This window comes from Sminthopsis crassicaudata, chromosome 4 (assembly GCF_048593235.1).
Source record: "Sminthopsis crassicaudata isolate SCR6 chromosome 4, ASM4859323v1, whole genome shotgun sequence".
Taxonomy (NCBI): Eukaryota; Metazoa; Chordata; class Mammalia; order Dasyuromorphia; family Dasyuridae; genus Sminthopsis; species Sminthopsis crassicaudata.
Window position 1 is genome coordinate 221731919 of NC_133620.1, and position 64908 is coordinate 221796826.

Here is a 64908-nt window from a genome sequence, read left to right on the forward strand (position 1 = left end):
CTTCTCCAGAGGTCTGGCTCTCTTCACCTTTCTTTACTAAGTTAAAAGATAATCCAAAGGACAAAATAGATTACATAAAGCAAGTAAACCTGGTCTTTATCCCTTGGGTCCTTTTACTGTGTCAAACATTTATTAAGCATAGAAAATGTGCTAGTCAATATGCTAAATGCTGAAGATATAAATACAAAAAAGACAAGTCTTTGTTGGCAAGGTTCTTATAGTCTAACAAGAGAAGATACAAAAGGAATGTGAAAAGGGTGTAGGAAAAGGGGAGGTAAGATACCCAATGCAGGAGCATGATGGAGAAATTCAAAGAAGTATAGTGGCTGGGAAATGGAGGAATGGATGGCCTTCAGTAAAAGTGCTGGGAAAAGTTCTTCATTAAGCCTTCCAATCCAAGGAGCAGAGTAGTGTATGAATACCAAGTTTAATTCAATTTTGTCATATTCTCTCCTCTTGGTCTTAAAAAAAAAAAAAAGATTAAAAACCCAAGAAGTAGATTTTTTTTTCAAATGAATTTATAAACAGTCAAATAAAAGCATAATTTTTAAACAAAAATTTTAAATTATAGCTTTTTATTTTCAAAATATATACATGGATAATTTTCAACATTCACTTGTACAAGATCCTGTGTTCTAATTTTTCCTCTTCCCTTACCCACTCCCCCAGTTGGCAAGTGATCCAATATATGTTAAACATGTGCAGTTACTCTATACATATTTCCACAAATATTATGCTTCACAAGAAAAATCAGATCAAAAACAAAAAAATGAGAAAGAAAACAAAATTCAAGCAAACAACATAAAAAGAGTGAAAATACTATGTTGTGGTCCCACTGTACTCTCTCTGGATATAGATAGCTTTCTTCATCACAAGACCATTGGAACTGGTTTGAATCACCTCAATGTTGATGAGAGAGCCATGTCCATCAGAACTGATCATCATATAATCTTGTTGTTTCCATGTATAATGATCTCCTGGTTCTACACATTTCACTTAGCATCAGATTATGTAAATATCTCCAGCCCTCTCAAATCATCCTGCTGATCATTTCTTATAGAACAATAATATTCCATAATATTCATAGACCAAAACATATACTAATTGATGGGCATCCAGTGAGTTTCCAGTTTCTTGCCACTACAAAAAGGCTGCCTAAACATTTTTGCACATGTGGACCCCCCCCTTCAGAAATACTGCTGCATCAAAGGGTAAAGAATCATTTTTTGTTAAAAAGATGTAAACAAAAATATCATGGTAAAAAGTATGCAAATGCTAATAAAACAACTTTAGAGAATTATAATTACTGTGTCTGATTTAATAAATGATGAAGTCCTGAATAATGTGTTTGACAAAGAGAAATTAAAGAACTGATCTCTGAGGCAAGCAGGGAGAAGGCATTGATAAGAGATTGGTTTAGCTTCATGGCCCCGAACTCTAGGGAGGTCATACACTCTAAAAACCAAGTTATGTCAAATCTCTGAGACTCACTCTCTGTAGGAGTCTTGAACAATCCCTTTCAGAATTTAGCCTGCCAACTGGGATCATTCCCTAACTTCATGGGGAGTTCCCTTTCTACTTAGTAATTATAAGTTCTCCTGGGAACTTGTTTTTCATTTGTTCTCCCAATTCTATTTTATATTTACCATTTCTATATTTTATGTATGCCTTCATTTTGTCTGTAACCTTTTCCCTAAATAAATCTATCTTTTGCTAAAGAGAATGGCCATTGTGAATTCTTCACGTGACTGAACCCCAACTTTTGGTGCCTCCCCATCATCTGGTATTCATATCACCCATATCTCACATCAACAAATAGAAAACCATTCCCAGAGTCAGAAAAACTTGGGTTTAAATTTTGCTTTAAACACATTTTGCTGAAGGTAGTTAGGTGCCTAAGTGACTAGAGCACCATCCCTGGAGTCAGGACTCAAATTCAAATGTGACCTCAGAAAATTACTAGTTATGTTACTTGGTCAAATCACTTAATTCTGCCTCAAAAAAACAAACAAAACCCCCACATGTATTGCTGCTAGCTAGCTCTGGGCAAGTAACAACTATTTTAGTGCTCTAGGGAATCTTGGAATACTATAAATTGTAAAAGAGATATAGTCTTCTTTGGTCAAAGGTTCTTCCCCTATCAGTGCAAACACTGATCTGGATGTGTAAATGAAGACCCAAAACCCCCACAAAAAAACAACTAAAAAAAGTATGTATATTGTTGATGGAATTGTGAATACATCCAGCCATTCTGGAGAATGAGTTGGAACTATGATCAAAACATTATCAAACTATACATACCCTTTGATCTAACAGTGTTACTACTGGGCTTATATCCCAAAGAGATCTTAAAGAAAGAAAAGGGACCTGTATGTGCAAGAATATTTGTGGCAGCCCTCTTTGTAGTGGCCAGAAACTGGAAACTGAGTGGATGCCCATCAATTGGAGAATGGCCGAATAAATTGTGGTATATGAATGTTATGGAATATTATTGTTTTGTAAGAAATAACCACCAGGATGATTTCAGAAAAGCCTGGGGAGACTCACATGAACTGATGATGAGTGAAATGAGCAGGACCAAGAGATCATTATAAACTTCAACAATACTATATGATGACCAATTCTGATGGACGTGACCATCTTCAACAATGAGATGAACCAAATCAGTTCCAATAGAGCAGTAATGAACTGAACCAGTTATGCCCAGTGAAAGAACTCTGGGAGATTACTGTGAACCACTACATAGAATTCCTAATACCCCTGTTTTTGTCTGCTTGCATTTTGGATTTCCTTCACAGGCTAATGGTACACTATTTCAAAGTCTGATTCTTTTTGCAAAATAACTGTTTGGACATGTATACTTATATTGTATTTAATTTATACTTTAACATATTTAACATGTATTGGTCAACCTGCTATCTCGGGGAGGGGGGGTGAGGGGAAGGAGGGGAAAAATTGGAACAAAAGGCTTGGCAATTGTCAATATTGTAAAATTACCCATGCATATATCTTGTAAATAAAAAGCTATAATAATAATTAAAAAAAGTTTTTAAAAAGTATGTATTAATTTTACTTCCCCACATGTAAAATTGAGGGTATTAGATTAGATGACCCCCTAAAGTCTCTTCTTGTTCTTTATCTGTGATGAAGATATAAGCTTTATAATATTTCTAAAAAATTGCTAAAATACAATTGAAGAGAGTGATTGAAATTGTATCTGAAGATGAGTAAGGGCTGTCCTTGGACAAGGTTGCACCTCTATGCTTATTCTTTTAAATTGATAAATGATTGAATTTGTAAGAAAGATACCAGATTTAGGCCAGGCCATTTGTTTACTCTGGCTTTTTGATCAGTTGGGCAGAGGAATTATTGGTTTACATTTGGGATAATGTGGAAAACATTTAAATCAGCATCAATGTTAGCTCTGGCATTTACATAGAACTTTAGGGTTTGAAAAGCTTTTACTCATGATATCTCATCAAATTTGCTTTTGAATCTATTTGCACATCTCTTCTTACCTATCCTGCAGTTTAAATCTTTTAGTTTGAACTTTAGATTTAGGCTTATTTTTAAATACTCTAATGTGGTAAAGTCATATGCTTCTAGTTCTGTATTAGTAATACTTTAACAGTTAAAAAAAAGTTAAACTGTTTAAAACTGTTTAATGTTTTTGATGGGATTGTAATGCTGGAGAAATTGAGGCAAGAGAGAGATTAGAGAATTTTTAATAATTTATTTGAAAGGGAGAGATTATGCTGAGGGCATGCTGCCCCAGGGCTGATGTCCAATGTGAGTTCTCAATGACATGTATATACACACATGGCTCAGCTACAGGGATAGACTAAGGCAGGGGCGGAGTCAGAGAGCTGAGAATGGCAACGAGACTATCTATCCGGTTCTGACAGGGTGAGTGGAGGCACCAGACATTCTGTTAAGTTGGGAATGGGAGAGGCACCCAACATTCTGATGATGTCTTAGAAGGTCTAGATCATCTTATCTGGATCATCATGATTAAGAGTGTTGCAGGACTGAACAGAACAATTAGGAACTGAGGCAGAACAATTTAGAGAAACTGAGTCAGGACAATTAGGGAAACTGAGACAGGACCATCAGGGAAACTGACAATAAAAGAGAACTGTGGCACAACAGAATTGGGGTAGCAGTTCCTAGTTCAAAATAAACACATGACAAATTCACAATAGCAATTCTCTTTGGCAAAAGGTAGAAGTAGAGAAATAGATTACAGACAAAATGAAAGAATACAATAGACACTAGGAATGATAAATATGAAAGAAGAGTTGGGAGAGCATATAGCAGAGTAAGGAAGAAATTAGAGGGAGAAACTAAGAGGAGAGGGAGAGAGTAGTCTCATAGTAGGCTTAGTTCTGAAAAAAATTTAGTAAAGATCTTCATCAAAATCAGATCTTTTATAGGGGAAATATAGCCTTAGGGGTTTACTAGGCATAAAGGTGCAAATTCAAGAGTCAAAGAGCCAGATGGAATGCACTTGGCAGATGAGGTCCCAGACCTTTCTAAAGATATACCAGTTAAGATAGTATGGGAAAGCTAATTTTCTTTTTGTATGCAATTATGTTTGGTAAGATTTTACATTATGCCTGTCCTAATTTAGGGTAATAAGACAGTCTGGGAAAGCTAAATTCCCATCTAGATTGTCTCAAAGCCTGTCTTTAAAAATGCTAACTAGATTGGAGACTGGATGAATTAACAGTAGACTTTAACTAAACATTATTCTATGAGTACAGGATAATTTGGGAATTTGTTATATCTGATAATAGCCATTTGGGCTTCTTCCTGACAGGAGAATATAGTTCACATCAGTTTAAGCAATTTAAAAAAAATCAAAAGAAAAAACAAATTTGCAAGACCTCATTAGTAATCTTCCTTATTAGAATCTTTCTGGCATTGGATATTATTGTTATTCTAACCAGAAATGTTCATTCTACCTTAATATAATGTAATTTAATGCAACAAGTAATAAATATCTATCATGTGCCAAGCACTATGTAATTTCCATCTGTCCTTCACAGCTGAGTTTAAGTCCCTCATCCATGAAGCTTTTCTACACCATTCAGTCCCCAGTGGTTTATCATTTATCAACTTGTAGCCTTTATGATTTTTTCTCAGATGCAGAAATAAAATGTTCTGGTGGTATTATCTTTTGATTTCATTTTAGAAATAGATATGAACCTGGCATGCTTAAATTTCTAGTGAACAATTTATTATCTTTGCATATTTCTTTGTTATATGACTCTTTTTTAATTCTTTATGCTACCTCTCTTCATTACATGGTCAAAAAGAGAAAGTAATCTTACATTAAAAAAAATTCCTCCATAACTGGTACAATTCTTGCACCCAGTAGGTGTACAACAGATATTAATTTGATATCTAGTGCAAAGAGGGAAAAAATGTTATTGAATGTTATACCTGATAGTTCTCCCCCATGCCCTTTTTTCCACACAGACTGTCTATTGAATCTCTAAGAAGAAAAAATGTCAGGTTAACTCCCATGAGATCCTTGTTTGATTTAGACCTTTAAAATATCTGAGAAAGTGTGGTATTTCTGGAAAATATTTGAAATCGGAGGTCTGATGTCATATTTTTTGTATTTTTGTTAAGAACCAGAAGGGATCTTATAGATCATTTGGTCCAACTTTTCATTGTACAGATGAAGAAACTAAGGTATAGAGAAATGAAGGGAGATCTTACCCAAGATCACACAGTTTATTTAGTGGTAGACTTGGAAATAAGGACCCAAGTCTTAGTGATATGGCAGATATAGACACCAGATGATGGTAGGAACCAAAAGTTGGGGATCAGTCATATAAAAAATTCACAATGGCCATTCTTTGGCAAAGGATAGATTTATTTAGGGGAAAAGGTTACAGAAAAAATGAAGGGATACTGTTAAGGGACAGGTCAGTTCTCTGAGAACCTCCACAGCTGTGAATCATAACATTTGAAGGAGTTGCAAGGCAGTCGTTGCTGACACAGGTGTTGCAGACTGGTAATAAGATAAAGTGGAGGCAGAAGGAAGAGGAGAAAGGTCAGACAACGCAAAGGCCTCGCAGTCAGAGGTCAGAGAACAGCAACTGCCTCTCAGTCTCCTTGTATCATCTTCTCACAAGAGGAGATCCATTCTGGGTTGGATCTCCAGCAACAGGCGGCTCTCATGTATTCCAACAACTCCCAGTAGTACAACAGGATACAACAGGAATGGCAAATATGAAAGAGTTGGGAGAGCATAGAAAGAGATTTTAATGATGGAAAGGGCAAGTTCCTTAGTGGAACTTGTCTTTTACCAGGAGAAAAGGAAACATTCTATGATGGTGGGACATACCCTTAGCTGGCAGCCTAAATCTTGAAAGGGATTTAGTACCCAAAAGAGCTAGCTGTAAAGAGAAGTTGGGTCTGGAGAGATACCACAAGGCATTAGGTGGGATTAGGAGATACTACATGGCATGGTAAAGAGAAAGACACCACTAGGCAGACTGACCCAAAGGAAGGCCGTATTGTTGAGGTTAGGAAAGGGACCCCAAAAGATTGGTGTTGCAAGGTGTCTCAAAAATAATTTGCAGATTTGAACCCATTTCCTAGTCAAGGGGCAAACTTTATTGTAATTGTAATGCCATTAGTAGAATAGATCCAGCTTTTTATCATTGACATGCTAATTCTATGGCCCGGAGGAGTGGTCTCTGGAATTTGATTATCCCTGACCAACATATTATCTGACAGTCAGCAATGAACTGAGGAATTGTTTATTCACTGTTGATCAGGAGTTTGATCTGTGGGACTATCCTGAGGCCAGAAGCTATCTGATTGAGAAGTGGTCTATTTAGAATTAGGCAGCCTGGGCCTGGGAGTTTCCTGAGTCGGACTCCAAAACCAGAAGACTTAGGATTACTGACATAATAGAAACCTCCCTAACATCTAGGGACTACAAAATTATATCAGTATGGCATGGTCATAAGTAGATTTCATAGGAAAAATTTAACCTCAGGGATATGACTGGAATTTCTGATAGGATGACTTCCCCAGAGGGTGGAACCATAGAGCTAAACTAATTTCTATCAATGCCTTCTCTCAATTTGTCTCAGAGATCAATGTTCCAGTTTTTTTCTGCCTAATACACCCACCATTCAGGATCTCATCATTGGGATCATGGATATAAAGTTAGAGACAATCTTTGAAGTCACTGAGTTCAGCACCTTCATTTGCAGATGCTGATGACCATACTAGTGTCTGAATCTGAACTCAGGTGTCCCTGACACCAGGACCAGTACTCTGTCCACTAGGCTAGGCTCATCCTTAAGATTTTAATTAGTTAATACATGTTCTCAGATTTTTCTTCCTAGTGAACACAGTGAAACGTTACTCGTATAATGGGGTTAGGGCCAAACATTCATTTTGTTCACATTTAAAGGATTTCTATAGTAGAAGGCAGTACGACAACTGCATCTCAGCATCTATCTTCCTCTCTAAATGCAGAGAACATCATAAGCGTTGTGGGGAAGGGGAAAGGAAGAAGGGTGATAGCTATGCATTATGTTCCTCTTAAAGTGACAGGAAAGAAAACAGTGGGGTCCCCAAAGGTAGTGTAATGGGAAGATGGGGATCTCTTCAGCATGACCCCGTCCTCTAGACTAATGAATTACAGAAATGGAAAGGCACTTCAAAAGCAACTAAGTCTAGCTTCTGCCTGAAAAAGAATCCTCTCTATAACAATCCCAAATAAGTGATTATTGAGCCTCTAATTGAAGGCTTTAGTGGAAGAAAGCCAGAGTCTTTTGGTTAGCTATAATTGTTAGTCTTTCCTCTAGCATCCTCCACTTTTGCCTTAGTTCTGAATTCTGAATTCTTTCAAGATTCAGCTCCTATGAGAACTATTGAAGTAGTATAGTGAATAGAGCCAAAAAAATGAATAAAGGTCTGGAATCAGGAAGACCAAAGTTCAAATTTGGCTCCAGATAATTCCTAGCTGGGTGACTCTGGGGAAATCATTTAATCTTTGCCTCAATATACCTAGTTACTTATATCATTTTACCTCTCCCCTCTATCAAAATATATGCTTCTTTAAAAAAATACTTTTAAAATATTTTTCCCAGTTCATGTTTAAACAATTTTTTAAACATGTTATTAAAACTTTGAATTCCAGATTCTCTCTTCCTCCTTCCCCCATTGAGAAGGCACATGTGAAGTTTTGCAAAACATTTCCACAAAAGTCATGTTGTAAAAGAAAACATAGCTTCCTTTTCTCCTCAAGAAAACAAACAAACAAACAAAAAAAAAAACTCAAGAAAAATAAAGTTTAAAAAAAAGTATGCTTTAATCTGTAGGCAGACACAATCAGTTCTTTCTGTGGGCATGAATAGCATTTTTCATCATAAATCCTTCAGAGTGAGTAGTCCTGAATCACTATATTGCTGAGAATAGCAGTCATTCACAGCTGAGCATTCCACAACATTAATATTACTTTGTATATAGTACATTTGAATTTGCATGAGCTCATGGATAATTTCCCAGGTTTTTCTGAAAGCATTCTTTGCTCATCAGAATGTATACTTCTTGAGGGTAATAACTTTATCACTAGTTCTTAGTACAATGTTTCTGTCACTCACATATCTTTTTCTTTTCTTTAGACTAGGTATCTCCATATTTCCCAAGTAGAGAGAGATGTCACTTAAAAGCTCAATTGCATTGCTTATTGGCAGAGAAGTTTTGATTAGCTCCATTTTTGACGTGGACTGGCTCTCATTCTTAGCAAGCTTCTCCTTGCCGGAAAACCTCATTGGTGCCAGATCTGAACAACCTAGCCCTACTAAAGCTCAGAATTCTGGAGCTCCAGTGATCTGCCAGCCTTGCCCCACTTAGCAGGTGCAACTTGAAGGCAAATGATACTAGGCTAGGTCCATAAGTGCTTAACAGCTTAACATAAGTGCTAATTGATTGGCCAGAGGTCACAATGGCTGTAAGCCTCAAAGATGGGATGTGATATATTGGATTACTTGCTCTTCAGGGGAGGGGGGGAAATTTGGAACATGAAATTTTGCAAGGGTGAGTGCTGAAAACTATCTTTGCATATATTTTGAAAATAAAAAGCTTTTATTAAAAGAAATGGGATGTATACCCAGCTTCATTGACTTTACCACTAGTGCACTAGTGCTATGGTATCATACCAGAGCAGCTAAGGAGCAGCTAAGAGACTAATGTCTCTTACCAACACTCTATAGTAAAGGGGCCTGGAGTCAGGAGGACCTGAATTCAAATTCAATCTCCAACACTTACTGTGCGACCCTGTGCAAGTCACTGAGCCCTTTTTGCCTCAGTTTCCTCATCTGTAAAATGACGTGGAGAAGGAAATGGCAAACTACTATGCTATCTTTGCCAAGAAAATCCCAAATGAGATCAGGAAAGCCTTGGACATGATAGCTATAATAGGATATTATAGTTTTCTATGATAAATGAAGAATTCAGAGAAATATTTCCAGAAGGTTTGTATAAACTTTGATGCAGTGACGTAAGACGCATAAAAGCAAAAACAAAAACAAAAAATATATATATATACATGACTACAACAATGTAAAAAGAAAGGACAGCGAAATAAAATTCAACTTTATGTAATTACAATAGATCAGCTAAGAATAGAAAAAAATCTCCCTTCTTTCATTCAAAGATAGGAGATTGTATAGACCATTACACATGATAGAATTAGACATATATATGTTTTATATATGATAGAATTAGATTTCCATGTGTATTGGTTTTGTTAACTTTGTAAAAAAATTTCCTCACAAGGGAAGACTTGTTAGAATTGGGTGGAGGAGGGAGGAGGTTATTTTTGTAAATGGATGGGATGTAAAGGGCATCATTAAAGCTTTGATAATAATAATAACAGCTAACATGTACATAATGCTTATTATGTACAGGCACTATGTTAGCACTTTATAAATATCTCATCTGAACCCTTACAACCACCCTGATGAGTGCCATTATTAGACCCATTTTGTTGTTCAGTAGTGTCTGATTCTTTGCGATTTCACTTGGGGTTTTCTTTGCAAAAATACTGGAATTGTTTGCTACAGGAGGAAACTGAGGCAAACACAGGTTAAATGACCAGTATCCCAGAGCCAGAAAGTGTCTGAAGACAGATTTGAACTCAAGACGATTCTTCCTGACTCTGTCCAGCACTCTATTCATCTATCTGCCTCTATTTTACTACCTAACTTCAAGAAGTCATGTTTGTATATCTTTTTTTTTTTTAGAAATAATTTAGAATAATTTTTAGAAAAAGAAAAAAAAAACTTTATACCACGAAGGCATCAAAAGTCTGATGTCAAAAGAAGAACCACACAGCTCCCACCTCCCGTTTTTGCACAGAAGGCATGAGGAAGTGTTCCAACACTTAGCATGGTGCCCTGTATACAGTAGGTGCTTAATAAATGTTCGGGGCTTTTTTCACTTCTCTTCTTGGAGTCAAATTTAGTCATCTCTGTCAGCATTCAGTTTTCATTGATTTTTCCTTGTTCCTTTTTTCTTTTCTATCGCTATAGCTGTTACCATTTAATCTCTCTGGCTTCAGTTTACTCATCTATGAAACAAAAAAGCGTTAGCTTCCAGTAAGGGTTTTTAATGTGGTTTCCGGGGCCAAAAAAAGTCACCTTTATTTCAATATATTGGTTTCCCTTATAATTCCGTATCTTTTGTTTTATGCATATAAAGCCTTCAGTCGGAGGCGGGGCCCACAGACTTCACCAAAGGGCCCCGGGCACATAAAGGATGAAGACTGGACGCTCCGTTCCGAGTACTACTACGTTACCTTGGACAAGTCACTTCCCGTCTCCGGAGCTCCGCTTCCTCCCTTGTAACAGGAGTGAGTGGCGGGTGACAGTAACAAGGACTTTAGCCTAGGACTTCCCGGCTGGCGGACATACAGAGGTTCTCTCGGGTCCGGACCCAGGGCCAGGAGGCGGCCTGAAGACGTGACCACGCCTGGCCCGCGGCCGGCCCGCCACGAAGTGACTGACACGTCAGGACAACTTCACAAACCGCGCGCGGGGAAGGGGGCGCGACACCTGGTCTTGCACAGGGGGCTACGCGGGCGGGCGGGCGCGGCGGCGGCGGCGGGAGGACGGAAGCCCTGGCGCGGCCCCTCCCCCGGCTCTCCAGCCCAGCGACGGCCCCCGCGGGCCCGGCCTCCTGCCCGGGGCGGGGCGGGGCGGGGAGGGGAGGCAGGGCTGAACTCTAGCCGGGCGGGCCCGGCGGAGGCAGAGAGGCGGAGCCTGAGGAGGCGGCTGCCGCGGAAGCGCGCGGAAGGAGGCGGAGGCGGAGGCGGCGGCGGCGCGGGAGGCGGAGCGCAGGAAAGGAGGCGGAGCCATAGCTTTCGCCGCCGTCTCCGCCGCCGCCGCTGCGTATCCCTGGCGCTCGCTCGGGCCGCCGGGGGCGGGGACTGGAGGACGCGGCTTCCTCGGCTCAGGAAGTCTCAGGGACCAGAGCCGAGCCAGCAGCTGGGTGCGGAGCCGAGGAGCAGGAAGCGGCGGCGGAGCCGGAGCGGGGCGGCAAGGCCACCATGGAGACCCGCTACAACCTCAAGAGCCCAGGTAGGGAAGGGAGCGGCCGCCCCCTCCCATCTCTTAGCACGCATGCGCGGACGGACAGACGGACTGGCGGACTGGCAGCTGGGGAGGCCTTGGGCCGCCGCCCCTTCACCTGTCACGGTCTGAGAGCCCCCTTCTTATTGACTTCGATATTTGGACCGGGCTGAGCGAGACCTCCCGGAGCGAGCCTGGGCCCGGGGAGCCGTCCGCTTGTCCGGTGGCCGGCCCAATTCGAGCTCTTGGAGAGAGGGCCCAGCTCCGACTTGGGCTCCTGCCCACGCCCTGCCCCCACCTTGCGACCTGGGCCTCAGCCCACTCCCCTCCCTCCCCCCAACTCTCCTTCCTCCCCTTTCATTCTTCTCAAAGGGGCGGCCTCCTAGAGGCAGCCAGGACTGCGGGATCCCCCGCCGGCTGTCCGCCCCATCTCTTCAGGCTGCTACCCTCGGACTGGACACTTTTCCGGCAACTTCGCTGACCCGTCTTTTGGGATGGGATCGGGGGTGCTGGTGTGTCCGCGTACCTGAAGACTAGGTGTCTGTGGGGAAGTAAAACCGAAAAGCGGTCTGTGGAGGTATTTCTGTGGCAGACCGTCCCCTCCCCCCTCGGCACCTGAGAAATGCGGGAAGAGGTGCAAAGGAGAGCGCCCGGAGAAGTCAGAGGACCTGGATTCAAATTTGGGCCTCTGTGACCTTCGGTAACTCCCTTCATCTCTCTGGGCCTCATTACCTCCGTTATTAGGGCAGTTCGCTAGGGGACCCTAAAAGTCGCTACCCTCCCTAAAACTGTGATCCTATAAAAATGTGGTGGGTCCTTTAGCTCGGTATGACCTTGGGGGGACCCATCCTCTCGGAGATTGTTTTCTCATCTAAAACGGGGGAGTTGGCCCTGGCCCCACAGCAAGTGTTCTTAACCTGGAGTCACATGAGTATTTTTTGGGGGTAGGAAGAGTGAGATTTATGAACTTGGATAGGGAAATTAATCACGTCTTGTTTCACAAACTTTTTAACTGAAATTTAGTGTTTTTTTCTTAATTATTTAAAAGGAGTCAATAACAGAAAAGAGTAATAGTCCACACTACATCTCTAAATGCCCTTGTGGTCTTAGGATGTTGATGAGTTAACTTCGAACCTGAAAAGCTTTTACGTAAAACACTTTTTGATTAATTATCATTGGCCTTACAACCCTTTCTATGAAGTGAGTGGTATGAATATCCATGTTTCAACTAGATGAATCCACAATCCTTTCTGAATCTGGCAGTCATCAATATCATGCAACTTCATGGATGTGGTCATTTTACATATGTATATGTATCTATTCCTACCTACTTATCCATCCACCTGCCTATTCTTGGAGTCAAGAACAAATTCGTCCCTGACCTGCTGTGGTCATGTACTGGCTGTGTGATTCTGTAGAGTCACCTAATCTCACATACTGTAAATTGTAGAGTAGATGCCTATTTGCTGTGAGAGAGGGAATTTCCTCTTCTGGAGTTCTCTGTCTTCTGGAAAACGTGGCCCCAGAATGTCTACTGATTCCTATATATATATATATATATATATATATATATGTATATATATATATATATATATATATATATATATATATATATATATATCCCTACTGATTCCTATGTATATATATATATATATATATATATATATATATAAATATATATATATATTTTTATATATCCCTAGCCAATATTTAGGGGGGGGGAGTGGTAGATAGTTGGGACCAGTAATTTCATGGGATAGAGAACTTTTGATGAGGAAACACTCCATTGATAAGAATGTGTGAACAAGCACTTTTTTTTAAGTTGACAAAACATATGCATGCATAATTTTTTAACATTGACCCTTGCAAACACTTCTATTCCAACTTTTCCTCTCCTTCCCTCCACCCTCTCCCCTAGATGGCAGGTGGTCCCATCCATGTTAAACATGTTAAAGTATAAGTTAAATACCATATAGATATACATATTTATATAATTGTCTAGCTACACAAGAAAAATTGGATTTGGAAAGAAGGTAAAAATAACCTGGGAAGAAAAACAAAAATGCAAGCAAACAATAGCAGAAAGAGTGCAAATGCTATATTGTGGTCCATACTCATTTCCCAGTGTTCTTTCAATGTGTGTAGCTGGTTCTGTTCATTACTGGTCAATTAGAACTGATTTGGATCCACTTCCATCAAAATACATCCTCATACAGTATCATTGTTGAAGTGTACAATGATCTCCTGGCCCTGCTCATTTTACTTAGCATCAGTTCATGTAAGTCTCTCCAAATCTCTCTGTATTCCTCCTGCTGGTCATTTCTTACAGAACAATAATATTCCATAACCTTCATATACCATAATTTACCCAACCATTCTCCAATTGATGGACATCCATTCATTTTCCAGTTTCTAGCCACTACAAAAAGAGCTGCCACAAACATTTTGGCACATACAGGTCCCTTTCCCTACTTTAGTATTTCTTTGGGATATAAGCCCAGTAGTATTACGGCTGGGTCAAAGGGTATGGACAGTTTGATAACTTTTTGGGCATAGTTCCAAATTGCTCTCCAGAATGGTTGGATTCATTCACAACTCCACCAACAATGTATCAGTGTCCCAGTTTTCCCCACATCCCCTCCAACATTGATTATTATCTTTTCCTGTCATCTTAGCCAATCTGAGAAGTGTGTAGTGGTATCTCAGAGTTTTCTTAATTTGCATTTCTCTGATAAATAATAATTTGGAATACCTTTTCATATAGATAGAAATAGTTTCTATTTCATCATCTAAAAACTCTCTGTTCATATCCTTTGACCATTTATCAATTGGAGAATGGCTGAACAAGCACTTAATAAATGTCTATTCTTGTATGCCAGGCACTGAGAGCACAAGGCCAAGATAAACAATGAAGTATACATTTTATTAGCATAGCGCACGAAATAATTATTCACATATGGTGCTTTGAGGTTTTCAAAGTATTTTGTTTATACATTAGCACTTAATCCTCATATTTACTCTTGTTAGGTAGGTGTGATCATTATCCCCATTTTATAGATGAGGACATTGAGGTTCAGAGAGGTTAGGTGATTTGTCCAGCATCAAATATATTACCTGACGCAGTAATCTAGGACTCTGAACTTCTAAGTCTAGAACTATTTCCACTATCTAGTATCTCTTTTGTTAACTAGATGTTTGTATATGTTCCCTTCATCAGGGGAGAAGGAATTCAAAGCAGAAACCCTGATGACGAGATTCCAGTCATTTTTATATATACATATGTACACACACACACAATAAAACACTAGTGAAAAAGGGAGCTAATGCCTATGAAATAGCTGTGCACTAATAAGCATCTTTTGATTGATCACTAGGTACTGAGCCATTAAACTAGTGCACTGACAAAATTTGTGAAATGGGGAAAAAAAAAAAAGCTTAACTGAAATTTTTGGGAAATAACTAATGGTTTAACCAGCTGTTATTTATTCTCTTCTCCACCCTCACCCCACCCTTTTTTTTTTTCCCCCAATTGGTGCTAGGAAAACCAGTAATCTTTACTCCATGAACTTAGGGTAAAATAGTGCCATATCTGATATTTTTTCTTTTCTCTTGAATATGCAGAACATAAAAAAAAAGTCATTGAACATTAGATTGAATAGGACTTGAAAGTTCTTTGGTGAAATTTAGATGAGATTTGAATGGAATAATAAAATGCATCATGTAGTGGAAGGAACATTACTGTTAGTCTGCTAAGGATAGATTTGTTCATACATGAGGATGGATAACTCATCTAGTCAGTTGCAAAGACGGAAGATTTTCATTTTGGCATATTTACTAGAAAGTCAGGTTATTGGATTGAATCATAGGATCAAGAAGCTGAAAAGGAGCTTAGAAAAAAACATTTTGTTCAACCCTGTGCTTTTTTTTTTTTTTTTTTTTTTTTTGAAAAGGACTCAAGTCTAGAAAGTTTTTAACTTATCCATGATCTCCTAGAAAAGTAAAGTTAGGATTTGAACCTTTTAATATAAAGTCAATGCCCTTTCTACTATTTCTGGCTGCCTTTGAATTATTCCATTCAACATTTATTAAGCAATTACAAAATGAAAGCAATTCTTGCTTTCAGAGAGCTTCTTAAAATACTCATATAAGAGCTGTATGCATTTACAGTTTGTTGTCATCTTTCTGGAAAAAATGGAAAACATTTCTTGGAAAATAATGAAGCTCTTTATTAGTCCTCAGACTTTTATTCCTAGCTTCTCATTTGGTTTGAGTTGGATGGGTAGGAATACAGGTAAACTGGCCTGTTTTATAAAGAGCTGGCTAGTATGTAAAGAGCTGCTGTGTTTTTATTTTATTTTATTTTATTTTAAGTAAAAAACATTGAGAATTATTATTTGAAGAAAATATTTTCAAATTTTTTATGAACCACCTCAAATGAACATGATATTTGATCTCTTCCACCTCTTTCCCATTTAAGTAATTAAGGTCCTTTCAAAAACAGTCTTCACTTGATTGTATAAATTCTTGAAGGTGAATTGTTTTGAGTTTTGTTTTTTTTAAATAGCACATCTTATTACCAAGTTATTATCCTAGAGTATATATTTGGATACTGAGCTTGATTTTTAGAACACATTCTTACTATTATGCTTATAAGTACTGTTATCACTTTTTTTAATTGTAGAGTTCAAGGCTGCTAGTTTTGGGGGTGTGTGTGTGTGTGTGTGTGTGTGTGTGTGTGTGTATTTAAATTATGAATTTGAGCACTTTTATAAAAGTTATAAGCAGTAGCCTGTAATAAACTAGTTTTTCTAATCTTTATTAAGACTGACTTGCAAAACTCTTCATATTGTAAATCTGTGCTTTTCTGCTGTGTCAAAGTTAGTTTTTTCCCAAGATTTTCTTAAAATAGAAATGTGGGTAATTATAATAATAATTATTATTATTAGCCAGCCCATGGTTTAGTAGGTTCAGAAGACCTGGGTTTGGATAGGGATGGATATTTTACAGTGTGGGATCATGGATAAAACATTTTGATTCTTTTTCTTAGCTTCTCTCATCTATAAAAGGAGGAAAATAACAGCTGAATTACCCATTTAAACAGAGTAAAATCAGACTTTGGTAAACTCTTAAAAATATTATAGCACTATGTGTTGTTGTTATTAACTAGTTTGATGATTAGTTAATAGAACATCCACCAGAAAGTTCTGATATACGATATAATTATATTTGTAGATTTTACTGTTTTCCCAACTTATTAGTCCTCGAGAATACTGGAAAGAATGACAGGATTTTGAGCCTATCCCATATATTTGCCCATTTCCAAAAATAAGCACAACTTATAAGCTGTTCCCCTCAGTGCTTAGCATGATTGCCTAAAGTGAGAACATTTGTTGAATTCAATTGAACTGAAACTTTAGATTTTAAAAACTTTAATCAAAAATACCAGATTTTTTTTTCAGGTAGCTAGAAGTTTTCTGCTTCTTATATGTAACTTCACTTGTTTTTTAGTACAGTACATCAGAATTTGTCAATAGACTGTCCTTGCAGTCCTTGTGTTGGGATTGTTTGCCAGACTTAAGGCCATATCCAAATTCTGCATCATTTGAAGTTTCTTTTAATGTTTTGTTTCTTTTCCCTTTGAGTTCACTTTACTTTTGAAAAAATCTCTAACTTTTGAATGAAGATCATTGTTGGAAGAAAAGAAACATTTTGCTTTCATTTTGCCTTCAGCCTGAAAATTGTAAACAATTTAACAATTTTTAAATATTCTGTGTTCTCCCTGGTTCTCTCTTTCTTGTGATATCCTTTGGACTTGAGAACTGACTAATTCTGTAAGCTGCCATCACTTCCTGACTAGTGGAATCAAACTGAAGAAAATTGAATGACAAAGCAATTGCTGGAATTTCTCTTTAGACTTTTCTTTCTGTTTGAAGAATGTAACATAATATTTTGCTTATAGAATACATATGACATCATGTAATTTAGTAATGCCCATATAATAATTATTATTTTTACCATATGAATTTTGCTTTCACTAGACTTTTAACTTTTTAAATGACTGTTTTGTACAAATCATCCTTAACCTTTCAGGATGCAAACTGGAAGTAGTCATAGGGTCAGAGATTTAGAACTTGAATGAATTTTAGGGGTCATATAGTGCAATCTACTCATTTTACAGATAAAGCGACTGAGACACAAAGAGGGTAAGTGCTTAGGCTTACATACATTGTAAGTGATAGAGCTAGATTCCACTAAAACCTAGAATTTTCCATTGTACCATGGGATTAGTACTAATGATAATAATAGTTAATATTTATGTAGTGCTTCCTATGTACCTAGGTACCATGCAAAGGGCTTTACAGTTATCTCATGATCCTCACAACCCTGGAAGATAGGTACTATTATGATCTTCATTTTATAGATGAGGAAACCCTAAACAAGGGTTAAGTGACTTGGTGTCAGGGTCCCACAGCTAATAAGTGTGTTAGTTAGATTTGAGCTCAGGTCTTCCTGAATCCAGACCAGGTGCACTATCCACTGTGCTCCCTATCCTAGTTGCTTTTAATTTATAAGATGGAAGAGTCAACCTGCCTAGTTGGGTATCTAAGAACTACGGTGATTTTGATTTTGACTTTCTGACCCTGATATCTTCTGTCCCTAATCTGGTTGTTGCCTAATCTGATTGTTTTGATCTAGATTTTTGTATTTCTGACTCTTAATTTGGTGACTCTGATTGCTCCTTAAAACAGTTTTGTTTTTACATTCTTGAATTTAGTGTCTTAGTAGGAGAGATTCGATCTCCTTCTGTCATAGACAAGCATAAGCTCCAGGCATTCTGCAACTTTCATTTTGACAAATTTAATAAAAAGCTTACTTTAGTCATTGAAATTTTGAACTCATTTAGGTTCCAAACTTTTACAACCACAGATATCAAAGAAGAATTGGTTCCTTCTGGGGAAAAATAATAGGGAAGCAGTTAGGATATGATTGATCAAAACTCTGCTATTTTCTATTCCTGTCATCTTTCACCCCTACCTCTTCTTTGGGAATTTTCAAGCTTGAGTTCCATGAAGAGAGCTCAGGGAGAATCTCACCTTCCAGGGGTTCTGCAGAGATGTAGAGGTCAGAAAGTGAGTAGTCACACTGAAAGGAAAACAGATTTATTAGTACACTGAGAAAGATGTCTTGTACCAGTAATGGCTTCAACTTTTTAAGGTATAGTTTGGGTTTTTTGTAGTTTTTTAGGTTGACTTGCAGTACAGAACCAATGAACTATATTGTAAGGTAGGATGGACATGGGGAAAGCATTGGGATCACAGAAATCATTAAAAATTAGACTTTTCCTTGTGGGGGATGCATTTTTCTGAAGTTTGCCTTAACCAGAATTTATGTATTGGCAGCAAAATCTCTTAAGATGGTGGAGGCCTCTTTTAAAATGGATCATTCTTGTTCATTCTATTGTTACCAGTAGGGACAGAAGACTTCACACTTCTGTTTCCTTGGTCTCAAAAGTTATTTTACCTGGGGAGCAGATGTTTCTCCCATTGCCACAGTATACCAAACAGATTTCATCTGCTTTTTCCACATTGCACTTGACATCTTGAATTCTTATTTTAACACAGAACTAGAACCCCCCCTTTTTAAAAATAGCTTTTTATTTTCAAAATACTTGGCAAAGATAGTTTTCAAAATTCACCCTTACAAAACCATATGTTCAAATTTTTCTCCCATCCTTCCCCCCATCCACTCCATAGTAAGCAAGTAATCCAGTATGTAGAACTAGAAATTCTTAAGTTAAAGTCTAAAATTCTTCTCTTTTTAGATCCACAAAGGGAGACTTTGACATAGTGTCTAGTTTTTTTTCTTCTTCTGCATAACATTTCAAATCTATCAGTTTTATATGTTTAGCTCCAGATGGGCTGATAAGGTCAGCCTTCTTTGAAGTTACATTGGGTTTAAGGAAAGGGCTCAAAAAGGAGAGGCTTGTTTTCTTGATAATTCTTCCAGAGTTCTGTTATTGCTTAAACTGAAATTACTAGGGGTGTAATTATTATTGATAAAGAAATTTCATTATATCAGAAATGATTAAAGTAGTTATACATGTTCTGTCACATACTTCTATTATTTAGAATGTCAGTAGAATACATTCTTGTTTCAAACTTTTTTTGTTGAGGTTACTACCATTATTCTATACACCCAAGTTTGTAGTCATCCTTACTCTTTACTTCCCTTTACCTCACATATTCAGATAGTTGCCACATCTTTTCCATGTTATATCTACAATATTTCTTGCATCCATCTCTCCATTCACATGGTTACCACTCTCATTATGATCCTCATCACTTCTCACTGGAATTCTTGCAGTACACTTCTCTCAACTACATATAGTTGACAAATTGACATTTCTAAAGCTCACTTAAGACCAAGTCTCACCTTGCACATAAACTTCAGTGGTTCCTTATTCTTCTGGAATCAGATACAAACTCTTGTTAGGTATTTAAAGCCCTTCATAATCTGTTCCCAGTCTTCCTTTCCAGCCTTGTTATATATTAATTAGTTTTCTGCATTGTACATTCCAGTTAAATTGTATTACTCTTGTCTCAGCTCTTGTACTAATTGTCTCCCATACCTTATGTATTCCTGATTTTCTCTTTTTTTTTTTTTTTCTCTAGGCAGTTGGGGTTAAGTGACTTGCCCAGGGTGACAAAGTTAGTGTTAAGTATCTGAGGCCAGGTATGAATCAGGTCCTCCTGACTTTGCCAGGTGCTCTATCCACTGTGCCATGTAGTAGTTGTCCCTCCATCTTTTAAGAATACTTTTTCCCCTTCAAATCTCACTTTTTCTGCAAGCCTTTCCTGATTTTCCCAGCTGCTTTTGTATCCTTTTTCCCCTTCAAATTACCTTGTTATTTATTTTGTATATCATGTATACATATTGTCTCCAAATTCTTTATGGGCAGTGCCCTATTTTATAATGTCCCGGCTCACCCTCTCTGAAGGGCCTCAGGGTCAGTCAGAGTCAGGATCAAAGTCCTTGCTCTTTAGGAGGAGAAGTCAAGGAGGCAGGCAAGTTGCCATGAGGCTCATCTTTAATGTCTCAGGTCTGGAGATGATTGAAGTCTTCCCTCCTCAGAGTACTTTTATCAAGAGAGTCTGACCTCCCTCAGCCCTCTAATCCTTGCCTCTGATTACCTCATCACAACACATTCAGCAAGCACCAATTCTGAGGAGAGCCATCACACTGTCATATAGATATCATATATCATATATCATATAGAACCATTATCTCACATTGAGTAAGTAATTAGCTTTAAGTACTCTGCTGTCTTTAAATTCAGATACACCTTTTCAGAGTTCCAACCCTCTACACTATTTAGATACATTTTTTTGTATCTACAGCACCTAGCACATTGCTTGCAAGGTAGTGGGTACTTAAATACTTGTCAATTAATTGATATAATTACATGTTCTTCAAGAAGTCCTTGTACATATTTTGGATGCTAATAATTTTGATTCTGGTTGTGATAGAAAAAAAAATCAAGTAACAATTTTAAAGCAGTTGAATTTTTTTTTTCTTACTACTGAGTCAGCATTTGGGGGGGAAAGCCTTAGGATTATTATCAGAATACCTGGGTTGAGTCCCAGCTGACTGTCTTCTTGATAATTTATTTTCTACATGATAAGGAGTAAATTATTATTTTTAATCAACAATTCATATCTCTAGATCTCAAGGATCCTTTATGCAAAAATGACAAGGTTCATAAAATGAGTGCATTAGAACTAGAGAGCCTATGAAGATCTAAGATACCTTCCAACTCTAAAATTTTGTGAGCCTGTCATACAGACTTTAAAATTTTCTATTGTATTGCATTATTTTTAATTAACAGGAATTTATTTTATCTCTCCATCTTCCCTTTCTCTGAAAGAAAAAAAAAATTCCTACCAGCCTAGATAGTCAAGCAAAACAAATTACAGCATTGGCTTTGTTTAAAAACTTGTGTTAATTTTTCATCTTGAGTTCATTACCTCCCTGTTAAGCTGTGAGCAGTATCATAACTCCTCTGGAATTGTGTTATTGCATCGATGAGAGTTTTTAATTTTTGAAAGTTGTTTGTCTATATGGTGTTAATTATTTACAAATTATTCTGGTTTTGTTAATTTCAGTCTGACTCAATTTATTCAGTTCTTCCAAAATTTCTCTGAAACCTCTTCTTTCATCTTTTTTTAGTAATATTCCATTACATTTACCTGCTCTGACTTGTTCAGTTATTCTTCAGATGGTGGGTATACATGGTGGATTAAAAGTTTCAGTTACATTGACTAAAAGATTAAAAAAAGTGTACTTTAATTGCATATTGCCTATTTAAACTTGGAGAAGAGAGAAAAGGGGAATTCTAATGTCATTTAGAAAGGTGTTCAGGGAGAATAAAATATGAAAAAAGAAGTGTAGAGCTTCTTTTAAGGCATTAATTGACTTCTGTGCATCTGTATTTTTAATGTGTTGTGTTGTGTGAATGTGTATATACACATATGCATGTGTAGTTATTCTATGGGAATATATTGATTTTAGAATGGCAAGAGGTATACTAATCAAATTGGTTCTTCCATAATCATTATAAAATAATGCTTTTTTATATAATATTTTATCATCTAAATGTTTTGCATTTGCAGTAAGTTTTCTTTAGTGGAGAAGGAAAAGCATTATTGGAAAGCAATTTATATAATCAAATCTCTCAGAACTTTGTCTCAACAATCTTTTTAAAAGGACAGATTTGATTTTGATTATTATATAAAGTTTAAAAGTTTTAAAGTTTAAAACGAATGCAGACAAGATTAGAAGGGAAGCAATAAACTGGGAAAACATTTTTACATTCAAAGGTTCTGATAAAGGTCTCATTTCCAAAATATGTAGAGAATTGACTCAAATTTATAAGAAATCAGGCCATTCTCCAATTGATAAATGGTCAAAAGATATAAACAATTTTCAGATGAAGAAATTGAAACTATTTCTAGTCATATGAAAGGGTGCTCCAAATCATTATTGATCAGAAAAGTGCAAATTAAGACAACTCTGAGATACCAGTACACACCTCTCAGATTGGCTGAAATGACAGGAAAAGATAATGACGAATGTTGGAGGGGATGTGGGAAAACTGGTACTCTGATACACTGAGTGGAATTGTGAACAAATCCAACCATTCTGGAGAGCAGTTTGGAACTATGCTCAAACTATTAAACTGTGCATACCCTTGACTCAGCAGTGTTACTATTGGGATTATATCCCAAAGAGATCTTAAAGAAGGGAAGGGGACCCACGTGTGCAAAAATGCTTTTGATAGCCCTATTTGTAGTGACTAGAAACTGGAAATTGAATGGATGGCCCATAAGTTGGAAAATGGCTGAATAAATTGTGGTATATGAATGTTATGGAATATTATTTTGTAAGAATGACCAGCAGGATGATTTCAGAGAGTCTTGGAGAGACTTACATGAATTGATGCTAAGTGAAATGTGAATATTTCTTTCTGTTATTGGTTGCTGACATTTTTATTTTCCTTCTCAGTTTTTTTTTCTCTTCCTAGAGCTGATTTTTTTTGTGTGCAATGGAAATATGTACACATATATTGGATTTAACATATACTTTTATATATTTAACATATATTAGACTACCTGCCATCTAGAGGAGAGAGTAGGGGGAAGGAGGGTAAAAGTTGGAACAGAAGGTTTGGCAAGGGTCAATGTTGAAAAATTACCCATGTTTTGTAAGTAAAAAGCTATTAAAAAAAAAAAAAAGGACAGATTTGAAATTGAATGTTTGGTCTACAAAAGGCTATAAAACTAGTTATAAAAAAATAAGATACTATTATTGAGAACAAAAAGAATGTTAGATATAGGTTTACCCCATTGGTATCTGCTTCTCTTTTTCTTAGTAGATTTAAGGTTAACAAATAATTCCATTTTTTAAATTTTTTTTTTTAAAGCAATGTGGAGTAACTATATAGTGGGCAAACAATCTGAGTGAGCCTCTTCATCTTCCAAATGTGGGTGGGTTTTGATTCAATTTACTATGCACTCACCGTGTGCAGATTATACTAGGGAATAGAGATACTAAAATAAAAAAAAAATACCTGTTCTCATGGAATTTATATTATTTTCCTGGCTATTCCTTAAGAAGACCATCTACAATCAGTTTCTCCTCTTGCTCTTGAAATTCTCTGAAGTCTTGTTTACTGACATCTTTCAACTGAAACTCCTTTCTGCAAAGATTTCTTAATTGCCACGTCTAATGACCTTATTTCAGGCCTTATTCTCCTCAATCTTTCTTTTGCATTTGATACTATTGACCATTTCCTTCTGCTTTGGTTTTCATGACATTGCTTTTTCTTGATTCTCATACCTATTTGACGGTCCTCATCTCCTTTGCTGAATCTTCATACAGGCAGTACTCACTAAATTTTTATCTCTTCCCTCTGTATTCATTTGATTGGTGATTTCATTAGCTCTCTTGAATTATTGTCTCAATGCAGATGATTCTTAAATCTGTTCTGTTAAACCTGTTCTGACTGCTTTTATGGTTTCTAGGCATGCATCTCTGTCTGTCAGACATCTCAACCTGGATATTTCATGGAGATCTTAAACTCAGTGTCTCCCAAATTGAACTCATATTTCTCTCCCAAATACTCTCTTCCTTTAAACTTTCCTGTTATTTTGGAGAATACCACTATCTTCCAATTACCTAGGCTTGAAATCAAGGCATCATTCTTGACTCCTCACTCTGTCTCTCACTCCCAATTCTTATATGCAGTCTGTTGTTATTTGTCAATTCTATATTTATAACATCTAATAAATCTTTTACTCTGACACTGTCTTCACCCTGGTATAGGTGCTCATTATTCTCAGAATAGTCTCTTGGTTTTATACATTGTTGTTTGCATATTATTTCCCCTATAAGGCTGTCAGTTTCTTGAAGAAGTAGTTGCCTTTGTAGCCCTAGAACTTAGTACTATTCTTGGTATATAGTAGATGCCTAATAAATACTTGTTGACTTGTATTTGGCTTGGAGGTGGGAAGGAAATGTAACTTGTTCATAGATGTTTACACAAAGTATATATAAAATAATCCTACAAAATCGCTTTGTGTAGCAACTGGCACTTAAACTTTGTGTTTGAAGTTAAGGACTCTAAATGTTGAGACTTGAGGACAGTCATGGAAGATACTTTGATGGAAGAGAATTTTTTAGGTTGCATTTTGTTTCATTGGTTCCATTTTTTTTTTAAATCACTAAGCATTAAACACAGTGAAGCTTTGCATTTTCCAATCATTTGTGTAATATAAAAATAGTATGCTATAGATAAGTATTTTCTTTTTACAATAGCTTTTTATTTTCAAAATACATCCAAAGATAGTTTTCAACATTCACCCTTGAAAAATCTTATGTTCCAAATTTTTCTTCCTTTCTTCCCTCTCACTCCCCTCTTCTAGATACAAATAATCCAATATAAGTTAAACATGTGCAATTCTTCTATACATATTTCTACATTTATCATGCACAAGAAAAATCAGATCAAAAAGGGGGGGAAAGGAGAAAAGGAAAAAAAAGTAAACAAACAAAAAAGATGAAAATACTAAGCTGTGTTCCACATTCAGTTCCCATAGTCCTCTTTCTGGATATAGATGGCTTGAATTGCCTCATTGTTGAAAAGAGCAAGTTTATCATGACATAATCTTGTTGCTATATTTAATGTTCTCTTGGTTTTACTAAACTTCACTTAGCATCAATTCATGTAAGTCTCTTCCAACCCTTTCTGAAATTAGCCTGATGATCTTATTTTTTTTTTTTTGGAACAATAATTTTCTATTACATTCGTATTCTATTCACTTATTCAGCCATTCATCTACTGATGGATATCCACTCAGTTTCCAGTTGCTTATTACTACAAAATTGCTGCTACAAACATTTTTTGCACATGTGGGTTCTTTTCCTTTTTTATGATCTCTTTGGGATACAAATCCAATGGAGATACTGCTGGATCAAAGGGTTTATATGCACAGTTTGATAGCCCATTGGGCATAGTTCCATAGATAAGCATTTTCAAAAGCTTCCCTGTTTCCCTTATTTTCATCAAGGGCACTTTGAGTATATTAGTAGACATTAAGAATCAGAGATTTTTAACTGGAGGGACTCTTTGGAATGGAAAAATTTCAGAATATAAATAAATTTGGATGGGAAAAAATACATTTTTATTTCAGGATTCTTAGTTTACTTTGTTAAGGTCTGGGCTAGCTCCTCTGAAGGGCTCAGAATCAGCCAGAGTCAGGTAAGCAAAAGTCCTTGTCCCACATTGGGCGCCAAAATGTAATGTTCTGTTGTCTCTAGATTTGCAATTGTTCTCTGGGAGGAGATCTCTTGGGGAGCTTCTGGGGAGACAGTCTTGGCTTTAGTTCTGTATTGTGTCTTTCAAAGTCTTGAATCTTTTCCTGTCAGAATGTCTCCAGCCAGCTTCAATCTCTAGCTCCCTCTGAATCCAATCATTCAAGGGAATATTCTTCCACACTCATGTATCTTGAAAATTTATCTTTTAAGTCTCCTCAAAATGATATCTTTACCACAGACTGACTCTGTTTATACATGGTGTCTAGCACATTGAAGTCTGAGATATCTAAATTCAAATGTAATTAATTTTTTCCACCGTTAGTGTTGGTCGAAATAATGCACAATGTTCACAAATTTTTTCCCCTCATGTGTTTGTTGTCATCTTTCCCATTCATCGTTAGTAGTTTTGGGGTGATCTGGGAATCTCATGTTTATCTAGATTCTTAAAATTTATTTTTCCCTCCACTGCTTTTTCTTTATGAGATAATAATCATTGTTCTACTATTCTCTTTTGTATGATTTTTATAAATGGGTTTTTATTTTAAATCAGTATAGCTCTTAAATATTTCTTTGCTTGGCAAAGATCACAGAATTACAGATTTTGAGAGTTGGATGGATCTCAGTCGATATTAGTCTTAACTCATGCATAAAAGTTATCGTCAGTGTATCCAAGAAGTGGTCCTCCACCCTCTCCACATAGTCATTTCAGAAGATAGACTCGAGGTCTTTTGGGGCACATCATTCAGCTTTTGCGACAGCTTTAATTTTAGGAAATTTTTCAAGTCTAAATATGCCTTTTGGTGACTTTTCCAAATTCCTTCTGTTTCTGTCCTTCAATGCCAAATATAGCAAGTCAAAGCTCTTTTCCATATGAAAACTCTTTTGAATATTTGAATATTAATCTTTTCTGAATCCTTTCTTCATGCTAAGCATGTTCAGTCAGCCTATCCTCATAAAACCATAGAGTCAAGGCCCATCATCATCCTGGTTGTCCTGCTGAGTATTTACCACTTTATCAATGCTGCCTCCCAGAAAAGAGCAGATTACTCGTAAGTGAAGTTGGATAAGGATGAAACACACTAGAACTTGCCTTTCTCTATTTCTAGAAGCTATGTCTCCATTAATACACCATAGATTTTATAAGCCTTTTTGTCTGCATGTATCCCTGCTGACTCATTAAACTTGCTTCCACTAAAACAGAGTAAGATCTTTTTCAGAAGTGCTCTTTACTTGTGTTTCCTAACCATTTTATATTTGTGTAGAATTTTGTCAGGGGAGGTTTTGGGTACCCAATTACAAAATTTTACATTTATTCCTATTGTCATTTTGAGTACTGAGAGATATTTTTGAGGTATTTTTAAAATTCTTGCATTAATTTTCAAAACTTAATTTCAGCTGTCAAACGTTTAATGAAAGAAGCAGCAGAATTGAAAGATCCTACAGATCACTACCATGCTCAACCTTTAGAGGTAAGTTTTCCAATAATTGTAATGATCCAAGTTGATCACATTTATAGAGGAATTGACAGCTTAAGGTGTTTTAATAGCCATTTAAATAATTTAAAAATCATTTCCTTAAAATTTTCTTTTAACATCATCTTAAGTAGAAAACTACTTGACTTTGCTTATTGAAATAAGAAGTCTTACTCTTGTCCTTTTAACTTGTTTAGCTTTGAAAAACAAGTTGAATTTGAAATGAGGCATCCAGTTGGAGATGTTCAGTAGACAATTGGTGATTTGGAATTGATGGTTGGGAGAGACCATTCTGAGTATGTAGACCTTAGTATCATAATAGAAATTATAATTAAACCTATGGGATCTGATGAGGTCACCAAGAGAGACAATGGGAAAGGGTTTGGGGAGATCCAAATTAATGATCCAAAAAAGGAAGACCAACAAGGAGCAGTTAAATAGTTAGAAGGGAAACCAAGATAGAGCATTGTCATGAAAACCCAAAGAGGAGAAGAATATCCAGAATTAGAGAGATTGTTCAGTCATGTTAAATGCTTTAGAGAGATCAAAAAAAGATAGACATTGAGAAAAGACCATTTGATAAGTGAGTGATGAGAGGAATTGGAGATGGTGAGTACAGTTTTTCTAGGGGCTTAGCTCTAAAATAATAGAAAAATATAGGATAATAATTTGAAGGGGATGGTAGAATCAGGTGATGATGATTTTTATGGCAGGAGACCTATGTGTATTTGTATGTAAGAGGGAAGGAACAAGTAGATAGGGAAAGACTAAAGAGAGAGAAGAGAAATGATTCTTTGTAATATTGAACTGGTTAAGTATAGAGTTGAAATTAGGAAAGGAGGAAAATGAAGCCATAGATGGCCTAGGAAGATACTGAGGAATTGAGAAACTAAAGTTCATGATGAAGAGGAAGCGTAAGTCTAGGAAAAATGAGGCATAAGGAAATATGAAATTATAATTTACTGTTAGATAAGGAAATTTTTGAATTCTTGTTTGGAGATCAAAGGTATGACCACTAATATAGGTGCCTGAAGTCGATTATTAAAGGAAGTAAGTGATGAGAGATAAGATAGAAGATCTTGTAAGCTAGAATTTTGAAGGGGGACATTGACTTTAATGATGAAATTTACTATTATGAGAAGAGGAATTGTGGAGAAGAATATTGTGTGGCCATCTCTGAAAATGGATGGGGAATAATTTGAAGGCTAGTAGATAATTGGATTGGTTAATATTTGGGATGTCTCAAAAGTCTTTTCAGCTACTAAAGCCAAACTGCTTGAAGATTTTTAGGATACCTTGTATTTGGATGGAATGAACTTTTGAGAAGTATCTGAGTGGTGGAAGAAGGAACACAGCATTCCAATATTTTATCCCCCTCTCAGTTAACAAACATTTATTTTCTCTTGTTCCTACCTCATTCTTACACTAGAAGAAAAGAAAAAAGAAAAAGAAAATCCTTGTAACAAAAGCATAGTCAAGCAAAACAATTTCTTGCATTGGTTATGTCCGAAAATGTACATGTCTTTCTGCATCTTGAGTCTGTCACCTCTGTGTTAGGAGGTAGGTAGCATGTATTATGAAGTTATATCAACCAGTTAAGAAGCTTTTAATGAAAAGTAGATTGTGTTAGATATTAAAATGTTATTAGACATTAAATATTTTATTCTGGGATGGTAAATTTATATTTCATGTGTTGGTAACTGAAGAATACAAAAAACTAAGTGCTTTTCTAGAACACAGCCATTCAACTGTCAGGCTTCTTTGCTTTTTTTTTGTTGTTGTTGAGGCAGTTGGGGGTTAAGTGACTTGTCCAGGGTCACACAGCTAGGAAGTGTTAAGTGTCTGAGGCCATATTTGAACTCAGGTCCTCCTGACTTCAGGGCTGGTGCTCTATCCACTGAGCTAGCTGCCCCTATAATTTCTTTTAATTTCTAACATGATGTTCTACTACTTTTGTGCCTTTGCACTGACTGTCCCCTATGATTGATATTCTTGCCTTCGTTGCTGCTACCTTTTAGAATTTACAACTTTCTTCAAAGTTTAACTAAAATAACAGTTATTATATGAAGCTTTTCTTAATCTTTCCAGTTGCTAATTTCCCCTTCCCCTCAGTTACTTGATAACTATATATATATATATATATATATATATATATATATATATATATATTTGTCTCCTTTGTAACAGGAGAGACTAATAAGCATACTGACACTTAGTAAGCATTTAATTAATGCTTATTGATTGATAATGTAGTTTGATAATTGATGTATATCTCCTTTACTAATAGCAAATAGTTCATCATCTTTCTTTACTTTGTGTCACGTTCAAATCCATTTCTCTTCATCTCCATCCTTTGGGTCTTTATGTTGGGGATGGGAGGTAGCAATCTTTAAGTGCCTGCTATGTGCTAGGCCCCTTGCTAAATACTCTACAAATATTATATTATTTGTTGGGTTATATGTGGTAATCTGATAACAACAAGACACTTGGCAAAGTGTCTCTCTTTTTTTAGTGAAGGGTGCCATGTCAGGTATGGACACTAGAATCTATGTACATAAGTCACCACCAATAATAGTATCTAATACTTTGTTTTATGGAATAAAGGTGATCTATATCTATATCTATAAATCTGTCTTTGTCCAGAGATGAATCTGAGTACTCTTTCATTGTTAAACAACAACCTTAAACATATATCATTAAACCCTAAAAACAGATTATTATGTAAATAGTAATGTACCTTGATAAATTATGCCAGAAAAGTAATGTACTTGTCCTCATGTTTTTGGTAATATTTCATAGTCATATATGATTGTTTTGTTTAGGATAACCTTTTTGAATGGCACTTCACTGTTAGGGGCCCCCCAGATTCTGATTTTGATGGAGGAGTTTATCATGGACGAATAGTATTGCCACCAGAATATCCCATGAAACCGCCAAGCATTATCCTATTAACAGTAAGTATCCTAGACTTTAAGAATTCCTTTATTTTGAGTAATTAGATTATTTTCATTTTTTAAATAAGTAGCCCACATAATTTTTGTATTGCATGGTGAGAGATACATAGAATTCTTTTAAAATTTAACAAATTTAACAAATATTTTTAAAGTTCAGGCAGATTTAAAGTTGAACAATATTTATAATTGTTTTGGAAAACATAATTTTGGCATGCTCTGATTTAATAGTTCAGAGTACAGGTCACTGTAGATTTTTTCATTATATAATACCCTAGACACTTAGTTGAATTCTGTCCTTGGGTTCTAGGTTTTTCTAACCATGGTCAGACCCCAGAGGGGTCATGATTTTGCCTAAGAATTTCCTATGTAAATGAATGGGCCTAACTCTTTCAAGTAATTATAAATCTTTTCCAGGAAAGCCTTAAAAAAGATTCTGGGATTTGATATATAAACAAATTGTAATCCACAAACAAAAGCTACTGAAGAATCACCCCCAGTATGGCAGTTCCCATAATTCACATGACTAGCTGCTGCCATCAAAGTTGCTGGGGATGTTGGCCAATCCTGAATCTTCTGGAAGTCTTGCTTCTCCATACCCTCCTGTAAAACATCCATATCAATACACTCAGAGATTAAATCTTTGAGAAAGGACTCAGTATTTCAGCACTTCTTTCATCACTTCAGAGTAGTAATCAGGATCACCCTCAGTACCGTAATTCAGCTTCATTCTGGGTAAAATATACTTTTGGAGATTGATTGGAGAAAACAGCCATTAAACCAATTTCTGAGAGAAAATGCATTCAGAAGTTTGACCTCTCAAAAATGAAACAGGCTGAGGATTTCCTCGGATTGGGAAATGCTCTTCAGTAATGCTTATTCTCAACCCATCCATGCCTGCCTATCTCATATTTCTCTTGTCCATGTTCTCTTTCAATGTAGAATTCCATCTAATATAGTGAGAATCTTCCTTGCTTTCTTTTAACAGTATTGAGGTTCTTTTTGAATACTCTCATCAGCTGTCATTCTTTATTATTACCATAAGACCGGGCCATCTTTTCTTTCTATGTACAATTCCTGATCTTTGAAGTTCCTCATTGGTTACATGTTGTAGCCTTCTCACACCTCTGTGTGATACTTTTTTTTTTTGGAGGCAATTATATTCTGCCATATAGCAATTCCTGCAGAATATTAGTATTAAAAATAGACATTTGCTTTCATCATAAAATTGTGGTAAATCTTTAGTTTCCAAAAAGTCAGTCCAGTTCACTTTCCTTTCCTATTCAATTCTGGAAAAAACTTCTTATCCATCTGTATTACTGTTTCCCAGAAATACATACTGATAAGCTTTATAGGTTGTTCCCAAAATACAGGTAATAGACTTGAGACCAATTCACATTTTATTTTGAAATTTGACTTGTTGACATTGTTGTCATCCTCTAAGTTTCTGCCTTGATCCTCTTACCATAGCATCTTTCTGCAGTCAGGTCCATTTTTGTTTTTTTACTCATTTTTTTCTGTCTATCTCTTCACTTTTTACTTTTTGTAAAAGTTGGGTTCTGCTTCTGGAGTGGCATGGGCACTGTCCCAAGCTATTATGCCAGAGGGGGCTTAGGAACTTGCTGCTAGCTTGCAAGTAGTGGGGTGTAGTAAATGCTATCTAATACTTAATTTTGAGTCACTGCTGCTGGCTTGCACTGCAGCTCAGAACCTCACTGCTGCCTTATACTGATTGCTGGCTTGCCTGGATAGAGATTTATTACTGATTTGTACTGGAGGTGGGACTTTGCTGCTGGCCCCTGGGATGTGACTTGCCCTTCTGCTACTACCTAATTGCACTCTCCTTTCACCCTAAGGCAACACACCTTGATCTTCCAAACTGTCTTGGTTTAGAAAACTGCTTTACTGCTCTAAAATTTGTTCTGAAACATAAAAATTGCAATGTTGTTTGGAAGCAAATTTTTTTTTTTTATTCATTTTTCCAAATTATCCCCTCCCTCCCTCCACTCCCTCCCCCCGATGGCAGGTAATCCCATACATTTTACATGTGTTACAATATGACCTAGATACAATATATGTGTGTAAATACCATTTTCTTGTTGCACATTAATTATTAGCTTCCGAAGGTATAAGTAACCTGGGTAGATAGACAGTAGTGCTAACAATTTACATTCGTGGAAGCAAATTTTGGAGAACCCAGGCAAGTTCCTCCCTCCCTCATCTTGGCACCAGAAGTCTTACAGTTATTTTGAGTGACTTGACTTGGAAGAACTGGAATGAAACTGGTGGGGGGGAATCCAGGGCAGTCCATTTTGCAAAGAAAGTTTCTTGGTGAAATCAAAAGTGTGTGTTCTGGAAAGTTCTTCTGAAAAGGAGACAATTCTTATTTATTTGCCATGTAGAGAACCAATAAGAAAAATTCAAAGAGGAAATTTTCTGAAATCTTGCAACAAGTTGGAAGTAGGGATGACTTTCAGAAGCTTTCATATCTTCCCAGAGTCTTTTCTTTCAGCAACTGGAAGCTTGACCTCTGGAAGAGTCTGGAATATACCTACCCTGCTTCTTGTTACTTAACAGCCATGATTCACGTTTGTGCCTTGACTTTTTTGCTTTTTGTATAATTATTCCATCAACTCATCTTCCAGTGCAACTTCAACTAGCATCTTTTCATAAATAACTAGTATAATAGAAGGGTTAAAGGCACTGGATTAAGGAATCAGGAGACCTGATTACTACTCTTAGCTCTGCCACTAGTAGTTATGTTAGTGTGAACAACTTGCTTACCCGATTTGGGCCTGGGAATGGGGATGGGTTGGGGAGGACTCAATGATAGAAAGTTGCTTTCAATTTCTGAAGTTCAAAGTTTTATAATTCCCTAATATTCATTTGTATCTTAGTACAAAGAGGAACCATATTTTTTATTTGTTTCCCTTGATAGTGTCTAATGTGAAAATAAATGCAGAGTTAGGAACTAAATAAATACTTTTTAGATTATTATGTTTTTGGGAGTACAAGTTAATATTTTAAATATTATTAGAAGCATTTTCTAAAGCTAAGAGTTTTACAGAAATACTTAAAACATGTTTGTGGTAAATATAAATTATTTTATCTTTAAGGCTAATGGAAGGTTTGAAGTAGGCAAGAAAATTTGTTTGAGCATCTCAGGACATCACCCTGAAACTTGGCAACCTTCATGGAGTAGTAAGTATCAGTTTATTGCTGTAATTAACTTATTTAAAGAACTTTTTCTTCCAAGATTAAAATGATCACCTTACGATATTAAATTCTGAATAGAAAAACTGTAAATTTAATTCAGTTTTAACATTTGCTTTCAGCTAAATACAGGATGGGGGACTGTGTTGGGGTGTTTAATTTTCTTAAGTATTCCATGTTATGATAGGTGGTGGGGAGTTGTGGCACACACCCTCTCCCTTCCCCCCCAATCCAGTGGTGGGAAGCAAATGATTTTTAATTTCACATATAGATTGAACATTATGTTATTCATTTCAGTCAGAACAGCATTGTTAGCCATAATTGGATTTATGCCAACAAAAGGAGAAGGTGCCATAGGGTCTCTAGACTATTCACCTGAAGAAAGAAGAGCCCTTGCCAAAAAGTGAGTAGCTTACATTTTATTTTTTATCTGGTGTTTTAAGTTGTTTTTCAAACCTACAAAGCATATACTTTGAAGAAATGATACTTGTTTTTTTCCTAACTTCATTTTTAATTTCATGTTCTGACTTGTTCTTAAATCTCAAGTTATTTAATTAACTTCACATAAAAGTAACAGTAAATGACATGATGTTTTGTTGACAGAAGAACTTAGTGAAATTCCATTAGATTTGTTCTAGTAGTGGAATTTTTTTTCATAATGTTGCAGTCAAATAGAGTAGAATTCTGATGGCATGGTTAAGTTAATGAATACTATATGAACTTTTGCTCTTAAATTTCATCTGCTTCCTCAGTCAGAAGCTAAAGAGATTCTCATGTCAGGTTTTTGTTGTATAGTTGAGTCTGAAATGAAAAGGGCAGTTCTTGTAAAAAAAAATTTTCCAGTAGTCTGCAAATAATGGGTGTGCCATCATTACCATCTAGAAATGGCATAGCTTTTTCTCCTAGGTGCACTAAAACGCTTTTACAAACATTCAGTCATTTTTGAGTTGGTAGGTACTGTCTTTATAACTTAAGTATTTTAATAAGACAATAACACTGCATGCATAATGGGAAAACTAATTCATAGGATCATAGACTTAGAGCTGGAAGGAACCAAAGATGTCAGTCCCAAGCCATCATTTTACATATGAGGAACAAAGGCCCAAAGAAGCTAACTGACTTGCCCAACATTGCACGTGTAGTAATTATCAGAAGTAAGATGTAAACCCATTTAGCACCTACAATATGCAGATTTTAGTAGGCTTTGGCATAAAATGACAACTCATAAGATATTCAATTCAATGAATATTTATTGCCTACTTGGGTAGTGGTAATATAACCCTTGTCTTCTGACTCCTACTTTTATTTTCAACCTATCATAGATCATGGCATTTAAAGATAAAAGGAATAAAAAGAAATCATTAGATCCCTCATTTTCAAATGAGTAAAGCCATATAGTTTTTCAATTAGCTAGCTAAGTAAATATGTAGTTTAGAAACAATGTACACATGCAAAGTTTTTTTGAATATTAAATGGGAACCAATCACAGTAAACATGATTGGTTATTTTTAAAGACATTTGATACATTTGTAGTGTAATTGAGTAAAAATGTATGCATGTGTGCATTCAATATTTATGCAATTTAAATATGATCTCTTTTGGATAAATAAATATTGTATTTTGTAGACCTGTCTTAAGTTAATGTTTAAAAGCTTGATAGAATTCAGGTCTTTATTTTGGATGACAAATCTTTTCTGTAATTAGCATCTGGAAGAAAAAAATTTCTTATTTCAAAAATTTATATTGTAGAAGGTGAGTTTTTCATTGTAAGGTAAGAAAATTATATTTTTGTTGTGGGTGAACTTGTATTTATACTGTCATAGGTGTTAACTATGTAAATATAAGAGTATTTGTGAGAATGTTACTGAACTTTTAAAAAAAACATAGCTGTTTATTGAATTTATCCATATGGTTGAGGGGCAGGGGAATAAATGTTACACTTAATAGTTTTGTTTTGGAACAGAAAAGATTTTGATTTGTGGCTTGGTTCTATCGAAATATTCTGATTGGAAAAAATATTTAACAATGTGTGCTAACTTTTTGAACTCATAGTTAGATGGCCAAATTTGACTTAAAAAAAAAAGTCTGAAAAAAATCTTTATTTTCTAATATTTTAATTTTTAAAATTTGATGTGGCTATAAAATGTACTTCAAAATGTATATGATATTCAAGGAAATGTTCTCTTGGTTGTCCAACCTAGAAAGCAAATGAGTGCATATGTGGGGTGAGCTTTTTGATAATTTTTTTTTAAAACAAGTTTATTTGTTCAGTGTTCATGTTTTGTAAAAAAGGAATCAGGATTAAACTTAACTACTTCTGTTTCCATTCAGTGAGAAAGTCCTTTTTAGCAATCATTTTAAAATTCTTTTATTTCTTTAGGTCACAAGATTTCTGTTGTGAGGGATGTGGCTCAGCAATGAAGATTGCCCTATTACCTTTGTCATCAGGAAGTAATTCAAGTCAGGCTGATCAAGAAGCCAAGGAACTTGCTAGACAAATCAGTTTCAAGGTAGACTACATAATGGATTTTTAGAAAGTATTCTTCCCATTTTCTTGTCAAGAAGAAAATATATTTTTTAGGGTTCTATAATAGTGTGTTTGTATTCTTTAGAAATAGCTATACCTATACTTTTGGAACTTAATTTCTAAATTAATGCTATTTCACACTTTTGTCTCTGACTCACTTAATCATTAGTTGCTTAATTTGGCACTTAATCATTTGTTGTTTTGCCTCATGTTACTATAGCTTTTATTTCTAGATTAAAATGAAAAGAGCCTTGGATTTAGTCATAAGATATACATTTTAAGCCCCCAAATTAGAAAACTGAAATATTTGCTTTGAAAGTGACTAGCCTGCTGGGTGTGTTTCACTTAGCCCCCTTTTGTTTAAAACTGAAATATTTGAATACTACTTTATTAGCTGTGTAATCTTTTGCAAGACACTTAATTTTTCTGAGTTTATTTCCTCATTTGCAAAATTTGTGCTGCCTAACTTATATGATTTTTCTGAGAATTTGATTGAATTTATATTGTGTGGAAATGCTTTAACAATTTAAGGTGACATTATTATCGGACACATTCTTTGGTATCTTCCACGGTGCTGAACACATAATAGAGTTCTGCAATCAGTAAGCATGAATTGCCTTAGTCTCCTGTATACCAAGTGTTAGTTGTATACAAAGACTTACAGAATATCAAAACCAAGAATTTTAGGTAGTTAATGTAGAAGACAAAAATTGACAAGTGGTAATATAGATGGAGCTGAATTGGGCTGAATAGGGAGTTTTAGGCAAAATTAAATGATTACTTCCCTATTTGTGTAACTTATGAACTTAGCCAGTTTTATGTATCTTTTAAAATGCTATATAAGGCCAATTATATGAAAATTAAAGTATTTTTTCATGTAAGGGCTCATGGACATAGTTTTTAAAAAGATATATCAATTTTATAATAAAAATATGAAAATTTCCCCAAAGTTGGAAGAGAAACATTTAATTTCTCATTTGCTGCTTTTCATTTAATATTTAGATTTTTCTTTTTTTACCAATTTATTTTTAATTTTACTTACCAATACAGCAAAGGGTAAAGAGCAAATTATAAGGAAAATATCCTTTAATTTCATATTATAACTAATCTAAAATAAGAGGGATGAGAAAAGGATAAGAAAGAATGACAAAACAAATGGAGAGGAAGAGAGAGTAACAGAAAGGGAGGGAAGAGACAAAAATGGAAAGAGAAAAAAAAAAAATCCAGAAAGAAGAAGACATTGAGCTATAGAGAGGGAGAGAGAGAGAGAGGAGAAACGGACAAGAAACCAGGATGGGAAAGGTAGAGACAGAAAAGTAAAATACATAAAAGAAAGCAAGAAAGATTCCATAACTTCCAAGAGAAGTGAACTATATAAGTTATACCCTACTGTGTGGACTACCTAGAGTACTTGCTTATCTGTTTCTTCATAAGATAGTAATATCTTTTATCTCTTACCAGGCTACCTCACCTATTTGATTTGTTCTATTACCTTGTCTCCTTTCTCACTCTTCTCTATTATAGTTTCTATTCCATTTTTTTCATCTATGTTTTGTTTCCATCTGCTCTGCCAATTTTTCATATTCTACCTACCATCTCTGACACCAATCCTGTGCTAACATGTGGAAGAGGAAGAGTTTAGTATTTCTACCATTATAGTTGGCCTGACCTGTTGTTTAAAAAAAAAAAAAAAAAAAAAAAAAAAAAAAGTTTTATTGATTTCTTTATAGATTGCAATCATTTTTCTAATAGTTTCCTTCTCCCCTCTACCCCCCCCAAAAAAAACCTCTCCAATTATGTCTATTCACATCTACTTTCTTCCCTAAATCCTTACTTTACCGAGAAAGAAGACTCTTTCTATATAGCCTTTTGAATTCATTATTGGTTATTTTACTTAATCTGAGTTCGTTCTACCTTTTTTGTATTTTCATTTGTGTTATCATAGTGTGTGATTGTTTTCTTCTCCTGTTTTATTCCATTGGCATGTTTATGTGAATGTTCTTCTTCATAAGTGTCATTTCTTAGCCTAAAATGGAATGCTACTACTACTGTTCTCCATTTAGCAGATGTTCTTTTTGTTTCTTGAGGGTTTTTTGCTACCACAAAATGTGCTGATACAAGTATTTTGTTTTATATATGGGAATTTTGTTTTTGTCTTTGACTTCCTTGGTGTAAAACTAGTAGGATTGTTGGAAATGAACAATTAGCTTTATTTTCCAGAATGGTTGAATGAATTCACAGCTTCTGCAAGCAATTTGTTCGTGTTTTCTTGACTTTCTGTAACCCTTTAAACATTATTTTTGTTTTTTCTCATTTTTGCTAATTTGAAGATAAGATTTTTCAGTTGCAATATCCAGTAACTTGAAGAATTTTCCTATGTGGTTACTCATATTTTGCATTCCTTCTTTTGAAAACTGTTTGCTCATGTCCTTTGAGCATTTTTTTCTTTTGAAAAAAATGTTTGCTCATGTCCTTTGGGCACTTATCTACTTGGGAATGATTCTGTTCATTATACATTTTAGAAAAAAAAAAAAAAAAAAACCACAGATTTCCCATCCCCCCTCCCCTCCTCTACAGTTCCCTTACTTTTAGTTATATTGATTTCCAGTTGTGCAAAAGTTTTTAAATTTTGTATAAGCAAAATTTTTCATCTTTTATAATTTCCTTTATCCAGTGCTTAAGAATTTCCCCTCAGTCAGAGTTTTGAAAGGTATTTCTCCAGTTCTACCATTTTTTTTTTTAATATGGCTTTTTTATATCTGATTTTATCTGAATTCTGCCTTCACCATCTTCTCTTCTCATTTTCCTTGCTCCCATTAAAACTCATGAGGTATTTAGCTCCTTATGCAAAAACTGAGCATTTCTTTTCTGTGCTTGCTATCCTATGAATAAAATACTGAGTTGTGTTCGTTTTGTGAGGATTTTTGGTAGTTTCACATTAAGCAGATATGATTGACAAACTTGATTTAGGAAATCTAAAATTGAATCTTAAACTTATTTCCTTTTTTGTTATAATGTGGGAGTGGTAAAAATGACTATTATTAGATAATCACACCTAAATACCATTTGTCTTAAGAACAAAAGAGCTCAATAGATACATATAACTTTTCATTAGAATGTTATGTTAGATATATTGTACAAATAAATACTTATAAGGTCATTTTAGACATATAGTAAACAAGATTGTAGAACTGAAGTTAATGGGACTATTTTAGAAAATTATTAGAAATGAGTTTGTTGGGTAATCGATTCTGTCCAAAAGGAGTACTTGCAATACTTGATCATATTTATTTTAAAAAAAAAAAAAAAAAAAAAAAAAAGTGACATTCCTAAAACTCTAGTTTAATGAAATAGCTACTTACGAGGCATTTGAATTGATATAACAGATGTTTGCCTTTTTCCTGTCCTGTTCAAATCTATGTGTATACCAAAGCCCCATATCACACATACCTTTTTTTTTTTTGGGGGGGGGGTGAAACAATTGGGGCTAAGTGACTTACTCAGGTTCACACAGCTAATAAGTATTAAGCGTCTGAGGCCAGATTTGAATTCAGATCCTTCTTACTTCAGGACCTATGCTCTGTCTGTTATGCCATCTAGCTATTCCTTCACCCTCTCTTTAAAGCATTCTTTAGCTATCCCATTCCTCACTGATTATTTTCCTTCTTTATTGTAGGTAGGTAGCCATTATTGACATTTAATAGTTTTCTGTTATTTCTTTTCTGTCATTCTTATTTCCCTAATTAGGTTGTAAATTCTTGAAGAGTAGAGACAGTATTTCAAGTTTCTTTTGTATTCCCCAAATATGATTATAAACACTGAAGAGAATTAAAAACAGATAAAATTAAGTTTATGGATTACTCTGCAGTTTCTCTTCTTTATATATATTTGTGTGTGTGTATGTGTATATGTATTATATATATATATATGTATATATATATATATATGTATATGAATATATATATATATATACATATAATTTTTTTTTCCTCCTTCTTCTTTTAGGCAGAAGTCAATTCATCTGGAAAGCCTATCACTGTGCCAGATTTAAAACACTCTTTCTCCTTAAGTGATCCACAACAGGAAGGTAGACCTTCAACATTCCAGGATACAACAGCCAGTACATCGGTATGACTATTATTTATTATTATTGATATGTGGGTGTATAGAAAGGAACATAGATTTGGGAACCAGCCCTAGTTCTGCCATTAACTACTTATATAAACTTATATAGGTTGCTAGAAATTCTGTTTGTTTTCTCCTCTATTAAATGGCATTGAGACTAAATTATCTATAAAATTCTATAATTCTGTAATCCTAAACATCCCTGGTATGCTAGACTCTCTACAATGAACTAAAGGACATGAAATGTATTTCTATTTATGCTTTAAAATAAAGCATATTTTTATGCTTTAAATAGATTAACCTCCTTTACTTTTTTGTACCTACTTTCACCTACTTGGTTAATTAAAGCACTGTGCTTATGTTAAGAATAAAGGAATGACTTTATTCTCTGTGGTGGCTAGTTAATTCCAAGGTTAACAGACTGCACCTTTAACTTTAATCAGCTATTTTATTAGGTTTATACCCTAGATCATGAGGACAGGATGAATATATAAGCTCAACTACAGTTGTACTTAATATTCATACTTCACACTTATATTTTAGATTTCAGTGTTACTCAGAACTTTGCTTCAGAAATCTTGAATTCTGAAATTTCCATTTCTGGCCTTTTCTTCTACCCACCCTCTTATACACTAAATCTCTTCTTTGTCTTCATTGTAAATTCTTACTCTTTGAACCTTCTCTTTTATCCCTGTTCATTACCACCATTTTGACTTCACTTGCTTCCTTTCTCAGCTTGAATCTCATTATCACCCATTTAATAATATACTCAACCACTATTTCATCCTCTTTATTGTCTTACCATTTTTGTCCTGCCAAATCTTGTGTGACCTCTCCTTTCAATTTAAAGGTTGCTAAGCAAGGTTAAAGAATAAATTCTATAATTCAAATCTTTAGCCATAATCTAGCTTTCCTGAAGCTGAGCATGTGGCTTCATTTCATACTTTACAGAAATTTGAGCAGTACATTATGAGTTCTCACAACTTTCCTTCTGAACCTCAGAATCTCTTGTCACCTTCCTTTCCTGCCTGCTTAGTTTTTCTTTCTGAGAAGGAAATAGCTCTTTCCCAAGCCAAACCTTTTCTGATTCTTTTGTTCATTCTGTCTTCTTTTTGGGATTTGACTTCAATAATTTCTCCTGTTGAATTTTTTTTTTTCTGCTTTACTGCCTTCTATTTCTATGATCCGTGCTCCTTTCCCTTATCCTAAAATAACCTTTCTTCAAACTTATTACTTTCATTAAAGCATTGTCTTTTTTTTTTTTTATCTCTTCACTGCCAAACTTATCAGATTAATCTGTACTTGTTACCTGTACTTTTTATTGAATTAATTATGCCTAGGAACAAATTCTGTGAGATTATCTATGAGATTAAAATTTAGATTTAGCTCCCTCTACCTAAAGATTAAAGTTAATGTAAAAATTTCTAAGTATCCATACAGATGTAAAAGTCCTGTGAATTCAATTTACAATTCAAAGAGGGGGTCAGGAGCTGGCCAGCTTCAAAGGAAAGGAACATCAAAGAGGGATGCAGTTGTTCTTTTCTGAAATGATTTTATACTCTTATTATCAGGGCAGAGAACCTCTTAAGCTTAAAAATAACACTTTCTAGTATTTTCCAGAGGCTTTTGAAGGTTGTTTATTGCTCATTTAAGAATTTAGAGTTTTTCAACTGTTTGGGCATGTATACATATATTGTATTTAGTTTATACTCTAACATGTTTAACATGTATTGGTCAACCTGCCATCTTGGGGGGGAGGGGAAAATTAGAACAAAAGGTTTGGCGATTGTCAATGTTGTAAAATTACCCATGCATATATCTGGTAAATAAAAACTATTAAAAAAAAAAAAAAAAGAAGAATAGTGAGATTGGGGGGGGAAGAATTAAGAGTTTTTTATGTCTTTATCAGATCTCATCTCCCCACTCAATTGAAACTGATCTACAAAAGGTTACCCTTGACGCCCTTATAACTAAATTTGGTGTTATTTTCTCAGTCCTTCCAACTTTTCTGCAGCATTTGTTGCTGTTAATTGCTTATTCTTTCTAAAATTCATTCTTTTCTTGACTTCTTTGACATAGTGTTATTCTGGTTTTCTTTCTAAACTCTCTTTTTAAAAAAAATTTTTTTTCCTCCCCCTAAATATGTGTTTCCCAGGTTTTTGTCTTTTGTGCTTTTTTCCTCTCTGAAATGTCTTTGATTTCATCCATTCCCATAACTTCAACAATCATCTCTATATATCTTGTCTTGACTTGTTCCCCAAGCTTTGGTCTTGAATGTAAGTGCTTTCTATATATTTTTACTTGGACATACCAAGTTTAAGGCTTTAAAAAAAGTCTGAAACAAAATTAATTATTTTGCTATTCCTCTTCAGTCTTGTCGTTTTCCCTTCGGAAACTCCTTTGAATCTCTTTTGTGTCTTCTTCTCCATTCTCACTACTACTTCACTACTTTAGGTACTAGGGAGAATTTCTAAACATAGGGAACAGCATAAGGAAATGCATATAGATGGAAAATGAAGGCTATTCATCAGAAATGTTGACTTAGTAGTTCAGTTTAGGGTAATTATAGAGTTATAAGTAGTAAAGATAAGATTGAGAAGTAGGTTGATAGCAGATTATGGAAAGCTTTGAGTCTATAAGAGGTTTGGATTTTATTCATTATGTATTAGGGAACTACTTAAAGGTTTTGAATAGAAGATCATCAAGAAGTAGTCTGTGCATTAGGAAGAGTCATTTGGTTGTCATATAAAGGGATAAATCGGAACACTGTTAAGACCAGACTTAAGTAGGGTAGTTGGGAGCTTTTGTAATGATTAGTAAAGAAGGATTGCAGTGAGTTGGAAATAGGAAGAATGGGATGATGCTAGAAATATGGAGGTTGATTATATATGATTTTATGTTGTGTGCTTTCTAGAACCCCCAAATTGGGGTGCTAAACTATACCATCTGGACTAACTCTCTGTAGGATCTCAGGACCAGCCTGAATCCTTGGTCTTAGTGGAGGAGTGATGAGGCAAGACTCCTATGGATGGGCAAAACATGGAGTCCGGATATTCCAAATTCTTTCAGCCTAATATGCCCTAATACCCTTATATAACCAAAGCAACACTGCTCATGAGCTAATATGTGGGACTACATAAACAACTTGCTATTGTATGTAGGTAACTCTTTTCCACTTAGTATCACTTTGCTTTAAATATAACATAGATTTCATTGCCCCCTGACTTCTCAGGAAGGCTGAGAGCTCTTAGGGGAGATGGGGAGCCAAGTCAGACATTGTCAGCAGGTCCCCTGTAGGCTGAAGGGTCTTATATCTTACCCAGAGTTCCCCCACTATCTATAGCCCTCTACAACTTTATGATTGATTGGATTTAGGAGATAATGTAGAAGAAAATGCAAAGATAATGACTATTCGTGAATGAATCATAGTACCATTGGCATGAAAAGTAAGGAAGATGAATAGATTTTAGGAGAAAGATAATAAATTCAGTTTGCAATATGCTAAATTTAAGGTTGCAAGACATCCAGTTTTTAAGTTAATTAGGGCTAATATTATATAGTAGTGGTTTTAGAATGACATCTCTTAAATTGTGACTCATTTTTTGGAATAAATTTTATCCAAAGAAATTGGTTTTATACTCATAGGGAGGTTTCAGAGAAACTACTTTGGCTGTCTATTGGCAAGCAATATCTTGCCAGTCCTCATGTTCTCGACTTGCTCTCCTATCTATCGCAAATCATCAGTTTTCAGTAGGGGAAAAAAGTATATGGGATTAGGAGTCAGTTGGGAAGTGTGGAACAAACAAGTTGTTTTAAGTAAGCCTTGGTAATCTCAGGCTATTTCATTATAATTATTTATTTACCATTCTGTACTCCATGTTAAAATCTACTGAATTTTCAAACTCCATTAGCAATCTGTAACATTTAGAATATTTTATGTTCATGTTGAGGAAGTAGAGAATTCTTATAAAGTAAGAGAGAGAGAGAGAGAGAGAGAGAGAGAGAGAGAGAGAGAGAGAGAGAGAGGTGTGTGTGTGTGTGTGTGTATAAAATTATTTGAGAATTTGGGTATTAGAAAAAAATTAAATTCTTCATTTTTGTATCTTAATCTAATCCTTTGCTCCTAGTAAACATTTAATGAATGTTGTGTTGCATTGGATGACGTTTTCTTTATTCAGTTAAGTTAGTCCTTGGTCTTCAGTTTTACAATCTGTTTCTGGATTAGCAGTTTTTTCATTTTTCTGGGCTTACCAAAGCTTGTTCATAGATTTGAGACCTCAGAATCAATACCTCACCAAGATGGGTTGAAAATTTATGCCATAAACATAAATAAGAACCTCAATGGATGAGAAAGGTTGAAGGGGCTTGTAGCAATGCCCATATGGATATATGAGTAGTGAAGGATTTGAAAGTCTCCATTATACTTTTACTTGCTTTCTCTGAATTATAAAGATTTTCTATAATTTTTGTATCAGAAAATTTGTCAAGAAAGCAATTATATACTTGCCATATCTGCTATTTCTTAAAATTAATTATGGATTTTATTGTAGTTATTTATAGGAAAAATGAGATTTTACCAAGTCACTGTAGATACATGTAGTTTGTTTTTGGGGGAGGTGATGATGTGTATCCTGGTTCTTCCTCTTTTATTAATGACATTTTCCAACTGAAACATAAGAACACAATAATTGTTAATGTTGTAGCATTTTTTATGGCCCATTGGTCATGTCATCATATCCATATTTATTAGCTATAACTTCTGTTAATAATAGCTTAGCTAATGTTTTCAGTAGCAGTCCTTTTGAAATAAAGCATACCACCATGTTATTGTCTGCCTTTGGTATCTAATACTACATTTAATAACTATTTTAAAAATGAGATTCCAGCCTATATTGAAATTAATAGGAAGAATGGAAGGAAAATAAAATATAATTTTCTAAAGGAAATACTTTTTTTTTAACCAATGTCTCTTAAGCTTTATTTAGCTTTACTGAATATATTTTTCTTTAATAATAGCTTTTTATTTTTCAAAATACATGTTAAGATAATTTTCAACATTCACCCCGGCAAAACTTTGTGTTCCAAGTTTTTCTCTTTTCCTTCTCCTCCTCCACTCTACCCTAGATAGCAAATAGTCCAATATAGGTTAAACATTCTTCTAAACATATTTCCTTTATCATGCTGCACAAGAAAAATCAGATCAAAAGGGGAAAAGATGAGAAAGAAAAAACAAGCAAATAACAACAAAGGTGAAAATACTATGTTGTAATCCACATTCAGTCTCCATAGTCCTTCCTCTGGAAGCAGATGTTTCTCTCCATCACAAGTTTATTGGAATTGGTCTGAATCACCTCTCTGTTGAAAAGAGCCAAGTTCATTGCAGTTGATCATCATGTAATCCTGTTGCTATACACAATGTTTTCTTGGTTCTACTTACTTCGCATCAGTTCATGTAAGTCTTTCTAGATTTCTCTGAAATCAGCCTGCTGATCATTTCTTATAAAACAATAATATTCCATTGCATTTATATACCGTAGCCATTCCCCAACTGGTGGGCATCCACTCAATTTTTGTAAATATTTTTCCATTTCACTTATATAGTTTATTGACATTTAATTAGGCAAAATAATTCCTTATACTTTAATTTCATCTTCACCAGTGATATCGTCACTTTAAAAAGAATTTTTTTGGCAAGGTAATTGGGGTTGTGACTAGGCCACCTGAATATCTTTATGTACTTGATGTATTATACAGAATTGTTATAATCAGAGGGCTTCCCTTCATATATCATTTCAAAGTATTTTCATTTACTAAAATAACAGAACCTAAAACCCACTTTGCTTATTATTAGAAGTTATCCTGCTAGATTACTAATGAAGAATATAGATCAGAAACAAAGATCAGACTGAGTTTGTTAACCTGATTTTCAAGCTACTTCTCTAGCTACAAGGAAACTATTTTTCAAAGCATGAGTCTTGGTCGTAGAAGAAAATCATCTCTGTGACATGAGCACAGGTAGCAGGAAAAAAAAAAAGGGAGCCTCTCTTTTAGGCTTCAGAGTTTCTGTTACCTGTACGTATATTGTATGTATACATATAATACTGTTACTTGTACATTACACACCTAAAAAAATTTCATTCAGTTGCCAGATCTTGTGGGTTTTTTCCTCTACCACATCACATATATCCCCTCTGTTCACGTATGCAATTCATACCCTTATTCAGGCCCTAATATCTCACCTGCACTTCTCATTGATCTGTCTACCTCAAATCTCTCCCTACTTCATTCCTTCTTTGCCAAAGCTCCCAAAGTGATGTTCTTAATTTCATTCCCTCTGCTCACCCTCTCAGCAAACCCCATTGGCTCCCTAGGATTTCCAAGAAAAAAATATAAAGTTCTTTGTATAAAATTTTAAACTTTTCACAAACTGGCCCTTGTTGCTGCTTAGAAAGAGATCTGACATTATGCTTCCCTTCATCCTAGAGCTCTATGATCTATTTATACTGCTGTTCTCTTTGAATGCAACACTTAGTCTCCATTCTCTGTGCCTTTGCTTTGGTTATTCCCCTGGCATACCTGGTATACTCTCCCTCCCAACCTTCAATTTTTAGCATCTTTGATTTCTTTAAAACGCAGCTAAAATGCTACCTCTTTTAGAATAATTTTTCTGATTTACCCTAGTAGCTAGTATCACCCCTTGTTTATGTTTATATATGTTATCTCACTTATTAAAATTAAAATGTAAGGTTGAAGGAAGGGACTCATCAAATGAGAACTGTATAAATAGCTTTTGAAAACCTCAAAAGAGGTTTTACATTTTTTTAATAAATGCTAGCTGTTGTTATTTTCTTTGTGTTCTCAGTGCATAGCAGTGCCTGGTACATAATATAATCTTATTGATCAGTTGAATATTTTTAAGACTTGATTGGCATGAGAAACACTGATAACAATAAGTAGTACCACGTCAGAAAGTCTTAAGCTAATTCTTGAATGTATAGGAGTATGTTTTAAATTATATATAGTCTTTTAATATTACTATATATTTTAATCTTTTTAACTATTCTATAATTTAAAGTGAAATTATTTTACTATTTTCATATAAATTTTACATAATAGTGATTATATAATCTGCCATTATGGAAACTGCTGAGACCTCCTGGTTTTGGGCCAAGGCAGTTGCTGTGAGAATCAGTACTATATAAATGTAGTGAGAATTTATTGTCAAATCCCAGATAAGCTATGTTTTTAGCAGTGAGGGGGCGAGGGATTGGTAAAAATTTTAAATACGTCAGAAAACGTCAGGCCATCTGTTGCATCTTGATACAAACTTAAACTTTTTCTAGCCTTGTAGGAAATAAGAATGTCTTTCTCCCAACAGTGAAGACTCTCTCTTTATTTTCCCCTCTTTACCAATTTTCTTATTTTCTGAGGGAAAGTCCTAAATGACCTTTGTATTTTCTAAAACCTACAAGTACTGATTCTTCTGTTTATTGAAAACGATTAACAGTCTCTGCCCTTAAAGAGCTTATATTTTATTGGTAACTGCTTAGGAGGCTCTGGTGGTAGATAGTTTGTGAAGGCATAATAGTAAATAAGACTGGAAAGATAAGTCAGATTTTATTGTAGAAGATTTTAAATATCAAGTTGATGAGTTAATGTTTTATCCTAGAGGCACTGAGGAGTCATTGAACATTTTTGAGAAGGACATGGTCAGATCTCTATTGTAGGAATATGAATTTGGCATCCTTTTGTGGAGGATACATTAAAGAAAAAGAGACTAGATTCAGGGAGACCAGTTAGGAAGTTCTTCACATAAGAGATGATGAAGGCCTGAACTAGCTCATTAAGTTGAAAAAAATATTAAGATAATATTAAGAAGCATAAAAACTGTCACATTGCTTCAAAGCTGTAACCCGGAATGATTTGGAAGGATGACACATTTCCTAACAACTAGTCATTGAGCCTTTGCATAAAAAGCCCTTGTTTTGATATGGCTCTTGTTAGGAATATTTTTTTTTTTTAAATTGAGCCAAAATCTGCCTCCGCAATTTCCTCTCACTCCTCCTAGGTTCAAGTAGTACACATCTAGTTCCTTACCCAAAATAAGTTGGCTACTTAAGATCACAGTTGTAGAGCTGAAAGGGCTCTGAGAGGTCATCTTCCCAACTCTCTTCTTTTATAGATGAAGAAACAGTAGGCCTGCAAAGAAAAGACACTAGCCTGAGCTGTGTAGGTGGCCGCAGGGCTGAGCTAGGACTGAATTTGGGCTTGGTACTGTCATTATCAGAACTCTTTCCACTGTACTAGGCTGCCTCTAAGATCTGCAGATGGTATCCACATCCTTTCTTAGTCTTCTCTTTTCTAGCTAAACTTCCCCAGGTACTTTACACAAAGTGGATGACCCAGTTTCTAGTCCTCACCAACCTGGTTTCCTTTTTTGGATGTACTTCAGATTGTCATTGGCCTTCCCAAATATTACATAAAGCCCTCATGCTGCATTGAACACCCTCTCATTTTCAATTTCAGAATGTTATCGAGGTCCATCCTCTCACTTGTTCCAAGATTCCAAAATTGCCCTACTCCTCAAAATCGCCTTTAGTGTAACTTGGTCCTAGGAGGAATGTGGTTTAAGCTAATTCCCATTGTGTGAATAATTGATAACCCTATAAAAATTCCAGAGATAATTGAATTTTAAGGGGAATATTAATCTCCTATCTACACAATGTTGATGAGTATAACAAAATCAAGTAAAAAAAATTAAGGTCATATATGGAAAGCATTTGGTGTGGTAGGTAGGTTATCATGAAGGTAGGCCAATTAATTGTCCCCAAAATCAAATTAATTAAGGTGTTCCATTTTCTTAGATTTTTCTCTTATTCTATATGTGAATAAAATTTCTGTAATGGTCCTAGATTTGTTCATTATAACTTTTATGGGCAGGGATAGCGGGGTCTGGCATGAGGTGGAGAATGGGATAAGGGTGAGTGTTGTCTGCAGAAAAGATAGAAATTGAATGCTTGCCAGCTGAAAACTGCCTACCTTTCCTTAAGACTTAAATCATTATTATTGGTTTTTATCTTTTAAGCTTTTTTCTTATGTAAAGGAGCAAAGTGTTAACAATTGCTGAAAGCTTAGTTGTATCAACTAGATTTAGATCAATGGTCCTTGACATATAGATGACCAAGTGAAGTAACTGATCCTAGTTAGAGCCTTATAATTAGATAAGATAATTAAATAAGATTGCCTCTTTTTACATTTGATGAACCTGGATAATATCCAAATTATATTAGTATTTTAAAGGATTAGATTGTGGCAACTAGGTGGCACAGTGGATAGAGCACCAGTCCTGAAATCAGGAGGACCTGAGTAAATCTGGTCTCAGACACTTAACACTTCCTAGCTGTGTGACCCTGGGCAAGTCACTTAGCCCCAATTGCCTAGCCAAAAAGAAAAGAATTAGATTGCCTATATCACATAAACATATATTTTAAAAGCTGAAGTGCTTTCTTTCTAAGAATTGGACATTAGTTTGGTAAGCTGTTTGTTTAGGCTAGGTTTTGAGGAAGGATGAGATTGGGGTTTTTAAAACTGATTAGTCAAGCAAGTTATGTAAAGTAAAATATTTTATTTAATTTGGATCAATCTTAGTTATCAGGCTTTTTTATTCCAGTCTCTGGATTGCTAGTTCCATATGGATATTTTTGTTCCTTTTAGGAATTTGTATTTCTCTTAGGAACTAAGGAATTTTGTTGTTTTACATGAAATTGAATGTGTTCTTACCTGTTTTAAATTTGGCGACCAACCAAGAACAACAAATACTTTATTTTGAATGTTTTGTAGCTCGTTTAGTATAGTTCAATTCAGGTAGCTATTACCAGTTATTTGTTTATACTAGGAATATTAAGATTTATGGATAATTTGTAAAATGATACTGTTATGCTATTTAATTTCTTTAGGTAGCAAAAGTAATAATCTGGCATCCCTGAAGTCAAAGAATCAGAATATATGAAAAGTTAATGTCTTTACTACTGTCTCCCTTTATGTTATTTTTAGAATCTATAATTGTGTCTCCCCTATAAATTCAGGATACCTATCCTGTGTGCCTCATAAGGTATATTAAGAAATAGAGATATGGTCTATTAAACTTGTAAATAAGTATCACAACTTTAAGATGATAGTATTTCTTCCTCAGTTATGCTACCATTAAGTGACAGCATCAGTATTTGAATCAAGAGATGACAGAGTTAGAGCTGGTAGTAAAAAAAAGTCAATGAGGCTTGTGTTTTTCTCCTGCTTCTGTGGGGAGCGGAGGAATATATAGGAGAAATATATATATATATATGAATAATGTAGTCATTGTAAGTTTCTTATGATAGGTTAAACAAAGAATTCAAGACAAATGCCAGGATCAGGCTTTTTTTCCCCGAACAAAAGTATATCATAGTAAAAGTTAAGCCTGTCCCAAATGTCTTTAGACCACAACTACCCAGAAGAATCCTCTTTTCCCGTTATTGCTGTCCTAGCTTAAAACACATTGCCTTTTAAGCTTCTTTGAGATTGTCTGGCACAGATTATGACTATGGGTGACAATACAGTAAGTTAAGAAAGTAACATGTCTCTTGTGAGGTGAAGCACTATATTGTATCTGGTTTTATTTGATGAATATGGTTCCAAGGCACATAAGGCAGATTGAATAATATTGATATCCCATATTAGTGCATGATACAGAAAAGTCACATTAACTGCTGCTTTTGGCCTATGAAACTGAAAGTAGGAGTCAGCTTGTTTCCCTTCCCAGATATCCTGAGGGAAAGAGGATAGTTTCTAGTACTTTCTAGTAAACCTAGTATTAGCAAGCATTGCTAGAGTACCACTGGAGATTAGCTTGGGTAACTAGTCAGTAGAGAGGACTCTGTATAAATCCTTACTCTTACCCTGCCCCATAAGTCTATTTCATCAAATTTAAGGCCATTTTAGGAGCTTAGAATGGTTCTTGGTAACCCTGTTCTTGTCCAAATTTATTTCTCTCTATATTCTAACATGATGTAGTGCATGTATATTTGTGTATGTGTGTCTCTATGAGTGTTTTCTTTGCTTCAATTAACTATTCTTAAAATTTCTTAGTATGATGCTCAGAACATTGCTGCAACTTCCCTACAAGAGCCTCCCCAAACCATTTCCAAGAATACCTCCATGAGCCCTCGACAGCGCCGGGCCCAGCAGCAAAGTCAAAGAAGAACATCATCGAATTCATCTGATGTTCAGGTCCAGCAGCCAAGAGCCAACCCCAACACGGATCATATTGGATCAGCCGTACTGATCGTCATCCTGACTCTAGCATTGGCAGCTCTCATATTCCGACGAATCTATCTGGCCAATGAGTACATATTTGACTTTGAGTTATAACATTGCTTTTGTCTTAAGAGCTGTGACTCGAATGCTTCATTAAACATTCTGCAGTGGGTATGATATAAGAACTGTTTACAAAAAAAAAAAAAATTTTTTTTTTTGTATTTGCCCCTCACCTCCTTTTTTGATCCTTATAATTGTCAGTATATATTTAGACAGATTTTGAGGCTAATTATGTCGATAGAGAGTATATTAGCAGTTAGCTTAAGGGATTGGAAGTCATAAATCCCACATCCCACCACTGGCCTGCATTATGACTCTTGGAAAATCATTTATAACTCTCTATGCCTCAATTTCTTTATGTATGAATTTGTGATAATTTTTTGTAAAGTTCTTTGAAACTTTGGATAAAAAGTGGTGTTTAAATTCCAAGTGTTACTAGTAGCTCAATGCCCATTTGTATTGAGTACTAGATCTCTGCTTGAGTGGAATAATTGGGGAGCAGAGAAGAATTGAAGATACGGAAGCAAAGCCCTCTTGCTTCTGGGGTTCAGATTCTAGTGTTTTGCTTAAATGTCATTCATAGGAGGTGAGGTAAAATTGGGCATTTTATGAAATTTATGTGCATGTGAGAAACCATGTTTTAGTAAAGGTGAAAAATTGCTTCAGACAAAAGCACTTAAGGAGAAAACGTTACCACATTTGTGAAGAGAATATTGACTAAGAAAAAGGGAATGATGCTTTATGAACGTTTTCTTTTACTGACCAGATAGTTTCAAATCCCCACAAATTTTTGGTGTTGGTGAAAGAAAGGGTCCAGGCCAGAAAATAATTTTTTTTTCCATTGAAGTTACCTAAGTTGATCTTAAGAATTGAATGTTGTCTCTGATTATATCAGTTGTATATCTTGCTTTTAAAATTGAAGGTTATATAACATGTTCTTATAACACTTATAAATAAGGAATATAATCATTCACCCAGTGCTACTATCTTTTAATTATTCCAAAATATGCATAATGTATTGAAGAAATGTTTTGCCCATCCTTTATGAAAAAGCAAGTAATGGAAAAAAAATGAGAAAAATGTGTAGTTAAGAGGAAATCAATGTGATTCAAGCCCAAGACTTAACTTTAATATAAAAAACTATTCATTTACAGGAGTATGTCATGCCAGTTACCCAGGGTTATTCCAATGCCTTGTGGGAAAACAGAGCCATGGAAATATTCTCTTTGTTCTTTAATACATGTAACTCAATGGCAGCATTGCAGGCAATCACTGGGGCAGTATTATTGAAAAGCTTTGATTGTATTTCTTTTCTTGTTGTTGTTGTTCTTTTTTAAAAAAAAAAATTTTTGAGTCTGGGTCTCACTATCTCACCCAGGTTAGAAGGGCAGTGGCTACTCAGGGCCCGATCCCACTGCTGATTGATTGGTTTGGAGCTTTAACCTGCTTGTTTTTCCATCTCCACTCCCTGGGGGCTCACCATATTGGTGCCAGACTTAGTGCAAACACCTGGTAAGTTTTAGTCTTAAGTGTGGCTCAGAATTCCCAGGTTCAAGCAAACCAACCAGCAGCCTCAGCTTCCCTAGCAGCAGATACTACAGGTGTGCGCCATGATGCCTGGCTGATTGTATTTTTAATACAGGCAGCTCCCAACTGAAGAAAGGGCTGTGTTCTTAAAATTTATTTGGAAGTTATTTGTTTTAGAATACAGAATGCATTTGCTCACCAGGGAAAAAATATTATGGTGTGTTTAGATTCTGAGGCCAGCCCAAAAAAGACTTTAAATCAGAATGTAACTGATACAAGGTCTTAATCAAGTTCATTATGCAGTTTTAAACCTTTTAAACTTGTAACTTTTAAACTTTACTGACTTAGGTTGTAATTATGAAACAATCTGTAAGTAGCATTGAAAGGCAAGTTTAATTTCGTTATTAAAGTTGATGCATTTCATCTTTTCATCCACACAGTAGCTAGTTTTCATTTGTCACAAGATTTAAAATGAGAACACATTGTGTAAATCTATGTAATGTGGTTTTCCTGAGCCTTAATAAATTTGCTTTGCAATGATATTTACAGATTGTGTCTATCATGTCTGCAGCCTAAATTATTAAGCTTTCAGAGAGCACAAAGACTTTATGAAGAATCCTCCCCCAATATTATATTGGTCTGAAAATAGGCTTCATCTTTCCTCTTAAATCCGGTTTAAATATAACCCAACATGGCTTGTAATTAACATTCATTCTCATATTCTATCTCTCTCCTCTCTGCTCTCTCTTTCCTTCCTTCCCTCCTTCCTTCTCCCTCTTTCTGTATTTTTTCATCTCCCCATCTCATTTTAAGAGTATGGCCTATATTCAGATCAATATTTCACCTATGTTAATAGATTGTGAAGGTGCCATAACTTATTGAATTTTTGTATCCCTATTCCTTAGTCCAGTGCCTTCCACATAGTAGGCACTTAATAAATTTTTGTTAAGTTACATTAAGAGTTTAACACAGGCCACTGAGCCTTTTGTTACTGTTTCTTTGAGAAAATGTGTTCAGAATTTCAACTCATGATGCTAAAACACTTCCCATGTAGGGCCACTATGAAGTGGCCTTTTTTATCCAGTGAGAAGGGAATTCACTTGTCTTCCCCTGTCTCATTCACTCTCCTTTTCCCTATCACAATACCCAGGATGGTCACTGGTCACGTGCTGAAAATAAATACTTGCCCTTTCCTCTGCCATTTTCCCAATCTTTGATCCTTAAATGCTGGGAGAGGAGGGATGCATGATAGCTTGGAGAATATGTCCTATGATCTAAAGAAAGCTTTTCTAATAATCCAGCATGAGACAGACAGCCATTCCCATATATGAGAATTTGTTGAAGTTGGTTGGATGTTCTTAGCTATCAAGGTATGATCATTATGGTAAAAGTTTTTTTGTTTTGTTTTGTTTTTTTCCATTATAGTTATTAGTAATATGACCCAGCTATCCACTTTGTCATGCTTATCTTTTCCCCTCCTTTATTTCCAGCAGACACCTATGAGAACAGCAAAAATTACCCTACCCCTAATTCCATGCTGTCTTTCTTCTCTCACAAGTTCTTAAGGACAGATACTTGTCATTCTGGCCTCTTTGGAGGAAATTAGGGAGCAAACAAGTAAGACTAAGGAGTGAGAAAGGATTCTCATTTAAATCTTTCCCCTAACAATGTTCAAGAAAACAAACTTTTGCTTCCTTATTGCAGATTAGGGGCTGCACGTGGAGAGTGACCTCGTAAATCAATCTGTTATGGTTCCACCTCTAAGTTCCTTGTATTTGTATTTGTGTTATCCACAGCTGCTTGTAGTCACAGAACCTAAGTTTACATCAAGCTGATTAAAGTTAGCAACTTTTAAAAGAAACTTATTCAATGTCTGTTTCATATAGAATTTTTGGGAAGATGTAATTAGCTTTTCTCATTATATTGGGGGGGCTTTTATTTAGCACTTTGTTTTCAATGCTGCTTACTTTTCTTTTATTATACTAAAAATAAATACTCAGTGTTTCATCAACATTTTCAGCTCCATTTTTTAAAAAAAAAATTAGACAATTTTCCATTGTGTTTTGGGGAAAGTGAAATTTCTGCACTGAAAAATAAAGAAAAATTTTCATTGTTCCTAAAATAAAATCTTACGGGAAAACCAGTCACTTCCTACACCTAGTCAGTTTCCTAAGCACTTTGAATTTTTTCACAGTATTTCTTGAATCTGACTTTGCCTCTTCACATTCATTGCCAACACCCTAGTTCAGGCCCTTATAACTTTATTTTTGACACTTTCTTTTAAAAAATTAACATTCATTTTTTAAAAATTTTGTTTCATATTCTTCCCTCCTTTCAGCCCTTCCTTCACCCCTTGAGAAAGGCAAGCAATATGATATATATAGGATATAGGAAGTCATGCAAAACATTTCCATAGTGCCTTTATAATCCAGTGGCCTGAATTATTTTAATTTGTTCAGTATCTTTTTTGTTTCAATGTCTTCACTCTTTAGTTCATCCACAGCTGCCAAAATCCATTTGTAGGTTCAACCAATCTCTTGCACAAGTTTCAAGTGAATCCTATAATAATGGTTTTAACCTACCTTTCCAACCATATGTCATATTACTTCCCTTACTAACTCAATGTTCCTGTTGGAGTGGACCTGTCAGTTATTCCTATGTTTGTCCTTCCCCTTACCAGGCTTCCCATCACCCACTCACTTGAAATACATTCCCTACAGGTTCCTGCTGAAGTCCTGTAATTAGTAGTTGCTTAGGATTCATGGAATAGGTTAGAACTACCACCTCCCCCCCCCCACCACCACTTTACCTCACCCTGCATATATATGTGGATATAGACAGGTCTAAATTTAGATAGCATTAAGTTAAAGCTAACCTGAATTCATCAAAAAGTCTGAATTATGGAATATATTTAAATCATTCATTGAAAATACAGAGACTGAGACTTCCGGCCAAGATGGCGGCGTGGAGGCAGACAGCTGCTTGAGCTCCTCGTTTTCTCTCAGAACTTACTTCATGACAAGCCTCAGACTTAATGCTTGACCCAGAAAGAAATCCACAAATAATCACCAAGAGAAGACATCCTTGAAAGTCGCCAGAAAAGGTCTGTGTTTGCTCGGGGGAGGGTCGAACAGACTGGGCACAGACTGAGGGCAGGCAGCCAGAGCGAGACAGGCAGCTCACACAGCTCAGACCAGAGGGGGAGGGGTTCGATCTCTGCCGTTTCTGCAAAAAGACTTTTTCCCCAGTGTGGATACTCCATCTTGGCAGCAAGCCAGGAGCAGCGGAGAGGGTGTAAACACCTGAGGTGAAGATTAAAACCCCGGAAAGCCAGCATCTCTCAGAACCTGGCCACCCCCAACCCCCACCTGGACTGACTCAGCTCGTTCTCAGAGCCTCAGAGCACAGACTCAGTACAGTCATTGCTGTTCTGTTAGTGGTTCTCTGCTGCCCTACCCCCAGAGGAAGCCCATTAATACCATCCAGCCCCATCCCCCCCAAAACAGACCAATTGTTTCTCTTGTCAATGTGTTTACTTCGATTCCTACTCTGACAAAATGAACAAAAAATTCAAAAGGGCTCTAACCATTGACAGCTTTTGTATGGAGAGAGAGCAGACTTCAAACACTGAGGAGACTAAAAACAGACTGTCCCCAGATGAATCCCCTAAGAGGGATATGAGCTGCTCCTCAATACAAAAGAATCTCATAGAGGAAATCAAAAAGGCTCTCACAAGAGAGCTGGAAGAGAAATGGGAAAAGGAAAGGGAAGCTTGGCAAGAGAGCCTGGAGAAGTCATCCCATGCATTCAAAGACAGTGGATAAAGAAATCAAATCATTGAGAAACAAGATTAGTGAGCTGGAAAAGGTAAACAACTCCAAGGAAAACAGGATTAGTGAGCTGGAAAAAGAAAACAGCTCTCTAAAAAATAAAATGGATAAAATGAAAAAAAATTCCATAGAAGATAAAAACTCAATTGGACAATTACAAAGAGATATAAAAAAAGTGAGTGAAGAAAATACATCATTGAAAATTAGACTGGAACAAGTAGAAATGAATGACTCAAGGAGAAACCAAAAGGTAGTCAAGCAAAACCAGAGAAATGAAACAATTGAAAAGAATGTCAAGTACCTTATTAGAAAGATAACAGACCTGGAAAACAGATCCAGGAGAGACAATTTGAGAATAATCGGACTCCCTGAAAAATGTGACGAAAAAAAGAGCTTGGACACTATTTTCGAGGAAATTATCAAAGAGAACTGCCCAGACGTTCTAGAAACAGAGGGTAAAATAGACATTGAAAAAATTCATCGATCACCTACTGGAAAGGGACCCTAAAATCAAAATGCCAAGAAATATAGTGGCCAAGTTCAAGAACCATCAGACAAAGGAAAAGATATTGGAAGCTGCTAGAAAAAAGCAATTCAGATATGGAGGATCCACAATAAGGATAACCCAGGATCTAGCAGCGTCCACATTAAAAGAACGAAGGGCCTAGAACATGATATTCCGAAAGGCTAAGGAACTTGGTATGCAGCCAAGAATAACTTACGCAGCAAGAATGAGCATTGTTTTCCAGGGAAGAAGATGGACATTTAACGAAATAAATGAATTCCATCTATTTTTGATGAAAAAAACCAGACCTACATAAAAGGTTTGATCTTCAAATACAGAACTCAAGAGATTTCTAAAAAGGTAAAAAGAAATCTTGAGAACTATACTTACATATGTACAATTTGTCTTAGAAACTAGAGGTGGAAAGGAAATTATATCATAAAAAAAGTGTAAAGTGGTGGTACATCTCATGAAGAGGCAAAGGTAACCTATTATATCTGAGAGAAAGAAAGGAGGGAGATGAACATAGTGTGTATCAATAGACATATTCGATTTATGGTGAAACTTCTTCCACTTCATTGAAAAGTGAAAGGGAAGGAGTAAGCTAAGGGGAAGGGAATATGGAAATTTTGAGGAAAAGGGGTAAAATAAGGGGAGGAACTTTAAGGTGGGAGAGGGATCCTAAAAAGGGAGGGCTGTGAAAAGCAAGTGGTGTTCACAAGCTTAACACTGGGTAGGGGGGGTAAGAGGGAAGGAAAGGGGAAAAGCATAAGCAGGGGTTAATAGGATGGCAAGCAATATAGAATTAGTCCTTCTAACCATAAATGTGAATGGGGCAAACTGCCTCATAAAGAGGAAGCTGTTAGCAGACTGGATTAAAAGTCAGAATCCTACTATATGTTGTTTACAGGAAACACACCTGAAACAGGGTGAGACATTCAAACTAAAAGTAAAAGGGTGGAGCAGAATCTATTATGCTTCAGGCAAAACCAAAAAAGCAGGAGTAGCCATCCTCATCTCAGATCAAGCAAAAACAAAAATTGATCTAATTAAAAGAGATAAGGAAGGGCATTATATCCTGCTAAAGGGCAGCATCAATAATGAAGCAGTATTAATATTAAACATATATGCACCAAATGGTGCAGCATCTAAATTCTTAAAAGAGAAATTAAGAGAGCTGCAAGAGGAAATAGATAGCAAAACTATAATAGTGGGAGATCTCAACCTTGCACTCTCAGAATTAGATAAATCAAACCACAAAATAAATAAGAAAGAAGTCAAAGAGGTAAATAGAATACTAGAAAAGCTTGATATGATAGATCTTTGGCGAAAGCTAACTGGAGACAGAAAGGAGTATACTTTCTTCTCAGTAGTTCATGGAACCTATACAAAAATTGATCATATACTAGGGGATAAAAACCTCAAAATCAAATGCAGTAAGGCAGAAATAGTAAATGCATCCTTTTCAGACCATAATGCAATCAAAATTACATTTAATAAAAAGCCAGGGGAAAATAGACCAAAAAATAATTGGAAACTAAAAAATCTTATACTAAAGAATGATTGGGTAAAACAGCAAATCATAGACATAATAACTTCACCCAAGAAAATGACAATAATGAGACATCATACCAAAATGTGTGGGATACAGCCAAAGCAGTAATAAGGGGAAGTTTTATATCTCTACAGGCCTACTTGCATAAAATAGAGAAAGAGAGGGCCAATGAATTGGGCTTACAACTAAAATTGCTAGAAAAGGAACAAATTAAAAATCACCAGACAAACACAAAACTTGAAATTCAAAAAATAAAAGGTGAGATTAATAAAATTGAAAGTAAAAAAACTATTGAATTGATTAATAAAACTAAGAGTTGGTTCTATGAAAAAAACAACAAAATAGACAAACCCTTAGTAAACCTGATTTTAAAAAGGAAAGAGAAAAAGCAAATTGTTAGTCTTGAAAATGAAAAGGGTGAACTCACCACTAATGAAGAGGAAATTAAAACAATAGGAGCTACTTTGCTCAACTTTATGCCGATAAATTCAATAACTTAAATGAAATGGAAGAATACCTTCAAAAATATAGTTTGCCCAGATTAACAGAGGAAGAAGTAAGTAGTCTAAATAGTCCCATCTCAGAAAAAGAAATAGACCAAGCTATTAACCAACTTCCTAAGAAAAAGTCCCCAGGACCAGATGGATTTACATGTGAATTCTACCAAACATTTAAAGAACAACTAACTCCAATGCTATGTAAACTATTTGAAAAAATAGGGATTGAAGGAGTCCTACCAAATTCCTTCTATGACACAGACACAGTACTGATACCTAAACCAGGTAGATCGAAAACTGAGAAAGAAAACTATAGACCAATTTCCTTAATGAATATTGATGCTAAAATCTTAAATAAGATATTAGCAAATAGACTTCAGAAAATCATCCCCAGGATAATACACTATGACCAAGTAGGATTTATACCAGGAATGCAGGGCTGGTTTAATATTAGGAAAACTATTAGTATAATTGACCATATTAATAATCAAATTAATAAAAACCATATGATCATCTCAATAGATGCAGAAAAAGCATTTGATAAAATCCAACATCCATTCCTACTAAAAACGCTTGAGAGTATAGGAATAAATGGACTATTCCTTAAAATAAGGAGCATATATTTAAAACCTTCAGTAAACATCATATGTAATGGTGATAAACTAGAACCTTTCCCTGTAAGATCAGGAGTGAAACAAGGTTGCCCACTATCACCATTACTTTTCAATATAGTATAGAAACTCTAGCCTCGGCAATAAGAGTAGGAAATGAGGAAATCAAATTATCACTCTTTGCAGATGACATGATGGTATACTTAAAGAACCCCAAAGACTCTGCTAAAAAGCTATTAGAAATAATTCAGAATTTTAGCAAAGTTGCTGGATACAAAATAAATCCATATAAATCCTCAGCATTTTTATACATTACCAACACAATCCAACAGCAAGAGATACAAAGAGAAATTCCATTCAAAATAACGGTCGATAGTATAAAATATTTGGGAATATATCTACCAAAGGAGAGTCAGGAATTATATGAGCAAAATTACAAAACACTTGCCACAAAAATAAAGTCAGATTTAAATAATTGGAAAGACATTCAGTGCTCTTGGATAGGCCGAGCGAATATAATTAAGATGACAATACTCCCTAAACTAATCTATTTATTTAGTGCTATACCAATCAGACTTCCAAGAAACTATTTTAATAACCTAGAAAAAATAACAACAGAATTCATATGGAACAACAAAAGGTCGAGAATTTCAAGGGAATTAATGAAAAAAAAATTAAGTGAAGGTGGTCTAGCTGTACCTGATCTAGAACTATATTATAAAGCAACAGTCACCAAAACCACTTGGTATTGGCTAAGAAATAGACCAGTTGATCAGTGGCATAGGTTAGGTTCACAGGGCAAGATAATGAATAAAAATAGCAATGTAGTGTTTGACAAACCCAAAGATCCCAAATTTTGGGATAAGAATTCATTATTTGACAAAAACTGCTGGGAAAACTGGAAATTAGTATGGCAGAAACTAGACATGGACCCACATTTAACATCACATACTAAGATTAGATCAAAATGGGTCCAAGATTTAGGCATAAAGAACGAAATCATAAATAAATTGGAGGAACATGGGATGATTTACCTCTCAGACTTGTGGAGGAGGAAGGAGTTTGTGTCCAAGGGAGAACTAGAGACCATTATTGATCACAAAATAGAAGATTTTGATTACACCAAATTAAAAAGTTTCTGCACAAACAAAACTAATGCAAACAAGATTAGAAGGAAAGTAATAAATTGGGAAAACATTTTTACAGTTAAAGGTTCTGATAAAGGCCTCATCTCCAAAATATACAGAGAATTGACTTTAATTTATAAGAAATCAAGCCATTCTCCAATTGATAAATGGTCAAAGGATATGAACAATTTTCAGATGATGAAATTAAAACTATTTCCGCTCATATGAAAGAGTGTTCCAAATCACTATTGATCAGAGAAATGCAAATTAAGACAACTCTGAGATATCATTACACACCTGTCAGATTGGCTAAGATAACAGGAACAAATAACGATGAATGTTGGAGGGGCTGTGGGAAAACTGGGACACTGATGCATTGTTGGTGGAGTTGTGAAAGAATCCAACCATTCTGGAGAGCAATCTGGAATTATGCCCAAAAAGTTATCAAAATGTGCATACCCTTTGACCCAGCCATACTACTACTGGGTTTATATCCCAAGGAAATACTAAAGAAGGGAAAGGGACCTGTATGTGCCAGAATGTTTGTGGCAGCCCTTTTCATAGTGGCTAGAAGCTGGAAGATGAATGGATGTCCATCAATTGGAGAATGGTTGGGTAAATTATGGCATATGAATGTTATGTAATATTATTGTTCTGTAAGAAATGACCAACAGGAGAAATACAGAGAGGCTTGGAGAGACTTAGATCAACTGATGCTGAGTGAAATGAGCAGAACCAGAAGATCATTATACACTTCAACAATGATACTATACGAGGATGTATTCTGATGGAAGTGGATATCTTCAACATAGAGAAGAGCTAATCCAATTCCAATTGATTAATGATGGACAGAATCAGCTACATCCAGAAAAGGAACACTGGGAAATGAGTGTAAACTGTTATTTTGACCTTCTGATTCCAATTCTTCCTGTGCAACAAGAAATTCGGTTCTACACACATATATTGTATCTAGAATATATTGTAATATATTTAACATGTATAAGACTGCCTGCCATCTGGGGGAGGGGGTTGGGGGAGAAAGGGAAAAAATCTGAACAGAAGTAAGTGCAAGGGATAATGTTGTAAAAAATTGCCCATGCATATGTACTGTCAAAAAAAAAAAGTTATAATTATAAAATAAAATAAAAATTAAAAAAAAAAGAAAATACAGAGACTCTTATAATATTTAAAGGAAAAACCTTTCAAAATAGTCATGTTAATAAGCTTAGATAGACTCATTGCAATAATGCTGTCATTTCCCAAAACATTTTTTGAAGTCTTCTTTTGGAATTGTCTTTAGAGCTACACAAGAATATGTAGTCACATTGCCTTCTTTTGCAGTCCCATCCCACTCCTTGCTATTTTAAACCAAAAACAGTATGATCAGACAACCTTATTAACTAGTCCTTACTCTAAATTTTTAGCTTCTGGCTTCTTTCATTTTTTAAATTAAGCCCAACCTTAAAAGAGGTTGCCATTATTGAAGATATTTTATTAAAGACAATTCAGGAATTGGCAAGCCAAGAAGGACAAAAATTCATTTGCTTTATATCTTTATAAAGCTAACTGGAAGATCAGCTGAACTTTTCCTGAATTTATGGCACTGAATCTTTCTCCTGTATATCATGCACATATCCCGGTCCTGAGGTCAGGCTTTCTCTTTCCCGGTAGTTCTGACCTAAACCTGCAGTCAGAAATTCTGAAACATTTTCAGTTGCTCCAGGGCTCTGTGTTTGAAGCTTTTTGTCTTTAGGCAAAAGTCTACTGAACCTTAGTGATTCTTTTTATCTTAGAAGCTTTTAGAAAAAAACTTTTAAAAAAAGTCTTGACATTTTTAATCTCATTTTTTTGTTATTGTTATTTTTATTCTTTTAATTGGACACATAATATGGGATAAGTAGAAAGAAATACAGTTTCCAAAAAAAGGGAAGTTAGATGCTATAAGTTAGAATATAATACTTTGGAAATTTCCCACCCTAATCACTAGCACTTAACCAGGTCTAAATAAAGGATGCTTATTGTTTGTTTCTCATATCACAAAATCTCAATTGGAAGTGATCCTAGATCAGCTCCTTACTTAAGCAGGAATCCTGTGTAGAACATATTCTACAAAAACTCCTCCAGACTACATTTCAAGATATCTTTCCAGAGACGACAAAGTCAGAATCTTGTTACTAGTATGAGTCTGTTTTTTGGACAGGACTACTGAAAAAAGTTTTTACATATATTGAACTAAAATCTGTCTCCCTGGAATGTCTATCACTCTGCACTTAGAGACCACCCTGCTTCTCCATGATAAGCCTTCAAATAGCTGAATGAAATTTTCACTTCCCCTCTTCCTACTATTTCTTCATCTAATCCTTATCTCAATCAGTTTTGAGTCTCCTCACTTCTAATGCCTTCCACTAGAGGCACACCAGCTTCTCAAAAAAAGTCATGCTCTTCATTGGTCTGCATATGGTTTCCCTAACTATTTTGTTATCATTTCTGTCTCTGTTACATCATTTGGGGTTTTCTTGGCAAAAGTACTAGAATGGTTTGTGATTTCCTTGTCCAGCTCATTTTACAGATTGAAGAAATAGATGAACAGTAATTGGACTTGTTCAGGGTCACATAGCTAATAGATCTGAGGAGAGATTTAAACTCAGATCTTCCTGACTTCAGGTCTTCTGTCCTATCTATTGTACCATGTGGTTGGCTCCAAGGCCAATCAGTAGGTTAGCAATAAGTATAGGTTTATTTAAAAAAAACGATGTTAATATATTAGTATAAACAGTACTTATTGGCTAATAAAATTTCCTAGGAGAGCACATTCATCACCAGAACTCCCTAATTAAGGTTCACTTAAAAAGGGAAAACGATTCATTACAGAGGAAGTTAATCTTCATTAAAACAGGCTTTCTCAGGACCTTTTAGAAATAGCTATGCAATTTGTTTCTTACATAAATTAAAAAAAAATTTTTTGAACTTAATAGTCATCAGTAAATATGAATTTCCATATACATATATAGGACAACTAGATGGCACAGAGATAGAACTCTGATCCAGCCTCAGACACTTACTGTTCTGGGCAAGTCATTTAACCCTGTTTGCCTCAGATTCTCATATGTAAAATGAGCTGGAGAAGGAAATAGCCAACCACTCCAATATCTTTGCCAAGAAAACTCCAATCTTCTGGAAGATTGGACATGGACTGAACAACCACTATTGAGACTCTTGTCTGCATCCTTCCTTAATTTCCTTTCGTGTATTTTAAGTATGTACCTTAAAGAGTTGGATGGAAATGTTTAAGACTTTTGTGAAAAGATTAAGTTTTTCCTTTTGGTGTGAAATAGGTATTAAAATTCAAAGGCTTGCCTTTATTAATGTCCCTTTGAGGCTAAAAATCAAAGAACAATTTGTTAGATAATTAGTCTCATGATAACAAGTCAGTTCATGAATTTACTCATTGTTTTTGCCTGTACCTTTGCATTCTTACAAACCTTTCCCATTCAGTCCATCTTGAACGCTCACAGGCCTTCCAAATGAAAATGACAGCTTGCTTGGTTTTATGTAGCCTGAGAGAAGGAGATTAATGATGTAAGCAAAAAGCTGTCATGGAGAAGGGATTTATAAAAATATATATATATAACAGTTT

At 35.4% G+C, this 64908-nt stretch overlaps 1 protein-coding gene across 2 annotated transcripts; it reads left to right on the forward strand.

The window, feature by feature from the left end:
• Positions 1-11220: 11220 nt before the first annotated feature.
• On the forward strand, positions 11221-55157 carry UBE2J1 (ubiquitin conjugating enzyme E2 J1). Of its 2 annotated transcripts, none has more exons than XM_074310306.1 (8): positions 11221-11615; positions 27375-27448; positions 30274-30405; positions 33519-33603; positions 33913-34018; positions 35996-36125; positions 40148-40270; positions 51392-55157. In XM_074310306.1, exons 1-8 carry the CDS (start codon positions 11585-11587, stop codon positions 51671-51673), a joined length of 963 nt encoding a protein of 320 aa, XP_074166407.1. In that variant the 5' UTR covers positions 11221-11584; the 3' UTR covers positions 51674-55157. The 2 variants fall into 2 exon arrangements, with proteins under 2 accessions (XP_074166407.1, XP_074166408.1); XM_074310307.1 differs by lacking the exon at positions 11221-11615 and adding an exon at positions 11664-12306.
• The last annotated feature ends 9751 nt before the right edge of the window (positions 55158-64908 follow it).

Bases quoted from the DNA above. Each gene is read 5' to 3' on its own strand.
- UBE2J1 (XM_074310306.1), top strand. From the start codon at position 11,585: ATGGAGACCCGCTACAACCTCAAGAGCCCAG. The intron at 27,449-30,273 runs GTAAGTTTTCCA...TGTTTTGTTTAG, and splicing joins ACCATGCTCAACCTTTAGAG to GATAACCTTTTTGAATGGCA. The intron at 33,604-33,912 runs GTAAGTATCAGT...TATTCATTTCAG, and splicing joins TTGGCAACCTTCATGGAGTA to TCAGAACAGCATTGTTAGCC.